The 72089-nt window shown below is 35.2% G+C and overlaps 2 pseudogenes; one reads left to right on the top strand and one right to left on the bottom strand.

Annotated features, from left to right (window-relative positions):
* Window positions 1–23906: 23906 nt before the first annotated feature.
* Window positions 23907–25365, bottom strand: LOC140523177 (ubiquitin-protein ligase E3B pseudogene; annotated as a pseudogene).
* A 24-nt stretch (window positions 25366–25389) lies between these two features.
* Window positions 25390–40011, top strand: LOC140523178 (RNA-binding protein EWS pseudogene; annotated as a pseudogene).
* Window positions 40012–72089: the final 32078 nt, after the last annotated feature.

A 72089-nucleotide genomic window follows, 5' to 3' on the forward strand; every position in this document is an offset into this window, starting at 1 on the left:
ATCAATGATGGTGATAGTTTTCCTAATATTGATCCATTCCGTCATTCTTGGTGTAAATCCTAACTGATCATAATGTATGATTTTTGTCACATTTTGTAATATATTTGGCAGTATTTTATTTAAAATTTTACTTCAGTATTGATTAGCAAATTGGTATATAGTTTTCTTTCTCTGTGTTCTTCTGGTTCAAGTAAGAGTACTATCCTTGTGACATAAAAGGAATTTGTTAGGACTTATTCTTTACCTTTTTTTCTTAATAGTTTATATTATAGTTGAAATTAGTTAATTTTTAAATGTTTCATAGAAATCACTTGTGAATCCATCTAATCCTGAGGATTTTTCTTTGGAAACTCTTTTGTGATTTGTTAAATTTTTTTTTTCTAAGATAGAGTTATCTAAGAATTTTATTTCCTCTACTGCTAATCTGGTCAGCTTATTTTTTGTACATATTCATCAGATTCACTTAAATTGTTATATTTATTGACATAAAATTTGATAAAATTCTTCCAAGGTGGAATGATAAGAGGTGCATTCACTATTTTTCTGACATATTCTTGTAAGATAATCTCCAAATCTCTAAAATCATGCTATTTATTTGTTTAAGTATAGTAAACAGGCTAAAGTTCAAACAGGCTGCTTGATCAACACTTTATAGGTTGAGGTATATTGCAATTGTAAAATCAATCAGCAGAGAAATATGGTTCAAAGTCATCAGAAAATTTCTTAGGCTTAAATAACTCCTAGAACAGGTAAAAAAAAAATTAAAGGCACCCAATATTGACTTTCTGGATATCTTGAGAAGATTACAAGTCTGAATTTGTGCAAAAGATTACAATTATTACACACTTAGTGAAAAAGACAACCAAAAAGCCAGAATTTATTAACTTATGCCTGTATTTTTTCCATCCCTTTAATGTGTAATATTAGTCTATGCAGCATCTGGTATATACATACATACATGCATATATATGTATATATACATATATGCATATGTAAGAATATCTGTTCATGTATGTATGTATGTACATGTACACATAGGTGTGTACATATATGTGTACATGTACATACATACATGAACAGATATTCTTACATATGCATATGTATACTATAATGGGGACAATCAGGCCTTTGCAAGTGTATAGAAAAACACGACCTTACAGCACATTCAGAGATGTAGATAACATCAGAACTTTTTTATTGTCTATTGTTAGTCAGAAACATATAAATTTACCTTGCTAGTACAAGATGCAGTTTTAGAATTTTCTCAAAAAAAGGGTCTCTCAGAAAAATGTTCAGATAACATGAAATTACACAATAGATGTGTCTACACAGACTGTTCAATATCAATTCAATTTTTTGAATTTATTAATATTTATTCAATAATAAAATAAATATAAACATAAATTGATATCAAATAAGTAAAATCAATTTTATTGCTGTTGGGAGTGAGAACTATATTAACCAAGACTAGAGGCAGAGAGTCTGATTAGGCAGACTTTGTAATAATCCAGATGAGAGATGCTAATGGCATGAGCTAAGATGTTAACTCTGAGTAGAGAGAAAAGGCATCAGTTGTGAGAAGGTAGAAGAGCAAGATTTGGGAAACTGAACTGATATATTGTGTGAGGAAGAAAAGTCAAAAGCAATAAGGAAGTTCACAAGAAGGGTGAGTTTGGGGAAAGGATAATTTATTCTGTTTTGGACAGGTTGACGCTGAAATGTCTATGTGACTTTGGGCTTGAAATGTCCAACCAGCACTTAGAAACTCAGGGAAGAGCTACTGTCTATGTACAAAGGTTTTTTTTTTAATATTATTTTACTTGTTTTCAGTATTCTACAATCACTGCCATATATCTTAGATTTTTGTCCTCTCCCTCCCTGAGACAGCATGAAGTTTTATATAGGTTCTACACATGTATTCCTATTAAATACATTTTCACCTTAGCCATGTTTCATAGAAGAATAAAAATGAATGAGAAAAATCATAAAACAAACCAAAACATGGTGCAAAAGAAAATGATCTGCTTCATTCTGCAATTGAATTCCATAGTTCTTTACCTATATGTGGAAAATATTTTGCCTTAAGAGCCACTGGGAATTGTGTGAGTCCTTGCACTGGAATCAAGTACTAAGTCTACCAGAAAAAATTCATTGCACAGGGGTTGTTCCTACGTACAAAGGTCTCCTGCTTCTGCTCCTTTCACTCAGCATCAGTTCATATAAATCTTTCCAGGTCTCTTGGAAGTCTTCCTGTTCATCATTTCTTATAAGACAGTATTTCATAGCATTCATATACAACACTTTGTTCAGCCATTCCCCAATTGATGGGAATCCCCTCAGTTTCCAGTTTTCAGCCACCACAAAGAGAGATGCTATAAATATTTTTGCACATGTGGGACCCTTTCCCCTTTTTATGATCTCTTGGGGATAGAAGTGATATTGCTGGGTCAAAGGGTAGGAACATTTTTGTAGACTTTTGGACATGGTTCCAAATTCCTCCCCAAAATGGTTAGATCAGCTTATAGCACCACCAGCAATGAATTAATGTTCTAACTTTCCCACATCTTCTGCAATATTTATCATCAGTTTTGTCATGTTAGCTAATCTAATAGGTGTGATGTTGTATCTCAGAGTTGTTTTGATTTGTATCTCTCTAATCAACAGTGATTTATAGAATTTTTTCATATTGCTATAGATATATTTAATTTCTTCCTCTGAAAACTGCCTGTTGATATCCTTTAACCATTTATCAACTGAGTAATGACTTGTATTCTTGTGTATTTGACTAAGTTCTCTGCATATTTTAGAAATGAGGTCTTTACCACAGACAGTAGTTGCAAAAATTCTCTCCCAATTATCTGCTTCCCTCCTAATCTTGGTTGCATTGAGTTTGGTTGTACAAAGTCTTTTCAGTTTAACATAATCAATATTATCCATTTTGAGTGTCATAATGTTTTTCTCTCTCTTGTTTAGTCAAAAATTCTTCCCTTCTCCATAAATCTGCTAAATGCCTTTATACCTAGTTCATGGAGTCATTTGGACTTTATCCTTGTGTACAGTGTCAGTCATTGGTATATGACTAGTTTCTGCCACACTGTTATCCAGTTCTCCCAGAAATTTTTGTCAAACAGAGAGTTCTTATCCCAGAAGCTGTGGTCCTTGCGTTTATCAAACAGTAGATTGCTGTGCCTTGAGAAGTGAATTGAATACTGTGCCTTGAGAATCTAATCGATTCCACTGGTCTACCCTTCTGTTTCTTAGCCAGTACCAAGTGGTTTTGATAATTGATGCTTTATAATACAGTTTGAGATCTGGGTAGAGCTAGTCTACATTCCCTAGCATTTCTTTTCATTAGTTGCCTTGATATTCTGGATTTTTTGTTCTTCCAGATGAATTTTGATATTATTTTTTCTAGCTCTAGAAAATAGTTATCTGATAGTTTGATTGGTATGGCACTGAATAAGTAAATTAATTTAGGTAGAATTTTCATTTTCTTTACATTAGCTCAGCTCACCCACAAATAAATGGTGCATTTCCACTTATTTACATCTGACTTTATTTGTATGAAAAGTGTTTTGTAATTGTGTTCATATAGTCGATTTGTTTTGCCAGGTAGACTCACAAATATTTTATAGTGTCTGCCCTAGCTTTAAATGGGATTTCTCTTTCTATCTCTTGTTGTTGGGCTTTGTTAGTAATACATAATAATGCAGAAGATTTATGTGGGCTTATTTTGGAACCTACAAATTTGCCAAAGTTGTTTATTATTTCAAGTATTTTTTTACTTGAATCTCTGGGATTTCTAAGTATATCATCATATCATATGCAAAGAGTGATAAATTAGTTTCTTCTTTGCCTATTCTAATTCCTTCCATTTCTTTTTCTTCTCTTATTGCCTCAGCTAACATTTCTAGCATCATATTGAAAAAAATAGTGGTGATAATGAAAACCCTTGTTTCACCCCTGATCTTATTGGAAATATATTGATCTTATCTGCATTGCATGTAATGCTTACTGAAGGGTTTTATTTAGATACTTCTTATTATTTTATAGAAATTTCCATTTATTTCTGTGCCCTCCAGTGTTTTCAACAGGAATGAGTGTTGTATTTTGTCAAAAGCTTTTTCTGCATCTATCAAGATAATCATGTGCTTTCTGTTAGTTTTATTGTTGATTTGATCAATAATACTAATAGCTTTCCTAATACTGAACCAGCCCCGCATTCCTGGTATGAATCCTACTTGATTGTAATGTATTAATCTCTTGCTAAATACATTTTTTGCTAAAATCTTCTTTAAAATTTTTGCATCTGTATTCATTAGAAAAATTGGTCTATAATTTTCTTTCTCTGGTTTGGCTCTTCCTGGTTTAAGTATCAAAACCATATTTGTATCATAAAAAGAATAAAGAAGGACTCCATCTTCCCCAATTTTTCCAAATAGTCTATATTGTATTGGAATTAACTGTTGTTCAAATGTTTGATAGAATTCACTTGTAAATCCATCGGGTCCTGGAAATTTTTTCCTAAGGAGTTAAATGATGATTTGTTCAATTTCTTTTGCTGAGATGGGGTTATTTAAATATTCAATTTCCTCTTCAGTTAATCTGGGCAATTTATATATATTTTTAAAATAGTCATCCATCTCATTGAGATTGTCAAATTCATGGTCATACAGTTGGGAAAAGTAATTTCTAAATACTATTGTTTTTAATTTCATCCTCATTGGAGGTGAGTTCACCCTTTTCATTTTTGATATTGGTAATTTGGTTTTCTTCTTTCTTTTTTAAAATCAAATTGACCAAAGGTATATCAATTTTACTGTTTTTTTTTCTTCATAAAATCAACTCTTTGGTTTATTTATTAGTCCCATAATTTCTTTAATTTCAATTTTATTAAACTCTTCTTTGATTTTCAGTACTTCTAATTTGGTATTTGCTTGGGGATTTTCAGTGTGCTATTTTTCTAGCTTTTTCAGCTGCATGCCTGATTCATTGATCTCCTGTTTCTCTATTTTATTCATGTAGGCATTCAAAGGTATAAAACTTGCCCTAAGAACTGCTTTTGAAGTATCCCATAGGATTTACTAGGTTGTCTCATTATTGTCATTCTCTTGAATAAAGTTGTTGATTGTTTCTATGATTTGTTTTTTAATTCACTCCTTGTTTAAGATTAGATTATTTAGGTTCCAATTTAATTTTTAGTCTATCTTTCCATGACCTTTTATTTCATATAATTTTATTGCATTATGGTCTGAGCAGGATGCATTGACTATCTCTGCCTTTCTGCAGTGGACTGTGAGATTTTTATGCACAAGAACATGGTCAGTTCTTGTATATGTGCCAGGTACCGCTGAAAAAAGGTATATTCCTCTCTATTCCCATTCAATTTTCTCCAGAGTTCTATCATATCTGGCTTATGTAGAGTTTATTTACCTCCTTAATTTCTTTCTTGTTTATTTTGAGTTTAGATTTCTCAAGTTCAGAGAGGGAGAAGTTGAGGTCCCCCACTAGTACAGTTTTGCTATCTATTTCTTCCTGTAACTCTCTTAACTTCTCCTCTATGAATATGGATGGTATACCACTTGGAGTATGTATGTTTAGTAATGATATTGCTTCATTGTCTATGGTGCCTTTTAGCAGGCTATAGTTTCCTTCCTTATCTCTTTTGATTAGATCTATTTCTGCTTTTGCTTTGTCTGAGATTAGGATTGCTACCCCTGCTATTTTTATAATATGGTCTGTTTACAATATAGTCTGTTCTTTTACCTTTATACTGTGTGTTTGCCCTGTTTCAGATGTATTTCTTATAAACAACATATTATTGGATTATGGTTTTTAATCCATCTGGCTATCCATCTCCATTTTATGAGAGAGTTCATCCCCTTCACATTGACAGTTATGATTACTATACGTGCTTTTCTCTCCATTCTCTTTCCCCCATTTGTGCTTCTAGTTCTCCCTTCTGCCTTCCCCACCATAATAGAGTTTGAATTTTTGACCACCACCTCCTGGTATCTTCCTTTCCTTCTTTCAGCACCCCCTCTCTTTTAGTTCCCTTTATACTGACTGCTTCTTTCCTCCCTTTTAGCCTCCCCTTCCCTTTCTTTCCCCCCTTCCCCTCCTACTGCCTATAGTGCTAGTTAGATTTATATAGTCAATTAAGTTTATTGTTCCCTCCTTGAAGCAAATCAGATGACAGTACCTCTCAAGCAATGCTCATCTCCCTTCCCTTTTTCCCTCTACTGTAATATAATTTTATACCTCTTCCTGTAATGTAATTCATCATTTTCTGCCTCCTCCTTGTCACATCTTCTGTTACAATCCCTTGACACCCTTAAATCACATATTTGTCATTGCATCATTTACTTTATCTCCTTTTGCTCTGTCTATGTATATCCCTTTTATATTTCATAATACGTAAACAATTCTCAAGATTAACAAGTATCATCTTCCCTTATAGAAATGCTCATCTTTGCTGGGTAATTGAACCTTGGTTGTCGCCCCACCTAATTTGCCCTATTTAATATCATATTCCAATTCTTTTGCACTTTTAATATAGAAGCTGTAAGGTTCTGCGTGACCCTAACTGTAGCTCCTTGATATTTAATGGTTTCTTTCTGGCTACCTGTAGTATTTTCTCCTTCTCTTAGTAGTTCTAGAATTTGACAATGATATTCGTTGATATTTTTAATTTGAGATCCCTTTCAGGTGGTATAGGATGAATTCTTTCAATGACTATTTTATCCTCTGGATTTCTGGGCAGTTTAATTTATGGTTTCTTGGAAGATATTTTCCAGGCTCTTTTTTTAAATCATGGCTTTCTGCTAGGCCAAAAGTTCTTAGATTTTCTCTCCTGGATCTATTTTCCAGGTTAGTTGTTTTTCCAGTTAGATATTTTGCATTTTCTTCTATCTTTTCATTTTTTAGATTTTGTTTGATCAATTCTTGATGTCTCATAGAATCATTATCTTCTATTTGCCCAATTCTAATTTTTATTAAATTATTTTCTTCAGTTAACTTTTATATCTCCTTTTCCATCTGTCGAAGTATTCCTTTTAAGGAGTTATTTTCTCCAGTTAGTTTTTGTACTTCCTTTCCAGTTTGTCCAATTTTCCTTTTGAAGGTGCTGTTCTCTTCAGTGAATTCTTTTTTCGTGCTTTTAAAATCATTGGCCAGTTTTTCTACCATTTCTCTCATTTGGCTTTTAAAATCTTCTTTTAGCTCTTCCAAGAGTGCTCTTTCCTTGCAACCAGTTTGTAGTCCTTTCTGAAGTTTCAGATTGGATCCCAATATCAATGCTGACCTCTTTGGTATTTCTGTTTTGGTCCTTGTCCTCATGGAAAGATTCTATGGCCTTCTCTTTCTTGCTTTACTTCTTCTTCTTCTTTTTTTTGTTGTTATTTATATTTTTTTCCTTATTTATTTATTTAACTTTTAACATTCATTTTCACAAAATTTTGAGTTCCAAATTTTCTCCCCTTATGTCCCCTCCCCCCACCCCAAAACACCAAGCATTCTACTTGCCCCTGTCTGCCAATCTGCCCTCTCTTCTATCATCCCTCTCTGCCCTTGTCTCCATCCTATACCCCTTTACCTGTATTTCTTATTTCCTAGTGACAAGAACAGTACTCGACAGTTGTTCCTAAAACTTTGAGTTCCAACTTCTCTTCCTCCCTCCCTCCCCACCCCTTCCCTTTGGAAGGCAAGCAATTCAATATAGGCCAAATCTGTGTAGTTTTGCAAATGACTTCCATAATAGTGGTGTTGTTTAAGAACTAATTATATTTCCCTCCATCCTATCCTGTCCCCCATTATTTCTGTTCTCTCTTTTGATCCTGTCCCTCCCCATGAGTGTTGACCTCAAATTGCTCCCTCCTCCCCATATCCTCCCTTCCATCATCCCCCCCCACCCTGCTTATCCCCTTCTCCCCCACTTTCCTGTATTGTAAGATAGGTTTTCATACCAAAATGAGTGTGCATTTTATTCCTTCTTTTAGTGGAATGTGATGAGAGTAAACTTCATGTTTTTCTCTCACCTCCCCTCTTTTTCCCTCCACTAATAAGTCTTTTGCTTGCCTCTTTTATGAGAGATAATTTGCCCCATTCCATTTCTCCCTTTCTCCTCCCCATATATTTCTCTCTCACTGCTTGATTTCATTTTTTTAAGATATGATCCCATCCTCTTCAATTCACTCTGTGCACTCTGTCTCTATGTGTGTGGGCGTGTGGGTGTGCATGTGTGTGTGTGTGTAATCCCACCCATTACCCAAATACTGAATAGTTTCAAGAGTTACAAATATTGTCTTTCCATGTAGGAATGTAAACAGTTCAACTTTAGTAAAGTCCCTTATGACTTCTCTTTGCTATTTACCTTTTCATGCTTCTCTTCATTCTTGTGTTTGAAAGTCAAATTTTCTTTTCAGCTCTGGTCTTTTCATCAAGAATGCTTGAAAGTCCTCTATTTCATTGAAAGACCAATTTTTCCCCTAAAGTATTATACTCAGTTTTGCTGGGTAGGTGATTCTTGGTTTTAGTCCTAGTTCCTTTGACTTCTGGAATATCTTATTCCATGCCCTTCGATCCCTTAATGTGGAAGCTGCTAGATCTTGTGTTATCCTGATTGTATATCCACAATACTTGAATTGTTTCTTTCTAGCTGCTTGCAATATTTTCTCCTTGACCTGGGAACTCTGGAATTTGGCCACAATGTTCCTAGGAGTTTCTCTTTTTGGATCTCTTTCAGGCGGTGATCTGTGGATTCCTTGAATACTTATTTTGCCCTCTGGTTCTAGAATCTCAGGGCAGTTTTCCTTGATAATTTCATGAAAGATGATGTCTAGGCTCTTTTTTTGATCATGGCTTTCAGGTATGCCCATAATTTTTAAATTGTTTCTCCTGGATCTATTCTCCAGGTCAGTTGCTTTTCCAATGAGATATTCCACATTATCTTCCATTTTTTCATTCTTTTGGTTTTGTTTTGTGATTTCTTGGTTTCTCATAAAGTCATTGGCCTCCATCTCTTCCATTCTAATTTTGAAAGAACTATTTTCTTCTTCAGTGAGCTTTTGAATCTCCTTTTCCATTTGGTTAATTCTGCTTTTGAAAGGATTCTTCTCCTCATTGGCTTTTTGAACCTCTTTTGCCAATTGAGTTAGCCTATTTTTCAAGGTGCTATTTTCTTCAGCATTTTTTGGAGTCTCCTTTAGCAGGGTGTTTACTTGTTTTTTATGCTTTGCTTGCATGTTACTCATTTCTCTTCCCAGTTTTTCCTTCACCTCGCTAACTTGATTTTCAAAATCCTTTTTGAGCTCTTCCATGGCCTGAGCCCATTGAGTGGGCTGGGATACAGAAGCCTTGATTTCTGTGTCTTTCCCTGATGGTAAGCATTGTTCTTCCTCATCAGAAAGGAAGGGAGGAAATGCCTGTTCACCAAGAAAGTAACCTTCTATAGTCATATTTTTTTTTCCCCTTTCTAGGTATTTTCCCAGCCAGTGACTTGACTTCTGAGTGTCCTCTCCACCCCCACCTCTCCTCCAGATCTGCCCAGCCAGCACTTGGGGTCTGAAATTCAAATGCTGCTTTCCAGCCTCAGGGCTTTTGGTGGAGGCAGGGCTACTATTCAGTGTGAGATTAAGTTCAGGTGCTCAGGTCAGGGCAGGGCCACCTCACGGGCTCAGTTCCCTCAGGGGTTTTATGCAGAGACCTTCAACAATGGATCAGTGCTCCTGCCTGCTTGGGGAGCCCTGGTCTGCTCCCGCCTCTGCTGCTGCCTCCCGAGGGGGCCTGAGTTATGGGGTCACCCCACACCCCTCTCAACCTGCCAAAGAGACCCTCTCACTGAACCTTGTCACCTGTGGGTGGGGGACTCTCACAGCTGCTGGAGATTCTGTCCCTGAAGCCTGCTCGGATCCGCTCCTTTCTGTCCTGTGCTGTCGAGGCAGGGTTGGGCTCTGCTCCAGGTCTGGGGTGAGAGGGACCTTTTGCGAGAGGTTTTCAGGCTCTCTGGAGCATAAATCTCCTCCACTCCTTTGTTCTGTGGCTTCTGCTGTTCCAGAATTCGACGGTGGTTCTTTTTTTACAGATATTTTATGGGCATTGGGTTCGGAGGTAGCTTATGTGTGTCTTTCTCCTCTGCCATCTTGGCTCCGCCCCCCTCCTTGCTTTACTTCTTACTCATGATGATGAGGATTTGTGTGTTATGGCTTCTGGTTCTTTTAATTAGAAGCTAAATAGCCTGGTGCTGAGCTGGCTGGAGTAAGAAAGCAGAAGTCAAGTGAAGCCTTTGTGTGTTTTCCCTAAATTGGCCTGGAGCCAGTTTGTTAAGTGTGGGAGAGTAGTGGTCTGGCCATGGGGGTTCTTCTCAGCTGAGCTGCAGCATAGGCAAGCTCAGCTGTTGGTGATTCCAGCTTCCCTAGTGTCTTTCCGTTTCCACTGGGGTGCTGAGGCATGCTTAGGGTCTTGGTGTTTGTGATTGCGAGACTCCACCCCACAGGGGCTCTGGGTTTCCTCTTAGTTCACTGAAGTGTGGCTTTCTGGGACAGCTCTGGTCCTGCAGAATTCTCTTGCTGTTGCAGCAAGAGGAATCCTCCCTAACAATTTTTCTAACCTCACATGCTACAAGACTGTTTGCCCCTTCTGCTGATCCCACAGATCCAGGATTTTTCAGGGGAAATATTTAATGGTTCTTTCAAGATCAACAAGGGGAGGGGGAGAGAGCATTTACTAATCACTCAAGTAGGTGTCTTAGATACCTGGGGCTCCACAGCTCTCACTTGTTCAGTTCCCCTGGATTCACATCCTGGCTGTTATGCCTGAGATTCTTCTATGTTGCTGCTGCCTCATACAGCCCTGCAGCTTCCTGCTTGGCCCTGCTGGGTGTGTATGTATTATTCTGTGCCCTCTGTGCTCCTTTGCCCCTGTGGAACAGAACCTTACCATTGACCTTCCAGTCTAACCTGGGCTGTGAATCTACCGCAGTCTGTCTCCTGTTGAATTCCGCTCCTCCAAAATTTTGTCAGATTCTCTTTTTAGAGGTATCTGAAGGAATTTGTCTAAGAGCTTAGGTGAGTAGTTGCTCTGACTTCCCAATCTTGGCTCCACCCCTGTATAAAGATTTTTTAATACTCTGCAGAAAATAAGAATAAATTGTATTGAATCTACTGAGATAAAAAAGAGTATAGAACTTAGTTCTTCTGTACTTATTTTCAATTTTTCCAGAATTTTTTCTTTAATGTTGAGTTGCTGTCTTAAGAGATAGCAACTTTTCTTTTTAGTTGAATATCAATGAACTAGAATTATTTGTTTCTGAATTCTGAGTTCTGTCTCACTGATTGATCTCTCTGTTTTCCAGATTTATTTTTTATAATTGCTGCTTTGAAGTATTATTGTTTGAGAGCTAGAACAAGTAGGTCCCATTCATTCCCATTTCCTTTAATTGCTTTGAGGTAACTGATCTTTTCCTACCCTTATAAATTTAATTATTTTTTCCAGTTCTATAAAGATTTTGCTTGATATTTTAGTGATATGACATTGAATAAATGAATAAATAAATAAATGTTTGTAGTATTGTAATTTTATTTTACTGGCCCCATCCTACTTGCTAGTATTTTTTTTTTTTTCAAATTGTGTAGACATGACATTGTGTCTGTAAATATTTGTTTTATTTAAATGGTTCTTGTGAGTACTTGGAAATAAGACTTGCAAGTGTTTTTTTTTTATTTTCTGTAGTAATTTTAAAAGTGAATTCTTCTCTCTTTGTATACTTGCTGTATTTCTTTTATTTTATATTGGAATGCTGAATTTATTTGAAAAATGCAAGTTTTTAGTTACTCATTATTTGGAATAATTTTAGTTCACTCTTCAGAATTTTTTAAAATATGAAACACTTTGCAAAAGATTATTTCCTCCCTGTTTTTAATGGTTAGAGGCTTAATTTTATTTTCTTGTCATTGCTAAAGACCAAATTTCTAGGATTACATCAAATAAAAGTGTTGATAATTAACATCCTTGTTTCACTCCTAAATTTATTCACAAAATTCTTGGATTTAGACACATACTATTGATTATTTTAGGTAAAGATCCTTTTATCATGTTTTCTAATACTTTTAAATTCATAATCCATTTATTTTTCAGTTCTCAACATTTACTTCCACAAGAATTTGAGTTAAAATTTTCTCGCCATCTCTCCCCACTCTGCACCCCAGGATAGCATGTACCACTTCTTCTCCTTCTTCCAGTCTATCATCTCTTCTATTACCTCTCTTCTTCCATCTCCCTGCCCTTTATTTTCCTGTAGGACAAAATAAGATTTTTTTATGCCGTTGTCCCTTTATCTTTTCTTCTAGTTGTATGCTAAAACAATTTTAACATTCATTTTTAAAGTTTTGAGTTCCATGATCTCTATATTCCTCTCTCCCTAACTCTTCTCATTGAAAATCAAGCAATTCAATACAGGTTATATATGTGTAACAGTGAAAAACACTTCCATAATAGCTATGCTACCAAGGACTAACCACATTTCCCTGTGTCCTGTATGTCCTCCATTTATTCCATTTTCTTCCTTGACCTGTCCTCCCATAATAATGCTTGCTTCTGATTATCCATTTCCCTAATTTGTTGTCCCTTCTATTATCTTCCCTCTCCTATCCCTGTAAGGGGCACAGACCACCACACCATCTGGGATGCCACACTGACGGACATCAGGTAAACTGAGTCCGGTGCAGGGAAGGGTGAACAAGATGGAGCTGGAAAGGATAGCCTCACCCCTGGTTTGTTTTTGTCACTATAGTTCCAGCTTGTGTTCATTACTATAGCTTCGGGTTTGTTTGTGTGTGTTACCATGGTTCACTGGGCTAGCTAAGAAAGACTATATAATCAGAGTGCTTGCTTGAATAAACCAGAGTTGCTTCATGACCCGCTCTCCAGCCTCATTCTTTTACTCACGAGCTCCACAGGAGGACGAGCAGCCTGCTGGTCAGGCATAAGACTTGCTCTTCTCGGTAAGCTATGCTGTCACCATAGCATATCCCCTTTCCCCTTGCCTGACTGCAGTGTAAAACATATTTCCATATCCAATTGAGTGTGTGTTATTCCCTCCTTAGACCAAATTCCATGAGAATAAGGCTCATTTATTTCCTTTCATCTCCCCCCTCTTCCCATTCAACGCAAAAAGTCTGCCTTGCCTCTTATATGTGAGATGATTTGCTACATTTTTCCTCTCCCTTCCTCTTACTTCTAGTATATTCCACTCAACAGAAAGTTTTATTTTTTAGGTATTCTTTCTTCATGTTCAGTCCATCCTATGTTGTCTATATGTATACACACATGCAAACACACATGTACATATACATGCCTTATACATATGTAATATGCACATACATACATACTCATACATACCTACACACAAGTGTTTGTTCATACATACCTATATACATACGTATGTGTGTTTGTATGTATTCTCTCTAACTACTCTAATATTGGAAATGGTCTCATGAGTTACAAATAATATCTTTCCATGCAGAAATGTAAACAGCTGAACTTTAACTAATTCCTTAAGGTTTCTCTTTCAGGTTTACCTTTCCATGTGATTCTACTATTTGGAAGTCAAATTTTCTATTCAACTCTGGTCTTTTCAACAAGAGTGCTTGGAAGTCCTCTATTTCATTGAAATTCCATTTTTTCCCCTGAAATATTACTCAGTTTTTCTGGGCAGGTGATTCTTGGTTTTAATTCTATCTCTGTTGACCTCTGCTTTGTCATATTCTAAGTCCTTGGATCCCTTAGTGTAGAAGGTGCTAAATCTTGTGTTATCCTGATTGTATTTTCCACAATATATAAATTGTTTCTTTCTGGCTGCTTGTAATATTTTCTGCTTTACCTGGGAATTCTGGAATTTGACTATGATATTCCTAGGAGTTTTCCATTTGGGATATCTTTCAGGAGGTGATTGGTAAATATACATGCATACATACATACATACACACACATGTATGTATATATGTATATATGTATAGATATACTTTGATACATATACCTTTGCTAATATTTTATTTATTTGCATCTATGGTAATAGTGGAATAAATTTTCATTGAACAGAAGAATTCATTCATGAATTTCCTCATCTTAGATATTTTCAAACTCAATTTTTGAAAATTTATTTATACTGAAAATTCCCAAGTAAATACCAAATTGGAAATACTGAAAACCAAAGAAGAGATTAAGAAAATGGAAAATAAGAAACTACTGAACTAATAAATAAAAGTAAGAGTTGATTTTATGAAAAAAACAATAAAATTGATAAAATTCTGGTCAATTGGATTTAAAAGAAAGAAAGAAAACCAAACTGCCAATGTAAAAAATGCAAAGGGTGTACTTACCTCCAATGAAGAGGAAATTAAAACAATAATTAGAAATTACTTTGCCCAACTGTATGACCATAAATTGGACAATCTCAATGAGATGGATGATTATTTAAAAAAAATATAAAATACCCAGATTAACGGAAAAGAAAGTTGAATATTTAAATAACCCGATCTCAGAAAAATAAATTGAACAAGCCATCAATGAGCTCCTTAGGAAAAAATTTTCAGGACCAGATGGATTTACAAGTGAATTCTATCAAACATTTGAAGAACAATTAATTTCAATACTATATAGACTGTATGCCTATAAATTAGAAAAGCTAGATGAGATGGATGATTGTTTTTAAAAATATAAATTGTCCAAATTAACAGAAGAGGAATTTGAATACTTAGATAACTCCATCTCAGAAAAAGAAATTAAACAAGCCTTCAATGAACTCCCTAGGAAAAAATTTCCAGGGACAGACGAATTTACAAGTGCACATTTGTAAAGGGATTGGAACTCTCAAGTTATCAGGATCATGGTGTTCTCTGGAGAAATCTCTTTGGAAGTCATGTCTTGCATGATTTACGTGATGGACCACCCTTAAGCAATAACCGACCTTCAGCAATTATGTTGAGCAAGAACAGCAACAGCCAAGCACGTAAGCTCAGCACACAGTGTACACGAGCTTCTTGCATGCATGGAAGTAGAATGCCTACATATACTCTGAGATAGCTGAGAATTAGTGGAGTGCATACCATGCTTACTCCTGCCTCATTCATTTGTGCCTGGAAGAAAGATCTCATGCAGGCATAGATCTTTGGGAGACTCCACACACATTATTGATCACATCAATAAGAAAATACTAGAAACCACATGACTATCTCAATGAATGCAGAAAAAGCTTTTGACAAGATACAATACCCATGCCTATTGCAAACACTGGAGAGCATAGAAATAAATGGAACTTTCCAAAAAGTAATAAGCAGTATCTACCTAAAACCTTCAATATGCATTACGTGCAATGAGGATAAGCTAGATGCATTTCCAGTAAAATCGGTGGCGAGACAAGGATGTCCATTATCACGACTATTATTCAGTATGGTACTAGAAATTTTAGCTGTAGCAATAAAAGAAGAAAAAGAAATTGAAGGAATTAGAATAGGCAAAGAAGAAACTAAGTTATAACTTTTTGTACATGATATGATAATATACTTAGGGAATCCCAGACAATCAAGTAAAAAACTACTTGAAATAATATAAAACTTTGGCAAAGTTGCAGGAAACCAAATATATCCACAAAAAATCATCTGTATTTCTTCTGTGTTAGTAACAAGACCTAACATGAAGAGATAGAAAGAGAAATCTATTAAAGCTATGGAAAACAGTGTAAAATATTTGGAAGTCTACCTGTGAAAACAAACGCAGAGACTATATGAAAACAATTAAGAAACACTTTTCACACAAATAAAGTCATATCTAATAAGTGGAAAAACATCAGTTGCTCTTAGGTAAGCTCAGCCAATACTAGAAAAATGACAATTCTACCTAAATTAATTTACTTATTCAGTGCCATACCAATCAAACTACCAGATAATTACTAGAGCCAGAAAAAATATCAAAATTCATCTGGAAGAACAAAAGGTCCAGAATATCAAGGGAACTAATGAAAAGAAATGCTAGGGAAGGTGGTATAGCCCTATCAGATCTCAAATTGTATTATAAAGCAGCAATTATAAAAACCACTTTGTACTGTCTAAGAAACAGAGGGGTAGACCAGTGGAATATGTTAGATACTCAATACTCAAGACACAGTACTCAATGAATATAGCAAACTACTGTTTGATAAACCAAAGATCCTAGCTTCTGGGATAATAACTTACTGTTGACAAAATGTGCTGGGAAAACTACATATCAGTGTGGCAGATACTGGACACAGAATTGACAATGCCTGACACTCTACTCAAGAATAAAGCCCAAATGGATACATGGTCTAGGTGTAAAAATTGATACTATAAACAAATTAATGGAGCAAGGAATAGTGTATTCATCAGTTTTATACAGAATGGAGAAATTTTTGACTAAACAAGAGACAGAAAACATTATGACAGGCAAAATGCATGATTTTGATTACATTAAATTGAAAAAAAAATTTGCACAATGAAACCTAGTGCAACCAAGATTAGGAAGCAAGCAGAAAACTGGGAAAGAATTTTTGCAACTAGTGTCTGTGACAAAGGCTTCATTTCTAAAATATATAGAGAAGTGAGTCAAATATGCAAGAATACAGGTCATTTCCCAATTGATAAATGGTGAAAAGATATGAACAGGCAGTTCTCAGAGGAAGAAATGAAAGCTATCTATAGTCATATGAAAAAATGCTCTAAATCACTATTGATTGGAGAGATACAAATCAAAACAACTCTGAGGTACCCCATCACACCTATAAGATTGGCTAACATGACAATACAGGAAGATGATAAATATTGGAGAAGATGGGAGACTTGTAATACCAATTCCTTGTTGGTGGAGAGGTGCATTGATCCAATCACTATGGAGAGCAATTTGAAAATATGCCCAAAGGGCTGCAAAAAAGTGCATATCCTTTGACCCAACAATACTGCTTCTAGGACTGTATCCCCAAGAGATCATAGAAATGGGAAAAGGTCCCACATGTACGAAAATATTTATAGCAGTTCTCTTTCTGGTGGCCAAAACCTGGAAATCAGGGGTATGCCCATCAATTGGGCAATGACTGAATAAATTGTGGTGTATGAATGTAATGGAACACTATTGTGGTATAAGAAATCACGAACAGGAAGGCTTCAGAGAGTCCTGGAAAGACTTATATGAACTGATGCTGAGTGAAAGGAGTTTTGCCAGGCCTAGAGGCCTGTATTGGGCTACCCAAGTCTTTCTTACCTGTCCCAGGTCTTCGGTTGGCCAAACCGGATAAACATATGAGAGAAAGGTCGTTCCAGAGTCGAACAACGGTTGAGCTTTATTACAGGGTCTAGTTCCAAGTGCAGGGAGGGTCTTCCTTAGGAGGAAGAGGGGGAGATTTCCTAAGGAGGCTAAGCTTAAGGGATTGGAAGTAGAAGTACAAGCGGGGAGAGAGGGGGAGGGGAGAGAGGAAAGAAGAGGAGCGGAGCCTACTGTCCTCTTGGCTTCACACGTGCTAAGAGTTTTCAGGCTTCCTCAATCCTACTTAACCTTCAGCCGCACAGTTTGCATCTCAATACCATGCTGTTAGGTAACTAGGTGTGCTCCAATCCGGGACAATCTCGAGGGCAGGGAGACTCCACCCATCACGTATCTCCTGGGGAGAGGCGGAAATACCCGAGCTAGCCGAGCTAGCTCAGTCTGACCTTCTCGAACCCCCGCTGTTCATGGAGGGCCTCGTAAGACTCTAAGATTTAGAAGTCCCACTTTTACCCGCCCGAGACCGTCCACACGGAATTGAGCTTCCAATCCCAACAGAGTTTAACCAGGAGAATACTGGACACAGCAACAGCCACAGTGTGCAAGAAATTTTTGTGATAGATTTAGTACTTCATTGAAATGCATGGACTTAAAAAATTTTAAATGGACTCGAGGCAAAATGCCTTCCACATCCAGAGAAAGAGCTACGGAATTGGATCTCAGACAGGAACACAACATTTTCTTTCGTCTTTTGTTTTGTTTTCTTTTATGGTTTCTCCCATTCACTTTAATTCTTCTATGCAACATGCTTTTAATAGTAATCTACATGTAGAACCTATATCAGATTATATGCTTTCTCGGGGAAAGAGTAGGGAGGCAAGAGGAAATGAGAGGGAGGGAGCTGAAAAAAATCTGAGATATATGGAAGTGATTGTGGAACAATGCTAACAAATAAAATGATTCAATTAAAAAACAAAAGCACAACATTAAGTTAAAAGTCAAACTGTTCCATCACTCTCAATGATTAAGCTTTGTAAAATTATAGTCACACAAAAACAGAAGAAAAACTGCATAGTTCCAAATAATTTAAAGCCTAATTTCTATATGTGGATTCTTGCCTTCAACTTCCATTCATTTTAATAGCAATTGTGCAGAGCTGAAGTTACTCCTCAAGGTGTTATTTGTAATGGAAAGATTCTTTCAGTATCCTATATGGGTTGACAGTGAATGTATCCATTAAAGAATCATTTACTCTCCAACACACATTTCTATATATTTCTGCAATCTTGTAAATAATTTTCTCTAAAGAAAAGAATTTTTTAAAATTTTCTACTAAACCCATAACCGAAATCTCTGAAATAATCATACTATTCCTTCAAACTCTTGATCAGACTTTTTGTGTCCATATTCCAAATTCACTAGTGAAAACTGCATTTCTTAATAAAGGAAGAGTAGTAAATTTCCATGTGATTTCATTAGTTTAATTTTCTTTTCAATTTCTATCCAACTACTTCTTAGATATGGGTTCTTTACTTGTGCAGAAGAAATTGGAAAAGTAAGATTGTAGGACAGGAATTGTCAATTTGGGGTACAGACATCAAATTTTGTTTGCTTTTTTAACATTTTGAATGCATTTTTTCAATATCATTTCTTTCCTTTGCAATAATATGAATTTTAATTTATGCATTTAAAAACCTGACTTGGAAAAGAAGTTCATAAGTTTCATCAAAATCAAAGGGGCCCATGCCATACAAAGATTTAAAGTGACTGTTATGGAGATATTACAAAGGAACAACATTGTAATTCTACAGAAATCAAGCCAGTGATTACCTAGAAGTAAAGAGGACACAAGCATAAAAAAACAAAATGGAAGAAGAAAAGAGCAGAGAAAATTATTTTTTTACCCAGTTGAAGGAACTTCTTGGACTTTAAAGGTTATTAAATGCAAACACATCTACATATATTCATGGGTGTTTTGGATCTTTTCTTGTAGAAAGAAAGGCTGATTGAGAATCAGAGTAAGAACTCAAAAACCTCCAAAAATTTTACTCCTGTATAGTTTTCTCTTCCTTTTTCTATGTAGTTTATTAGGCAGTTATTAGTGCTGGACCTGGAATCATTTTCCTTTGCTGAATCTCTATCCTGATTGTTCTGCTAACTGTAGATGTTCACCAGGCCTCACCTTTTCTCTTCTCCTTCTACACTCTTTCACTTTGTGTTCTTGTCAGCTCCCTTGGATTCATGATAATGATAATTTCTGTGACAGTGATTCACAAATTTACTTTTCAATATGTAAACTCTCAACTAACCTCAAATCTTGCATCTTCAGTTCCCTGTCAGGCATCTTAAATTAGAGATCTAATAAATATCGTAAATACATGTCCAAAACTGCTCATTACTCTTTTCTGCAATACTTTCCCAGCTTCTAAATGTCATTTTCTTTAGATTTCTTGCTTTTATTCATTTATTCATTTGTTAATTCATTTGTTTATTTATTTATTTTTGCACTATGGCTAATATGGAAATGTTTTGTGTAACTTCAAAAAAAATCAAGAGAAAAGAAAACTTTATTCTCTATTTCTATATTAAATTTTCCCAGAATTGAGTAAAGTATTCTATACATTATAATAGGCACTCAAAAATTATAATAAGAATTCAAACAATATAATGTGAGAGCAAACAGAGCATCGTTTTAGATTCACTATTTTAGATATAACAAGGTGGTATGAACTTAATTCAGATCAGAAACATTTATTGAAAATGTGCTGTATAGAAGAGAAAAAAGTAAAGAAAACCAATCAATACTTGGAAAAACATCTGCAGATATGCTCAATGTCCCAAACCTTTGGTTAGACTTCCCACTTCAACAAAGGAGTGAATGAAACTATTTTCTCTCATTTCTTCTTTGGGGACATGCCTGTGCTTTATAATTCTGCAACTTTTAAAAATATTCTTGTGTTAGTCATTTTTTCTATTTTCTTCATTTGTAGTCATTATGCATTTGGGTTTTTTGGCTCTTTTTACTTCACTCTTTATCAGTTCATATAAATAATCATTAGGTTTTCTTTTACACTTGTCATTGTTTAAAAATTTCTTATGGCAAAGTAATATTTATTTGCTTTCATGGACTAGTTTATTTAGCTATTTCCAACTGATGCACATCTACTTAATTTCTAATTCTGCACCACCACAATAAGTGATGCTATAAATAAACAGTTTTTTTCAATATGGAATAGTTCTTTACAAGTCATTTGCAAGTCAATATACTATGTCAAAAGTGCTGTGGTAGGTTTAAAGAACTATATAAAATTTAGTTGAAAAATTATATTTTGATTCACTTAAAAGACTGAAAAAATATAAAGGTTCTTTACATTAACTCTTTTATTTTAAAAAAATGAGAAAATTTAAACCCTGTAAAAGTTTGCCCTATTTTGCTTATATAGTAAATGACAGGGCTACAATAAGAATCCAAAAATGTAGCTTTCTTTCTAATACTCCCCACTCTTAGAGAATTAAAAATTCATTAAGGTAATATCAACCATGTAGATAATAATAATAGCATTCACCTTGCAGAGGTATTATGAGGATCAAATGAGAAAATATTCATCAAAAGGGATTCACATAGTGCTTTATGAGTGGATGCTTAACAAACCCTTATTTCCTTGTTCCTATGTCCTCTCCATGTTTTCTACATTTTCCTTGAGGTACTCTAAAGATCTGGGTGTGTTGTCGTAGGAAGACTTTTGCTGATGCAAAAGGCGGTTTACTTTGCTGTTTGTCATTATAGTTCTATCTTTTTTCTTCTCTTCTTCATCAGGACCTCTATAAACAATAATCATGGGATCATAGATTTATTGCTGTAAGGAAAGTTAGAGATTATCTAGTCCAATCTCTTCATTATACAGATGAGAAAACCAAGGCATTATGTGATTAAGTGACATCTCCAAGATTATAAATCTTATAAATTTGAGATAGAATCTTGAACCAAGTCTTGTAAACTTTGAGTCCAGTATCCTATCCACTAAGTCATTTTGCTCCATTCTCTTTCCCCATGGAAGGGGAGGGAATAGAAAGACACTTATTAAGTGCTTACTATATGTCCAAGCACTGTGATAAGTACTCAGTATACAAATAGAGAACAACAATCTCTTTTTCTCAAAATATTCACATTCTAATGAAAGGAAATCCAAAACTTTTATGTTGGAGCTTGTTTCCCAATCTAGAAGATAGTTCTCCATGTGACATTTGTAGGAGTACTATTTTTTTCTCCTTCCTAAGACAATATATAACAGCAAATTGGGAAAGTCATTATATTTGGAAAAGTTATAGGTCATATTTAGAACCACACCAAATTAACTAATCAGTCCCCACCTAGAAGGCAATCCCTCACCTTCATGAGTCCTGGTTCATTTAGACAGCCAATTCAATTTAATTAACATTTATCTTACCTTACCTACCAGCCATGCTGCCTTTTTGGTTTTGGTTTCTGATGACTGACAGGCAGTCCACAGTCACAAGCTCACTCTTTCTGAAGCTGCTTTATCACTTCTTTTGATGTTTCTCTTAGTTTTGTTGGGTTTGCACATTTGAGTCAAATGCTCATTTGTAAAAGAGATAAGACCTCTTTTTCATTTGCAAGTAAAAACCAAATCTTGCTGGCTTTCTCACATCCCATACCTAGACCTCAAATGACAGAACTACAGGGGTTTTCAAGAGCATTAGGAATGTGAAATGTAGCGTGGGGTTATAAGATTACATTACAAAGAAAATATTACAACCTAAACAGCTTACATCTATGCAAGTACTACAGAATCAAAATCAAAAAGACTTGATTGTGTCCTATTGTAATCCTGTAACTCTTTAAAGATCAGAACACAGTTTAGGCAATGAGTCTTTATGTAAAAATGCCATCAGTTGGAGAATAGTGATGAAAAAGCCCCAAAGAAAACCTCTTACAAAGCTATAGCATTTTAGAACTGAAAGAAACTATTGACATCAATTCCAGGGATCTAATCTTGTAGACAAAGAAACTGAGGTACAAAGGTGTTAAAATACTTTAAAACTCACGGCTGCCTAATGGCAAAATTGGAAATAAAATATAGCTGTCCACTTCTAAACCAGTTGTATGTCTTCTCTTTTGTGATGGCTTCCTGATTGTTTCAAGTTGATAATGCTCTCTCCCATCTCAACTTTTTCTTTGTGTTCTACATATTTTGTCAAAATACTGTTCAAACTCTTCAAGTAAAAGAACTACTATGTTTTGTGGTCTAATCATAGAACCTAACAGTGCATTTCTCATCATCAGTAATTGTTCTACATTTATTGAACTGAATTGAATTGACTCATATTCCAACTCTATCCTATTGCCTCAATTGTTTTTATTGTAGTCAATAGTGGGAATCTACTATGTAGATGGAATAATCTCAACTATTTGCACATTAATGACAGAGACACTATATATGTGTGTCTACTTATATATGTATATATGTATATGTATACTTATACATATATATGTATATATACGTGTGTGTGTGTGTGTGTGTGTGTGTGTATAGTTGAACAGCAATGATAGGAGCTATTTTAAGTACTCCTATGAAGCTATTTTTGTAAATACACTCAGTCTGACTTGTTCAGGGAATGAAAAAATAATTAATAAATGAATATAATCTAGTTCTTCATATTTGTGAAGATTGTCACTTCATAACTGTTTCCCAACAACATTAAAAAAAGAAGAAAAGATGATTCACAGAATAGACACTTTTAAAAATTAAAAGCTCTTTTTAAGTTTTCTAAGGGACATAATAGAGAGCCAACATGAAGAAAACTTTGGCTTTAACCAAAGTATATATGAGGGTTTTTTTTTTTTAATAGTAAAGTGATTCCACAATTCTTCTAAAGACACTCATTGCAATTGCTCCAGGAAGGGAAAAAAAAAAAAAGAAAGAAAATCATGATTAAAGGGCATCATGATACTATGAAGAAAAAGACCTACTTGGATAAATGCCATAGTAGTGATTATCTTTAGCAGACATATTTTAAAGGTTATCACTCTCATTGCTTCCCTTAGAGATAGGATTCCATTGTAAAAGTAGTAGTTCTGTTCTCATTATATTGCCAGACAGAATTTAGAGTCTTATACAGCAGACGGGGAAAAAAAAAGACAAAATATTGTTCAACTCTGGCATAAGTCTGTGGCTGGACTCCTTCCACAGTTGTACCAATTACTTTATCAGATCTAGATAGGACTTAAGAAGGTAACTGAACGTTTGCATTGTTTCTAGATCCATTACTACTATGCCGAAATGAAACCATAATGATTGAATTAGACGTTAATCCCCAAAGGACATTTAGAAGTCATGATGCTATACAAGCAACTATTCTGTGAATCTTAAAGGCTATGTGGAAAGTTTTTGTTGTTGTTGTTTGTTGTTGGGTTTTTTTTTTCCATTTCAACAAGATGGATATTTATTTGGAAGTGATCATCAGCCCTTCTTCTCAAGGCTTTGGTCATTTGCGTGCTTCTGCTCCAGGTGCCCCCAAGGTACCTGCATGTTTTGGGCCATGTCTAGAAAGTGTCTGGGAACAAGTGTTTGGGAAGGCCCTCCAAGCTTTTGGGGGAAGGAGGGGAGGACCAGGCAGGTTTAGGAGATCTGGAAGCTGATGTTCATGCTGATGACATAACAAAGCTTCTCCCGAAGGATGCTCTTCTTATTGTAATTGGACAGGTTGAGCAGGTTGAACAAGTGGAGAAGGTGGGCAGGCAGTCCCCTGGATCCTTCTTGTGGCTGGTGAAGCACACCTGAACACACTGCCCAAAGTGTCTTCTGTGTCCTGGTCAGATCGTTGACAAACTTCACGTGGATCACACTCTTCATGGCATTCTGCAAGAGCAGCTGTTCATAGCTGTCCTCCAGCATCTGGGACCTTGGGATGGTGATGTGGGTGACGTGAGAGGATGCTGAGCTGGTCTCAATGAGCCCAAGCTTCTCCTTCTCCTTAATCACCACATTTCAGGAGAGGAGCACTCTATTTTTGTGGGGAATGATGTGAGTAATAAACTGCAGGATCAGAGGGCTATGGGCCCATGATTTCTGTCTTTCTTCAGTTCCTGGAAAAGCACACTGAGTTTGAGATTCTTCTGCAGCCAGTGATCATCTGGGGCAAAGCACCAACAATGGCAATCTCTTTCATACAGCGCCATCAGCCATCTGTGAACCCAAAAGAAAGCCCAACCCAGATCATTTTGAAGATGAAGGTTTTCAAGAAAGAGGAAATGGTGACCAGCTCTTTTATCTTGAAGGAGATTTGTTCCTCATATATCTTGATGTCATCGAGAATTGTGATGAAGTACTGGGAACAGTAACAGAATAATGTCAGCATGGCCAGCAGCTGCTTGGAGTCTTCATTGTCACTGTTAAGATATTCCAGGTAGAGCTATAAGTTCTGACAGGGACTTCTGGAATGCACACTTGAAGAGACTCTTCATGGGAAGTTGCTGGGAGGGGAAATTGATGGCATGGCCGTGGCATGACTAGTCTTAGGATTCTCCAGCAGCTTCTTGCTCAAGATGTCTTGGAAGAGGATGCGAATGATTGTCACCCCCCCATAGGTACTGCAGCTGCTTGGTGAGCAAAGGCATGGATTTGTTCAGAACATAGGCCACTGACTGAGAGAACTAGTCTAGGACTGAGTGACAGAGCATTAGGTTAGACTTCTTCAGGGATATGTACTGCTGGTAATAGAACAGCATTTCAATGAGCACTTTCACAAAATTCTTTGTCTCCTCCTCCAGCACTGTGCTCTGCTTGAAAGGTAACCCAGGTGTATGATGTTGCCCAGCAAATAGAAAGTGTGGCTCCCTTCTAAGCACTCACAGATGTCCACATGTTGATCCTTGAGACTCAGAAACATAATGAATTTACAAAGAAACTCATGATATTCTAGCAGCAATGAGATGCTTGGAGGTCAGCATGATGAGATGCACCACAAAAGCAGGCACTGACATAATGTGGATGAGGAATGGTCATAAGAGATTGTCTGAAAAATGAGCAGCAGTGATGGAGCAGGGCAGAAAGCCAGAGTAAAGATGGCAACCAACATGCCTCAGTGCAACCCTGCCACTGCATGGCCAAGCAGGAAGTCCCAGGTAGTCAGAGGCAGCAGCTGAACTGCGAAATCTCATGCATATCAGTTCAGGATGGTAGTCCAGTAGAACCATGAGAATTGTGGAGACTTAGGTATCTGCAGCTGTTGCTTCTGAGACTATCACCCTGCAGATTAAATGTCTGTGTCACCTACTTGAACTTTCGGGAACCAAGAGGGCAGAGTGATCAGTAAATGCTCTCCCCCTCCCCTTGTTGACCTTGAAAAACCCATAAAATATTTTCCCAGAAAAAATACTGGAACAGTGGGATCACCTGAAGTGGCAAACAGTCTCTTAGCACAAGAGACTAGGAAAATCACTAAGGAAGGTCCCTCTTGCTGTGGCTGAAACTTCAGAAGGGAATGTGGACTGGTCAGAAACACAAAGAGCACTCTTGGAAGAGCTGATGAAGGATTTTAAAAGCCAAACTAGAGAAATAAAAGAAAAACTGTCCAACGATTTTAAAAATATGAAAAAATATGAAAAAGAAGAATTCACTGAAGAGGACAGCTCCTTAAAAAGAAAAATTGAACAAATGGAAAAGGAAGTACAAAACCTAACTGGGGTGCTAAGGCATGCCTGGGGTCCTGGCAGGCTTTACCCCACTGGGGATCAGGATTTTCTCCCAGTTTGCTTAGGTGGGGCTGTCTGGGACAATTCTGGTCCTGAACTTGTTCCTTTCAGCTACAGCAAGAGGCACCCTCCTTACTGATTCTCTTAGCCTCACAGACTAAGAGACTGTTTACCCCTTCTGCTGCTCCCACTGTTCCATGATTTTTCCTGGGGAAATATTCTTTGGCTCTTCAAGGTCAACAAGGGGAGGGAGATAGCAATACTGATAACTCCACCATCTTGGCTTCTGCAAGTCAAAGATCAACTCACTTCTTAAAGAGGCCTATTCACTCAATGGTTCTTACCTCACTCTAATTGAATACCTGAAAAGACCCAAGCCTAAAATGTCTAGGGTGTCCCATTGCATCCTGGGCCATCTCCAGTCATCCTTATGAATATCTGCTCACTGAATCCAGATTGATGACTCTGGAGGAGAAAGTGAGGTGGGTGACCTTGCACAGTCCTCCCCCACTCGAATCAAAGTGAACTGTAAGTTATATTGTCATTTCTCTGATGTCATGGTCCTCTTCAAAAACAAAGGACAAACACCACAACAACTTCTTGCCCTAAAACGTTAAAGCTGAGCATCTTTCATTTCATCTATGAGATTACCCTTTGATATGTACCAATTAAACATCGTAAGTGCTTTCTTATACTTTCCAGTTGTTGTAAAGGTCCTCCTAGAGATATTCTCTAGAAGATCTTTGCCTTCCATTAAGTCTTAATATTTTGTAGTTACTAGTACAATATTTAGAATTTTTCTATATGACCATGCTACACCTTTTTGTTTCCTCTTTCTCTTTATACATAGACTTAGATACTTTTTGGTAAAGCTTTTCCTTTTACTAATCTGTATACCTACAACAGATCTCCTCAGTGGACTGTTGTAGCCTCAGTTTTCTTATCAGCAAAATAAAAGCCATTAACAACTTTCCAGAATACTTTAAAAAGTCATTGTGAAAATCTTATGTTGTAATTTATGTCAAACTTCTATATAAAATAAAAAATTATATTTTTATTATATATGATATATAATATATATTACATATAAAATTAATAATATATAATTACATATATAATATAATAACATATCATGATATATTAATGCTAATTATCTTATAAATAGAATGCACATATCTTTAAATACAAAGGTATGTATGTTTATACATACACACACATTTTGTATATATATGTATGCACACACAGACACATGCATACATACATATACATCCCTCTTTTAATTTCATAAGGTATTGATGTTGAATTTAACCTACTGTTTCTGGGATCCATTCCTTTTATTTTAAACAAAAAGCACATTCCTCAGAGTAATGACATTTACTTGTTCTCTAGTCTGTTTCAGTATTATAATGGAACATTGTTTTAAAAGATTATTTTTCTTTATATCCATATATATTCTCTGTCTCTCTCTCCTTCTCTCTCTCTCTCCCGCCAATGTCTACACTTGTGACTTTCATACATCACAAGCCAAATACTCTTTTAATGCTGTCATCCATATTAGAAGTATAGACACAATGATTTTTTTAAAATGCTCCATGATTCATTGTTACTCTGATACACAGAAAATATCAACCTGATAAAGTAACCCATAAAATCAAGATGAAATTATGAAATGTGTATATGATGGCTAGAGACATGCCATCTGAATAAAACTCTTTCTGTCTTAAAACCAAGTCATAAAGATGATGTGAGCTTTTTTTCTTTTTGGTTTGATTTTATTTTTATACTTGTCTGTTTATTTGTTTATTTTTGCCTTTCAAGAGAAACTCTTTGGTTCAAAGGGTGTAACTGCAAACATGAATGAGGGTCTGATTTTTTTCCCTTCTTTTTTCCAACCACTTTTAATAAATATTTTGCATTTCTCCATAGCTATCACCACTCCACTACTATTTTTCTGTATATTTCTTGTATATAACTAAATATGTCTTACACTGACTTATTTCTGAACATAATATATCCCACTAGCTACAAGTTAGATTTTTAAGAGCAAGTAATTTAAAACTATTTCATTTGTATCCTTAGGCCTAGCATAATTTCTACCACTTAGTAGACAGTTAATACATCCTTGTTGATTGATTGATGTCTAGGTTTTTATTTTTTTATTTGTCTAATTTTGAACAATTAACCATTGGTGAAAAACATCAGCCTGCTTAAAACTACAAAATATGATGGAAATTTTAAGTAGTCCTTCACTAAACCAACCATCTTTTAAAATGCAATAATAACCTCATCAGGGATAACAGTCCTTTTTGTGGTAGAACAGTCTGACTCAGAAAGGGAATTATCCCTGATTAAACTTCCAGGACCTCAGAGTTTAGATTGATCTGAATGACATAGTTACACATAGCCAAATGTTTCAGTTTTCTTGATTTCATCATTTTGAGAACATTTTTGAAACTCCACATTATGTATTTCTTTTGAGGCATCACAAATACAATATTCTAAGCATATGGAATTCTCTTATATGGCTGCTCTCTTTAGTTCATTATTGTGAGATCAAGCACACATTTTTGTTGCATTTTTCAATGAGCAAAGAGCCAGGAAAACACTGTAAATATCTCTAACTGCACTGCAGTTATTTGGAAAGTAGAGACATGATGACTTCATACCATAATAGATCATTGATTGCTATAGACTCCTAATAAATTTTTACACAACAAAAATATCCCTCCCAACTCACTTTCTGCCCTGCATCACCACCTACTCACCTTACATTTCTAGTCAAACAGAAATGAGATGATAAGGACATAAACCAGAATGATGACAGTGGTATTAGCATGGACCAAATAGACAAAAAGCCTATTTTAAAGAAATGGGAGGAAAGAATTCCCAGATTTGAATGATTGAATGTAGGACATGAGGAAAAAGAAATGAGTGACTCATGTGAATGGAAATTTAATATTATCTTTATTCTCTCTCCCTGCCAAAAAAGAATTTAAGAAAGAACAATGTTATTCATTTCTATTATGTTAGCCTTCAGGAAAGGACTGCCTATGAATCATGGCTTGGTGGTTAACCTTGAACTGACAACGAATAATTCTTTCTTAAAAGTTTCATCAAGCCAAAATGGCAGAATAAAGGCAGGGACTCACCTGAACCCACCCAAATAACTTTAAAACAATGGCATGAAGCTAATTCTGGGGAGGCTAAATCAATTGTTCCAAGACAACTTAGAAGGTTGACAAAAAAGGTCTGTCTTGCAAGGATGAGAGTGGAATGTTGTCCAATGTTGGCCATACAATCATAGGACCTGCCCCAAGAAGGCAGCAAGAAGGGCAGCTTCTATATCTCTCATCCAGTAAATGGAGAGGAGGACAGCCAACTTGTCAGAAGGAAATTACAGGGTACTCTTTGCTGGCACTGGGAAAAGGACTCTTTTGCATTGCCCATATGTAATTCTGAGTTTAGTCTCAGAGTGAGGAGGAACATTTGAAGGAACTGGGACCCTGATTATAGATTCAAGGCAGAAAAAAACTACTTGTGGTCACTCACAGAGAAGAGCAAAGACCAGGAGATTAGTGAAGAAAACCTCTCCTTAGATAATACCACCTTAGAGGAACTGAAAACTTACAGACCCCATGAAGAACCTTTGAAAACAGTAACACACGGGGGTGGAGCCAAGATGGCAGAGTGAAAGCAACGACTCACCTAAGCTGCTGGAAAAACTCCTCTGGATATCTCTGGGGGGAGAGTCTGACCAGACTTTGGAGGTGTAGAATCCAGTGGGTGACGGACTTTGACGGATTCAGAGCCCAGGCTGGACCGGAGGGTCCACGGGAGGGATCTGTTCCGCAGGGGCAAGACCCTGGCGCACAGCGCAGCGCGGTCGGCGCGGCAGGGCGGAGGGGACCAGAGGAGCCCGAGAGTGGCGGGCGAGACCAGCGGAGCAGGAGATAAGCCAGGCCGAGCCGGTGAGAGCCGCTGAGTGCCAGACATCAGCGCAGCAGCCCTTGAAATCTTCAGCCTGAAGACGGACTTCGGTGGGTCACTACTTGAACTTCCAGGAACTGGGATGGCAGAGTGATCAGTAAGTGCTCTCTCCTCCCCCCTGATGACTGTGAGGGAACCATAAAATTCTTCCCCAGATTAATCCTGGATCAGCGGGAACAGCAGAAGGGGGCGGGTGGTCTCATAACACCAGAGGCTGGAAAAGTGGCAAAGGGGGATTCTTCCTACTGTGGTGGAGGCGATCTGGAGGGACAGATGACCCAGGGCAGAGAAAATTCACACTGAGACCCAGGCAAGCCTCAGAGCCGGGAGACGAGCCCCAGGAGGGGCGGGAACACGCGTTAGCTTCTAGGCGTGCCCCAGCCCTCCAGGGGAAAAGGGAAGACAATAGGGAAGCTGGGATCACCATCCCCTGACCTTGCCTTTGCCTCAAGTCAGCTGAGGAGATAGCCTGAGACCAGACCACACCTCCCACACACCTAACAAGCTAACCCCAGGGTTGATCTGGGAAACAAAAAACAAAAGCCTGCTTTTAGCCCAGACACACATCAGCTCAACTTAAAGATCTGTACCTTCTGACTGAAAGAACCAAAAGCTACAACACTCAGCCAACATCATGAATCGGAAAAAGCAGATGAAAAGTGAAAAAACCATAGAATCTTTCTATGGGGATAAGAACCAAAACACAAACACCAAAGAGGATAGAGCTGAGACTGTACTTCCATCTGAAACCTCAGATGGGACTATGAATTTCTCGCAAGCACAACTAGATTACCTGGAACGTCTGAAGAAGGATATAAAAGAAAAACTGGCCAATGATTTTAAAACTATAAAAAAAGAATTCACTGATGAGAACATCACCCTGAAAAAGAAAATTGAAGAAATGGAAAAGGAAGTTCAAAAATTAACTGGAGAGAATAATTCCCTAAAAGGAAGAGCTAATCAAATGGAAAAGGAAACCCAAAACCTAATTGGGAAAATTGATCAAATGGAAAAGGAAACCCAAAACCTAACTGGGAAAATTGGTCGAATGGAAAAAGAAGTACAAAAATTAAATGGAGAAAATAGCTCCTTAAAGGGAAAAATTGGTCAGATGGAAAAGGAGATGGAAAAGCTAACTGAAGAAAACACTACGATGAAGATTAGAATTGGGCAAGTAGAAACTAATGACTCAATGAGGCAACAAGAATCAGTCAAACAAAATCTAAAGAATGAAAAGATAGAAGAAAATGTAAAATATTTAATTGGAAAAACAACTGACCTGGAAAATAGATCCAGGAGAGAAAATCTAAGAATTATTGGCCTGCCAGAAACCCATGATGAAGAAAAGAGTCTGGACAATATCTTCCAGGAAATCATCAAGGAAAACTGTCCAGAAGTACTAGACTCAGAGGGCAAAATAGTCATCGAAATAATCCACCGTTCCCCTCCCGAAAGGGATCCCAAACTCAAAACCCCAAGAAATATAGTTGCCAAATTCCAGAGCTATCAAGTGAAGGAGAAAATACTACAGGCAGCCAGAAAGAAACAATTCAAATATCAAGGACACACAGTCAGGATCACACAGGACCTTGAAGCTTCTACATTAAAAGATCGAAAGAATTGGAACCCAATATTCCGTAAGGCACAGGAGTTGGGACTTCAACCAAGGATCAACTACCCAGCAAAGTTCAGCATAACATTTCAGGCAAGGAGAAAGTCATTCAACGAAATAAGGGATTTCCAGAGCTTCCTGACCAAAACACCAGAACTCAATAAACAATTTGATCTCCAAATGCAGGTCTCCAGAGAATCATAAAAAGGTAAACAGAGGGGAAAAAACAAAAACAAAAACTTGCAACTCAATTAGGGCAATCTGTTTACCTCCCTATAAGGGAAGATGATACCTGTTAATCTTGAGAACTGTGCAGCTATTATGATAAAAGGGATATATGTAGAGGGAACGGGCATAAAGTAAATGATGTCATGTCAAAAATATGATTTAAGTATGAGAAGGGAATATAATAGGAGGTGTGGAAAGGGGGAAGCAGAAAATGGCAAATTATATCACAGGAAGAAGTACAAAACTATAGTAGAGGGAAGGAGGGGAGGGAGATGAGCATTGTTTGAGAGGTACTCTCATCTGATTTGTTCAAAGGAGGGAGCAATAATCTTAAGTAGATAACCCTAACTAGCTCTATAGGTAGTAGGAGGGGAAGGGGGAAGAAAGGGGAGGGTGGCTAAAAGGGAGGAAAGAAGCAATAAGAGTAAAGGGAACTAAAAGGGAGGGGGGTCAAAAGAAGGAGGGGAAGGCTGCAGGAGGAGGGGGAGAAAAGTGAATACTATTGAGGAGGGGAAGGGAGACGGGAGAGCTAAAAGCACAAATGGTGGGAAAGAGGTTGGAGGGAAATACACAGATTGTAATCATAACTGTGAATGTGAATGGAATGAACTCTCCCATAAAACGGAGACGGATAGCAGAATGGATTAAAAGCCATAATCCAACAATATGCTGCTTACAAGAAACACATTTGAAACGGGGGGATACACATAGGATAAAGGTCAAAGGATGGAGCAGAATATATTGTGCTTCAGCTCATGTAAGAAAGGCAGGAGTAGCAATCCTAATCTCAGACAAAGCAAAAGCAGAAATAGATCTAATCAAAAGGGATCAGGATGGAAACTATATCCTGCTAAAAGGCACCATAGACAATGAAGCAATATCATTACTAAACATGTATGCTCCAAGTGGTATAGCATCCAGATTCTTAGAAGAGAGGTTGGGGGAGTTGAAGGAAGAAATTGATAGCAAAACTATACTAATGGGGGACCTCAACCGCCCCTTTTTTGAACTCAATAAATCCAACCTCAAAATAAACAAGAAGGAGGTTAAGGAGGTAAATAAAACTCTGGATAAGGTAGATATGATAGATCTTTGGAGAAAATTAAATGGGAAGAGAAAGGAATATACTTTTTTCTCAGCGGTACATGGAACATTTACAAAAATTGACCATGTACTAGGACATAAAAATCTCACAATCCAGTGCAGAAAGGTAGAGATAATCAATGCATCCTTTTCAGATCATAATGCATTAAAAATTACATGTAATAAAAGGCCATGGAAAGAGAAACCAAAAATCAATTGGAAACTAAATAATCTAATTCTAAAGAAGGGTTGGGTTAAAGAAGAAATCATAGAAACAATCAACAATTTCATTCGAGAGAATGACAATGGTGAGACAACATACCAAAACTTATGGGATACTGCAAAAGCAGTTATTAGGGGAAGTTTTATATCTCTGAATGCTTACATAAATAAAATAGAGAAAGAGGAGATCAATGACTTAGGCTTGCAGTTGAAAAAGCTAGAAAAAGAACAAATTGAAAGTCCCCAAGTAAATACCAAATTAGAAATACTGAAAACCAAAGGAGAGATTAATAAAATTGAAATTAAGAAAACTATTGAATTAATAAATAAAACCAATAGTTGGTTTTATGAAAAAATTAATAAAATTGATAAACCTTTGGTCAATCTGATTAAAAAAAAGAAAGAAGAAAACCAAATTACTATATTAAAAATGAAAGGGGTGAACTCACCTCCAATGAGGAGGAAATTAAAACAATAATTAGAAACTACATTGCCCAACTTTATGCCCACAAATTCGCTAATCTAAACGAGATGGATGAGTATTTTAAAAAATACAAATTGCCCAGATTAACAGAAGAGGAAGTTGAATACTTAAACAACCCCATCTCAGAAAAAGAAATTGAACAAGCCATCAATGAACTCCCTAGGAAAAAATCTCCAGGGCCAGATGGATTCACAAGTGAATTCTATCAAACATTTAAAGAACAGTTAATTCCAATACTACATACACTATTCTTGAAAATTGGGGAAGAAGGAGTCCTCCCAAATTCTTTCTATGATACAAATATGGTTTTGATACCCAAACCAGGAAGAGACAAAACAGAGAAAGAAAATTATAGACCAATTTCCCTAATGAATATAAATGCAAAAATTTTAAATAAGATTCTAGCAAAACGAATACAGCATCTTATCACGAGATTAATACATTATGATCAGGTAGGATTCATACCAGGACTACAGGGCTGGTTCAATATTAGGAAAACTATTAGCATTATCGATCACATCAACAACAAAACTAACAAAAACCACATGATTATCTCAATAGATGCAGAAAAAGCTTTTGACAAAATACAACATCCATTCCTACTAAAAACATTGGAGAATGTAGGAATAAAGGGAACTTTCCATAAAATAATAAGCAGTATCTATCTAAAACCTTCAGCAAGCATTATATGCAATGGGGATAAGCTAGAAGCATTCCCAATAAGATCAGGGGTGAAACAAGGTTGTCCATTATCACCACTATTATTTAATATGGTACTAGAAATGTTAGCTGTAGCAATTAGACAAGATAAAGATATCCAAAGAATTAAAATAGCCAAAGAAGAAACTCTTTGCAGATGATATGATGATTTACCTAGAGAATCCCAGAGATTCAAGTAAAAAATTACTAGAATTAATAAACAACTTTGGCAAAGTTGCAGGGTACAAAATAAACCCACACAAATCTTCTGCATTCCTATATATTAGCAACAAAGTCCAACAGCAAGAGATAGAAAGAGAAATCCCATTTAAAGTTAGGGTAGACAGTATAAAATACTTAGGAGTCTACCTGCCAAAACAAACCCAGGGATTATATGAACACAATTACAAGACACTTTTTGCACAAATAAAGTCAGATTTAAGTAAGTGGAAAAACATTAGTTGCTCATGGGTAGGCCATGCTAATATAATAAAAATGACAATTCTACCCAAATTAATATACTTATTTACTGCCATACCAATTAAACTATCAGACAATTACTTTCTAGAGCTGGACAAAATAATATCAAAATTCATTTGGAAAAACAAAAGGTCCAGAATATCAAAGGGACTAATGAAAAGAAATGCTTGGGAAGGTGGCCTAGCGCTACCAGACCTCAAACTGTACTATAAAGCAGCAATTATCAAAACCACTTGGTATTGGCTAAGAAACAGAGAGGTAGACAAGTGGAATAGACTTGGCACTCAAGATGCAGTAGGCAAGGAATATAGCAACCTTCTGTTTGATAAACCCAAGGACCCCAGCTTCTGGGATAAGAACTCATTGTTTGACAAAAATTGCTTGGAAAAATGGTTAACAGTGTGGTGGAAATTAGGCATAGACCCATACCTGACACCGTACACAAGAATAAAGTCCAAATGGGTACATGATTTAGGTATAAAGATTGATACCATGAATAAACTGGAGAAGCAAGGAATAGTGTATTTATCAGATCTATGGAGAAGGGAAGAATTCTTTACTAAAGGAGAGATAGAAAGCATTATGAAATGCAAAATGGATAACTTTGATTACATTAAACTGAGAAGTTTTTGCACAACCAAACCCAATGCAACCAAAATCCGGAGGGATGTAGTAAATTGGGAAAGAATTTTTACAGCTAAGCTTGGGGATAAAGGCCTCATTTCTAGAATATATAGAGAACTGACCCAAATGTATAATCATACAAGTCATTCCCCAATTGATAAATGGTCAAAGGATATGAACAGGCAATTTTCAGAGGAAGAAATTAAAGCTATCTATAATCATATGAAAAAATGCTCTAAATCACTATTGGTTAGAGGGATGCAAATCAAAACAACTCTGAGGTACCACATCACACCTATAAGATTGGCAAACATGACAGAACAAGAAAATGATAAATGCTGGAGAGGATGTGGGAAAGTTGGAACACTAATTCATTGTTGGTGGAGCTGCGAGCGCATCCAACCATTCTGGAGAGCAATTTGGACCTATGCCCAAAGGGCTACAAAAATGTGCATACCCTTTGACCCAGCAATATCGCTACTAGGACTATATCCCCAAGAGATCATAAAAATGGTAAAGGGTCCCACATGTACAAAAATATTTATAGCAGCACTTTATGTAGTTGCCAAAAACTGGAAGTCAAGGGGATGTCCATCAATTGGGGAATGGCTGAATAAATTATGGTATATGAATGTAATGGAGTACTATTGTGCCATAAGAAATGATGAACAAGAAGACTTCAGAGAGGCCTGGAAGGACTTATATGACCTGATGCTGAGTGAAAGGAGCAGAACCAGGAGAACTTTATGCACAGCAACAACCACAGTGTGTGAGAGTTTTTTCTGGTAGACTTTGATTTTTGTAATAACACAAGAACTTCTTACCAAAAAAAAAAAAAAAAATCCCAATGGAGGATCTCAAGGCAAAATGCCTGCCACACTCAGAGAGAGAAATATGGAAGTCACTCACATATTGTAGCAGATCATGTTTGTGTATGTGTATGTGTTTGTGTATCATGTTCTGATTTGTTATACGATTTCTTTCATTTATCTTAGTCTGACTACATAGCATGACTATAGTGAAAATATACTCAATAGGAAAGTATATGTAGAATCTATACAGAATTGTATGCAGTCGTGGGGAGGGAGGGGGGTAGTGGGGAGTAGGTGGGGAGGGATAAAATCGCAATTGTATGGCAGTGATTGTTAAACATTACAAAATAAAAAAAAATAAAAAATAAAAAAAATAAATAAAAAAATAAAAGAAAAAAAGAAAAAAAAAGAAAACAGTAACACACACACACACGCACACACACATCAAAGAAATAAAAATAAAAAAAAAACCCACTAAAGCTTGGAATAGTGCCCCCCAGGATATCAGGATCCGAGATCAACTTTAACCTCAATTTAAAAGTCAAGAAACAGACTGGGAAAAAACCGAGCAAACAACAACAAAAGAACATGCCAATAGAACATTATGATGATGACAGGGAACATCAAAAGAAAAACTAAGAAGATGACATTGTCAAAACACCTACATGCAAAGCCTCAAAGATAAATTTGACTTGTCCTGGAAGAGCTCTAAAAGGATTTTAAAAATCAAATCAGAGAGGTAGAGGGAAAATTGGGGAAATAAATGAAGATATTGCCAGAGAATAATTCGAAAGTAAAAGTAAAGGAGGCAAACACAAACACACATGCACACACAAGCACCCCCCCCCCACACACACACACACTGAAGACAATAACACCATTCCAAATATGCCAAATGGTAAAAGAGGCACAGAAATCTACTAAAAAAAAAGAACTACTTAAAAGGTAAAATTGCCTAAATGCAAACAGGTGAACAAAAATTCACTGAAGATAAGAAATTGTTAAAAATAATTAATTAAACATTAGAATTGAGCCATGGAAAGGCAATTAGTCCATGAAAGAATATGAAATAATAAAACAAAATGAAAAGATTTAAAAAATAGAAGTAAATAAATATCTCACTGAAATAAAAAAAAAAACTGACCTGGAAAATAGATGGAAAGATAATTTAAGAAATCCTGAACTACTTGAAAGTCTTGATCCAAAACTTATCCTAGGCATCATATTTCAGAAAACACAAGGAAAACTTCCCTAATATCCTAGAACAAGAAGGTACAATAGAAATTCAAAGAATCCACCAAAAATAAAAAAAAAAATAATTCTTCAAAGACATCTCAAAATGAAAGTTCCTAGGAATATTATTGTCAAATTTCAGAGCTTCAAGGGTCTAGGAAAATATATTGCAAATAGCAATGAAAGAAACTAATTACATATCATGGAGTCACAGGAAATTACAAGATTTAGCAATTTCTTCCATAAAGAATGATAGGACTTTGAATCTATTATTCCAGAAGGCAAAAAAGCTAAGATTACCACCAAGAATCTAGATAGAGAAACTGAGTATAATCCTTCAGAGGGGAAATGTAATGAGATTAGGACTTTTAAGCATTCATGACTGAAAGACAAGAGCTGAATAGAAAATTTGACTTTCAAATACAAGAATTAAAAGAAGCAAAACAAGGTAAATAGGAAAGAAAAGGTATAAGGGATTCAATAAGGTGAAATGGTTTATCTTCCTTCCTGGGAAAATCATACTACAACTACCAAAAATGTTATCATTATCAGGGCATATAAAATGATGGTACAAAGATAGAGGGCACAAATATGAGTTTAGTATGATGGTATGATATTTAAAAAAATAAATTAAGGGAGAGAAAATGGGATACACTGGGAAAACAGGGAAGACAGAAGAGAATGGGGCAAACTATTTCTTATAAAAGTCACAAAAATGCTTTTACAGCTGTGGGGGAGAATAGGGGAGATGAGCAACACTTAAACCATACTCATCAGAATTGAGTTAAAAAGGGAATACCATACACACTCATTTGTATATTGAATCTTACTCTACAAGTAAGTAGAGGAAGAAAGAGATAAGAAAGGGTTTGGAGACCAATAAATAGAAAGGAGTATTGACTGGAGGAGGCAGAGATCAAAAGATCCCTTTTAAGGAGGGAACAGGTGAAAAGAGAAACAGAAGGATAAACAGAGAAAAAAAGAAGGATGAAGAGAAATATTAATTAGTAATAATAACTGTGACATTAAAGGGGATGAACTCACACATGAAATAGAAGCAAATAGCAGAATCAATTAAATCATAAGCCTATAATACATTGTTTACAAGAAACATACTTAAAGCAGAGACATATAAAGAATAAATATAAGGCACTAGAGAGGAAACTATTATGTTTATGCTCAAGTAAAAACAGCAATGACAAGAAAAAATAGAGGCAGCAATCATGATGTCAAATGAAGCAAAAGAAAAAAAAACAGGTTTAAATAAAAGAAATAAGCAGAGAAACTAGTTTGATACAAGGTACCCTAGACAATGATGTAATATCAGTACTAAACATATATGCAACAGATGGTATAGCATCCAAAATATTAGCAGAAAAGTTAAATAAGCTACAGGAGAAAATAGAAAGGAAAACTATACCAGTGGGTAACCCCAACTTTTGCCTCTAAGAAATTGATAAATCTAACCAAAAAAAAATGAACAAGAAAGAAGTTAAGAAGATCAACAAAATTTTAGAAGTTAGATATTATATACTTCTGGAGAAAACTGAGTGGGAACAGAAATAATATACCATTTTCTCAGTGATACATGGTACTTACATTAAAACTAACCAAGTATTAAGGCATAAACACCTCTTAACCAAATTCAGAAAAGCAGAAAAAATAAAAGCAGCATCTTCAGATAATCATGAAATTTTAAAACAAAATTTTTACTTTAAAAAAAATATTCAACCAAGAGCTATGGAAAAATAATTGTAAATTAGTTGTAAACTAAATAATCAAATACTTAAAGTATGAGTGGGTCAGGAGAGGACAAGCTACTGAGGGTGAGAGAGAGGAATCTTGAGAGAAGGAAAGAGAGGAAGGAAGGAAAATAGCATCCGTAGGCTAGAGTACCTACCATCAAGCTATGGTTCATCAAGGCTACAGTGATTATGCAACCCAGTCAGCTCAAGGATATGTACAGACCACCCAGGCATATGGGCAATAAAGTAATGAAACCTACGGGCGACATATTGATGTCAGCTATATACAGGCTAAGACAATTGCAACATAGAGACAGATTGCATATGCAACCTTTTATGGACAACCTCCAACAGGTTATAATAAACCAGGTGCACCTCAAACTTATAGTCAGCCTGTCAAAGGATATCCAATGGGCCTATATTACCACCCCTGCTACACTTATGACCATCCAGTCATCCTACCCAGCACAATCTACATATAGCACCCAGTCAGCTTACCCTACCTACAAACAGAAGGCAGCAACCACTGCACCTGCAAGACCCCAGGATGGTAGAAAACTCACTGAAACTAGCCAGCCTCAATCCAGTACAGCAGGCTACAGCCAGCCAAACCTAGGATATGAACAGGGCAACTGTCTCATGCAATCAGTCCCAAGCAATCCATCACCACAATGCCATCCTGTCTTCCAACCAGCTTTTCCTCTACCCAGTAGACTAGTTATGATCAGAGAAGTTATTCCCAGCAAAATACCTATAGTCAACAGAGCAGTTATGGGCAGCAGCTGCCCACTAGCTACCCCCCTACCCCAGGCCCAAGTTAGTCATGACATAATGTTACTGTTGCTGTATATAATGTCCTCCTAGTTCTACTCATTTTACTTTGCAGTAGTTCATGTAGATATTTCCAGGGTTTGGGTTTTTTCTTTTTGTTTTGTTGTCTTTTTTTTAATCTGCCTACTCATCATTTCTCTCTAGCACAATAATATTGCATTACATTTAGATACCACAGCTTGTTTAGTCACTCCCCAATTGACTGGCATCCATAAGTTTCCAAATTTTTACATTCACAGAAAGAGCTACTATAAACACTTTTATGTTGCAGGTCTCTCCCCTTGTTTATTATCTCATTTGGAGGCAAACTTAGTAGTAATTGTATTGCTGGGTCAAAGGGCATACAAGTTTCATTGTGCTTTGGGCATAGTTCCAAATTCCTCTCCAGAATGGCTGGATCAGTTCACGACTCAACAAACAATGTGTTAGGGTTGCAATTTCCCCATATCCTCTCCAACATTTGTCATTTCCTTTTTCTGCCATTCTAGCCAATCTGATAGTTGTACACTGTTTCTTCATATGAGCATAGCTAGTTTTGATTTCTTCATCTGAAAACTGCCTCTTCATATTTTTGATCATTTATCAATTTGAGGATGACTTGTGTTCTTATAAATTTAATTCAGTTTTTAATGCATTTGAGAACTAGACCTTTATCAGAGACATTTTTTGGAAATATCATTTCCTGTTTTTTTCTTTCCTCCAAATCTTGGTTACAGTGGTTTTATTTATGCAAAAATATTTTAATTTAATATAATCAAAATTATCTATTTTACTTTTTTAATGATCTCTGTCTTTTGTTTGGTCATGAATGTTTCCCTTCTTCATAGATCTGACAGGTAAACAATTCTTTGTTCTCGATTTTGCTTCTGGTATCACCCTTTATGTCTAAAACATGTATTCATTTTTACCTTATGTGGTGGAAGATATTGTTGTACATCTAGTTTCTGACATATTGCTTTCCAATTTTCCCAGCAGTTTTTGCCAAACAGTGAGTTCTTATCCCTGAAATTGGGATCTTTGTGTTGATCAAACACTAGGTTTCAATGATCATTTACTACTGTGTCTCATATACCTAATCAATCCACTGATCTACCACTGTATTTCTTAACCAATATTAGATATTTTTGATGGTTGCCACCTTATACTATAGTTTGAGATCTGGTATTGCTAGACCTCCTTCCTTGCATTTTTTTCATTGATTCCCTTCATATGTTTGACCTTTTGTTCTTCCAGATGAATTTTGTCATTTTTTCTAGCTCTGTAGAATAATTTTTGGTAGTTCAATTGGTAGTACGTTGAATAAAGAAATTAGTTGAGGCAGAAATGTGACTTTTATTATATTAGTTCAGGTTACCCATGCGCTATTGATATTTTTTCCACTTGTTTTGACCTGACTTTATTCCTGTGAAAAGTGATGTGTATTTGGTTTCATATAGTTCCTGGTAGACTTCTAAGTATTTCAAGTTGCGTACAATTGTTTTCAATGCAATTTTTCTTTCTATTTCATGGTTGGATTTTGTTGGTAACATATAGAAACATTGATGTGAGTTTATTTTACATCCTGCAACTTTGGTAAAATTGTTAATTATTTTCAATATTTTTTGGCTAACTGATTTTCTAAGTATCTCTGAAAAGAGGTAGAGATTTCTTTCTTCATTGACTACTATAATTTCCTCAATTGCTTTTTATTTTCTTTTCCTACTGATCTAGCTAACATATCCAGAACAATATCAAATTATAGTGCTGATAATGGGCATCCTTGTTTCACCCCTGACCTTCTTGGGAAAGTTTATTGCTTATCCCCATTATAGATAATGCTTGCTCATGGTGTCAGATTGATAAAGATTATTATTTTAAGGAATGCTCCCTTTATTCCTATGTTCTCTAGTGTTTTTAACAAGAAAGGGCATTGTATTTTGCCAAGGACTTTTTCAGCATTTGTTGAATTAATAAAATGATTTCTTTTGGTTTTATTATCAATGTATCAATTATGCTGATAGTTTTTCTAACACTGAATTCCTAGTATAAATCCATCTACTCATGGTATACAACCATTGTAATATATTGCTAGTAATTTATTTAAATTTTTTGCAACGATATTCATTAGGGAAACATCTATGTTTTTCTTTCTTTGCTTTTTCTCTTTCTGATTTAGATATCAGCATCATATTTGTCTCATAAAAGGAATGATACAAATCTTTTTCTTTGCCTATTTTTCCAAATAGCTATAGAATTGAAATTAATTGTTATTTAAATGTTTGGCAGAATTCACTTGTGAACACAGTTATCCTGGGGGAATTGTTTTTTAAGGGAGTTCACTGATGGCTTGTTCAATTACTTTTTTTGAGATGGAGTGATTTAGGTGTTCTGTTTCCTCTTCTGTTAATATGGATAATTTATATTTTCATAAATATTCATTAATTTTGCTCAGATTATCTGGTTCACTGGGTAAAATAGCACTTAATTATGAGTTTAATTTCCCCTTCATTGATGATGAATTTGCTCCTTTCATTTTTGATTCTGGTGACTTTTTTTTCTTTCTTTTTTAAATCAAATTAACCAAAAGTTTATGTATTTTATTGTTTTTTTCTCATAAAACAAGCTCTTAGTTTTATTTTCTACTTCAATAGTCATCTTAATTTCAATGCTATTAATCTTTCCTTTGGTTTCCAGAATTCTAATTTTGTATTTAATTGGGAATTTTTTATTTTTTTTAGCTTTTTTAGTTACGTGTCCAATTCATTGATTTCCTCTTTCTCTATTTTATTCATGTAAGCATTTAGAGATATGAAATTTCCCCTAAGAAACACTTTGATTGCATCCCATAAGTTTTGATATGTTGTCTTATAATTGTCTTTCCCTTGGGTAAAATTATTGATAGTTTTCATGATTGGTTATTTGATCCTCTTACTCTTTAAGATTAGATGATTTAGTTTCTAATTAATTTCTACTTTATCTTTCCATATCCCTTTACTACATATAATTTTCAGAAAATCATGATCTGGAAAGGATACATATGAAATTAATGTCTTTCCACATTTAACGGTGAGGTTTTTATGCACTAACACATGGTCATTTTTTATTTTTTTGTGTAGATGCCATGTACAACTGAGAAAAAAAGGTATATTCCTTTCTGTCTCCACTCAGTTTTCTTCAGAGTTCTACCACATCTAACTTTTCTAAAATTCTGTTCACTTCCTTAACTTCTTTCTTTCTTATTTTGTGGTTAGATTTATTTAGTTCTGAAAGGGGGAGGTTTAGGTTCCTTACTAGAATGCTGTTAACAACAATGTGTCAGATATTAAGTACATTACCTAATTTTTAAAAGTTTCATCAATATATTTATCTAAAAATGACATAATGATGGAAAGAAGAAAGAACAAAATATGCATTTCATTATATTTGTATTACTGACAGTCATCTTCTTAACCAAATGTTGCTTGAAAATAATTTTATCATGTCATTACATTTTATTTATCCTGCTTCTATGAGAAAAATAAAGATTGGTTCTTTTTTTACAATGTATCACTTTGTAAAACACAGCATTGTGGGTTTCTTTTTTTTTTTTTTATGGTGACAGGTACATTTTAAGTCCCTTAACTGCAGGAATAAAATAATAAATCGAGTAATATTTCAGCAAAACTACTCCCTTTTTAATGTCTCAAAATATTACAAGATTCCAATAAAAAAAAATTGAACTGACCATTCACCATGTATATAACAGATGAAAATGAATGATATACTAAGGGAAATATTTTTATTATTTTTTTCATACTTCATGCACATGTGTTTGGATATTCCCAAGTAAAACTGTTCAGTTCGACCAAGGAAAAAATATAGTGCTTAATTTCACAATGATATTTATGTGAATTATTTGTCAAAACTCAATATAGTTTATTTGTTTTTCCTAGATAATATGCATGCAAAATAATATGAAAAATTTAGAATTACCCACATAAAAGTCACTAAGCATTATTTTTATTTGAAATATTGAGAGTACATGAAGAAAAATGGAATTTTGTCTTGAATTATCTAGTTGATAAAAATATCCTTAATTTCAATTGGCATGTGCAAGCACATCATTCCTATAATCTTCATCTATTGATTTCATTCATGTCCTACTCCATGACATAATCCTTAACAGAATCCATCTTTCTTGGATCTCCTCCAGTACATAAATTAATATACTTATGGATTTTATTTTTCTGTATGTGCCTATTGTCTCTTCATTTGATTATATGCTTGGGAGAGCAGAGAATATATCATAAGAGTTTAAATTCTCCCCTTAACAAATGGATATTTGCCCAATATTTGTTGAATTGAACTAAATATACATTAATTTAACCAATATTAATTGAGTACTTGCTATATAGTCATTGTTTTAATGGGGATAGTGCAAATAAAAAAAAATCAATATACTAGTTTAACTATGTAAGAATTTACATTCCAGATATGAAGAGAAGGCATTCCTATTTGTTGAGACCAAGGAAGATACAAGAAGGAATGTGTATGTGTTATGCAAAGTACAGAATAGAATAAATGATGTGGGGGACAGGATGTAAGAAATATAGTTAGCAATAATAACTGTGGAAAAAATTTGAAGTAAGTTTCACTGATAAAGACCTCATTTCTCAAACATATAGAGAACTGAGTCAACTCTCTATAGCCACATGAAAAAATACTCTAACTCACTACTGATTGGAGAAATGCAAATTAAAACAATACTGAAGTACTACCTCAAAACTACTAGGCTGACTAATAGGACAAAAAAGGCAAATGGCAAATGTTGGAGGGGATGTAGGAAAAATGAGACATTAAAGCATTGTTGGTGCAGTTGTGAACTATTTCAACCATTCTGTAGAGCAATTAGGAGCTATAAAAGCATGTGTTCACTTTGACCTAGCAATAAAACCAGTAGATCTGTATCCAAAAAGATATTTTCAAAGGACATATATGTGTAGAAATATTTATACAAACTCTTTTCTGGGGACAAAGAATTAGAAATTGAGGGGATGACCATCAATTGGGGAATTCTTTGACAAGTTTTGGTGTACGATTATGATGGAAAACTATTGTACTATAAGACATGATAAGCACAATAGTCTCAGTAAAAACCTGGAAAGACTTACATGGGCTGATGCAAAGTGGAATGTATTCTGTACCGAAAAACAATAATATTGTAAAATGATCGACTGTGAATGATTTAGCTATTCTGAGCAATACAATGATCCAAGAAAACTCGGAAGGACTTATGAAGAAAATTGTTATCCATTACCAAAGAAAGATCTAATGGTATCTGAATAAAGATTGAAGCATAGTTTTATTAACATTATTTTATTTGTGAGGTTTTTGTCTATTTTTTTCACAACATGCCTTTTGTGGATATGTTTTGCACAACTACATTTGTATAATCTATAATGGATTGTATGCCTTCTTAATAGGAGTTGGGGAGGGAGGAAGCAAGAAATTTTGGATCTCCAGGTTTTAAAAAACAAAAGTTAACCATTGTTTTTACGTGTAACTGAGAGAAAACAAAACACTGAATTAAAAAAAGAAATTAAATAAACATTAATAATGATCTCTTTGTTTGGATAACTATGTGACCTTGGCAAAATCTCTTCACCTCTCTGTACCTGTTTCCTTATATGTAAGATGCTTGGACTAGGAGACATTAAACCCTCCCTGGACTCTAAATTATTTTATCTTAAGAAAGGTATAGAAAACAAATACAAGAAGACATTCAACTGTCTCAGCAAATAGACTTTTTCATTCTCTTTATTTTATTGTAGCTTGCAATACACATGGTCACTTCTGAAAAGATGGGGTGATTGCACAGTCTGTTGAAAAAATAGTTGAATTAGTGTTTCAATCAATGTCCAACTTACAGACAAAAATATGGCTCATTTTCAGAGGCATGTAATTGACACAACAGTTCACAAGGGACCAGAAGTAGAGATAGTTGATGTTTTTTACATTTAAACATCAACTTCTTGCAGGTTAAATATCTGGACAAATCAGATGAGAACAAAATCCTCATTTAATAAGATATCTCTAGCTAAATTTAGTCCCACTTTGAACATTTTCACAGAAAAAAGCCTTACTTTCTAGAGTCATTCGTTTCTCACTGACTAGACAAATCTTTCTTTCACCAGCCACATATGGTCAATTATCCCCTTTTTAATATTGTATCTTTCTCAATTGCACCTAGGAGTCATTTTAATACAGATAATTAAATTTCAGTTAATTCTCCATCTGGTGTTCCAGATTGGTTACTTACTACTGCTGATGTAAGGCTGATATTATTCACTTATGTTACTGGTACATTTTATTCAATGCCACATATCTAACAGTATGTGACATTTACAAAGTGTCTCATGTGAGCACAGTGTAAGATTCAAACAAAAAATAACTTACTGAGGGCCTTGGAAGTGTTAACCAGTGCAAACTCATCATCCAGATTTAGACTTTTTGCCTTATTGTGCTTCTATTTTATTTGTGAATTTTTACGTCCACCGAATTTGATAAGGGAATATTTTCAAGGAATATTATATTCTCTTTATTTAAAAAAAAAATCTCTACATGCAGTAAAAACCTTGTTATATTTTATTAGTTTCCAACGAATGAGAAAAAGTAATGTCAATTGCAGGAGAACATTATATCTTAAAAGAACTGCCTTATCAGAACTTGTTTGGAGACAGAATTTGCTATTCTGAATGTGGGAATATATTAAGTGTTCGCTCAGTAAGTGAATTATGGAATCACAGAATTTAAGGGCTAGAAGAGACCTTAGAGAAAACCTAGTTCTATCTTCTTTTTTATGGCAATGAAACTGAGCCCCACAGAGGTTAATTGATTACACAAGGTCAGATGTCTAGTTACCGACAAAGGTAGGACTAACACCAGCACTTCTTGACTCACTACACTTCTCTGTGAGATCTGCCTGCATTGCAAATTACAAATGGCTGCTTTATTTAATAGCACCTGAGTTTTGTGTGCTATAGGAAAAAAGTGCTAGAGATAGAAGTATAGGGAAATGGATACAAGTTTCTTTTCAACAAGGGTCATAACTCAAATTTTCCCCTTAAGAAATCTAATATAGCACATTCAATGAAATGCATTAATGAATACAGTTGTCTCAGGTTCACACTTTCTGACTTTCTACTTGCATAAAATCACGGGGGGAGGGGTAGAGGTGGAAGGAGGCCTTCCACAATCATATATGAGAGTGACTTTCCCCCTGACCTATATTGTAAAATGAGAAGTATTCTTGTAATAGCTCAATTATTTTGAGATGTTTTCTACTCTGAGTTTTTGATGCACTTTTCCTAAATTTATGTCCCATTTAAATAATATTCTTGAGTAGGAAATTATTGGTGCTCAACAAATATTTATTATAAGAATTACTGATCTGTTAAAAAATTCTTCCCAAAGCACAGACTGAGTGGCATGCAAATACTTTCCAGATAAATATCTCTTGGCAAATATGTTACATGGTCTAATAGACAACCTATATGTACTCAGATGCATGACTGGTACAATTTGCAAATTGCAACAGATTATTTTCACCATAAAATTCACAGTTTAATTACAAGAAACAGATGCACAGATTCATTTTTGCATGTTTACAAGAATTCTACAAATTGAAAATTCTAATGTACCAGCAGGAGCTCCTCTAAGAATGCATTTTGCAAACCATGCATGGTTAAATTTAGTCAACAGCATAAACTTCCCCATGGGAATAAAAGTACTAATTATGAGGAAATCTTAAGGACTACAATAATCCTCATACCTCAAAATTCAAAGCTTGTTAAAAGCTTATCTTTTTTTTTCCTTGAAAAAGTCAAGTTGTTGGAATAGTAAAGATATAGGGCCAAGAGTCTATTAAAAATGCATTATATTTGACCCTCATCTTTTAATTTCTTAGAGAATAAGATTCTAAAAGAAATAATTATATGGGATGTTCTTTTTAAATGTAAATGTCATAGTATATAAGACTGTACTATATTGGACTTGAGAATGAAAAGTTCATATGTATTTACATGTGCACATATTGTTATAAATATTATATATATATATATATGTATATATAGAAAGAGAGAGAGAGAAGTTTTACCGCATGCTTATTGCATTGCTAGCAAATAAAATAAAATGCACGCACTTCCCCAAATTTATGATTTAATTTCCATTTACCAAGGTAAATTACCAAAACAATTTACACTTTTCATTAGACAGCAGTAGAAGTGCTAATAATTTCAAATTGCATGGTATAAGTTTTCAAGCAGAAGAAAGCAATGTGTACAACTAATAAAAAAAAGTGTGGGTCAATTAATTATCTTTCTGGGAAGCTAATTATCAGAGCTTTGATTTTTTTCAGAAAGAAAGACATTTTAAAAGTGATAGGTTATCCTTTTATATCAGGGACTGGCAAGCTAAAACAATTATGGTTACCAGCCTCCATATCTTCTTTTCATATTGTGCTAGGTAAGAATGGCATTAATGCCTATTTTGATTGCTTTTGTTACTCAAGTTCTATTTTACTTTCCCATTATTCCTGCCATTTCTTTTTGGATCTTTGCACCACTCTATCCGGTTTGCCTCTCCTCTTATTCATTTTCAGGATTCTTGTGGTCCCTTTTACCTTCAACCCATGATCCAATCTAGGAAACTCCAACTTTAGTCAAGGAAGCCAAAATGGCAGAGTAAGCAGTAAATTACTCTCACTCTCCCTTATTGACTTCTGAAAACTCCAGAAAATTGTGCCCCAGAAAAAAACTTAGACCAACAGAGCCAGTGGAAAGATAGGGTGGAGCATTCATGTATTGCAAGAAACTTGGAAGATCACCAAAAATAATCTGTCTCACTCAGGTAAAGGGGGAATATACACCATGACAAGAGGCATCCTGGCAAGCAACAAGTCCCACCTCAGCAAACGAGTAAGGGATCCTGAGCCCCAGGTGGTAGAGCAAGCAAGTGTCAACACCATGACCCCCTATGTGCCTTCTCATAACCAGGGGAATCAGCAGACTCCAGCTCAGTGAACTACCATGTGTGCTGACACAGCCCTGGTTGGGCAGGCAGCAGCAGCAGCTCTGCTTGTACTTCAGTGCACCCTGAATGGGCAGGCTTCCTCCAGCAGCCAACCTCCACTTGCTTCAGCACAGCTCTTGATGAATAAATGTCCTCTAACAGCTGGACCTCCTTGTTTCAGTGCAGACCCAGGGAATACCCCCATCTGGCCTCAGGACATGTGAGACACCATCATCCGGACCCCAGTTCATCTCCGGGTAAACTGTCAGACCCCTAAAGCTTCCAGGTACTCACACCTGAGATCCCAGTTCACAAAGTCAGTTACCAGCCTCCTGACTTTGAGCATAAGAATCTTGGAAGAGTGTCCTCTATGCTGCAGAAGCAGAGATCAAATTTAAAAGCTAAGAAATAGGCAAACATCATAAACAACAAACAACAACAACAAAAAAAAAAAACCACAACAAACTTCTGTCTTATGAGATGGCACATGGGGAGGGACATGAGATATGGTGATATAAGAAGCAAAACATAACAATAGAAATAAGAAATTTCCATATTACAACCATTTTTTGCAGTTTTTCCTACTTTAGAAGCAATATTGTATAGGATAGAATAATGGTCTCATAGTCAGGAAGAATTGGTTTTGAATCACTCCTTCAATGCTAGGTGACCCTAGGTAAGTGAAAACTTCTCTGAACTATACCTCTCCCATCTGTAAAGATAGCATTCCTCTCTCAAGGATGTGAAGTCAAATGAGAATTTGTATGTTAAGGTACCTTGTAAGCCTTAAATGTTTTATGTAAATATAATACCAGTTTCAAGGTCCTGAATATATGTAGCTAATTCTTTGCTACCTCAGATGAATTGAAGTTGGGAAGTTGGGAAGGGGAAGTGTGCAAGCTGAGACCAATAATTCCCAGGTGCTCTCAGAGACAGACACATCAAACTCCAAACCTCACATCATGCTTTTAATTCACTACCTTATTAATTCTCTCATAGGTTTCAAAGACTATCTGGTAGGCATGGATGGAAATCCTCAGAAAATATGTAAAAATGCAAATTTTCAACAATTAATTAACTTTGGTAACCATTAGAAGTTCTTAAATTTTTTTTTCTCATGAACTCTCTTCCCTGTCATTAAAAAACCCAGGTCCTACAGGGTTAGATAGATAATTTAAGTTGAATAATTAAACAACAATACAAATGATATAAACAAAAGAAAACATTTCAACAATTAGTATTCGTGAGGAAGTCCCTAGCATGTCACCTTTGTGTTCTGTGAAAGCAGGGGAAACAACCCCTTGTCAACTAGAATTTTTCTCCAGTGGTTGCAAGGCTACATCCACTGCCTTGTTGAAAACAATGGATCCACAGTCCCGTAATTCAATTCACCCTGGATGGCAGTTAAAACCACTCAAGAATTCTTTTCAGAATGCTTTCTTGACAGAATTAGAGTTAACTCTCTTCAGCCCTCATCAGGGAATCAGATACAGTTCAAATTATTCAGTTCCTATCTGGAATGGCATTTAAATTTACTTCTCTCGAAATGTCCCTCCAGACACTCACAAAAATGACATTTAACTCTCAAGACCCCCATATTCTTATTCTGCCATGACAGTTAACTGTAATCTCCTACAGACTCTTTCTGCATGAATTAACTGTAATCTCTCATAGACACTTTCTCTATGACAGTTAACTCTCCAACTTTTCTCAGGAAATAAGCTCTCAGTCCTTGCTCAGTGCCTCATTCAGGCATGTTTTTCTTGAGATTTAATTGTCAGTCTCCATTATTTCATTTTCTTATATTATTAATGCATGTTATTCAAAGTCTTTACTTCATCTATTATTACATGAATATGAACTTAACATTCGCAAAACCTATTTCACATAAGAAATGCATAGGAAAAGGACAGACCCCATTTCACAGAAAAGGAAAGTCAGGTTCAGAGAAGCTTGGTGTAATTGTATAATGAAACCCAGTTAGGAGACCAGCTAAGATTTCCTGATTTTAAACACAGTTACTGTTTCATTTTTCAACACCTTTTTTTAAACAAGTGATTCATTTCAGCAAAAGAATAAAAAAGACCTTGTGTATGTCATAATTGTAATTCATAGATAAAACCTTCAGGAAAGCTTCTTTTATAGCCATGAAAAATAAAGTCTAGTAGACCTCTACTTAAGATAACTCTTTGAACAGAGGCAGAAAAATCAGTTTCCCCATAGTGATTCCAATAAAAATAAAGCAAAAGGATGGCATGTACACCAAGCCAAATAATGAAGAAATTCAATAAGAAACTACAGTAAATTGTTTCTTCAAATTCAGAACTATTCATTAATTCAACAAGAGGTCTATGAGTAGTAGGTAAAGGGGACAGCATTAAAGCCAGCACTTGTAAACAAGATGACAATCATTCATGCTACTTAGAGAATGTCCAGAATGATCTATAGGCTACATGGCTCTGGATCCAGTAATAGAGATATCCATAAATTCAACCTATGAGGGAAAAACTCCGTAACAATTGCTAATAAAGACATAAAGAAAAGGTCTACATGAAGTGCTAGAAGAAATGGAAAAAAAAATGATTTTAAAAAAAAAAAAAAGAAAGAAATGCCAGAGTAAAAAATTCAAAAGAGAATTCTTCAGAAAAGAAAATGGTAAAATTTACCCAAGAACAGACTCCTTGATGATTAGAATAAAACAAACAGACATCAATAAGTACATTAGATGACAAGAATGAATAGAACAAGTATCAAATAACTGGTTAATTCATGAGGTTTTAAGTAAATTTAGTTAGATGGCAGAGTGGATAAATTTCTAAACATGAATTCAAGAATACCTTACTTCAAATCCTGCCTCACACATATATTTGCTGTATGGTCTTGCGTAAAACTCTTAGTCTTCCTTTGTTTCATTTTCCTCATCTGTAAAATGGGAATAATAATAACATATCTCACAAGATTGTTGTGAGGATTAAATGAGGAAACATGAAGAAATACTTCACAGACTTTAAAAAGGATATAAATATCAATATTATTATTAAAATAGGTAGCAGTTAGGTGGCAGAGTGGATAAAGTGCTGTGCATGAAGTCAGGAAGATTTATCTTTGAGACTTCAAATCTAGTCTTAAAATTTACCTGCTGAATTACCCTGGGCAAGTGACTTAACTCTGTGGACCTCAGTTCCTCATCTGTAAAATGAACTGGAGAAGGAAATGAAAAACCACACAAGAATCTCTACCAATAAAATCCCAAATGGAGTCACAGACTGTCTGATATGACTGAAAAGAACAAGGAACAGTATTTATTAAAATGAGAAATTTAAAATAGCATTTCAGTACAAGTCATTCCCATCAGATAAATTACCTTGATGAGTCCACAATTACTGACCAATGCAGATTATTCAACAAAATTGTGGAAACTGAAAAACAACTAACTGCAGGCTGCAAAATTTTGGGACATAATTTGTATCAAAACCTAAATCAGGAGTTAGGTTTATATATCACAAATTAGATATCTTTCATAAGCTAAGACTACAAAACCTCATCAAGTGCTTCTAGAACTCTATAAAATCAATAAAAATGGACCTCAAATGAGTGCTGAGAACGTAATGAGTAAATTGTACAAGAATCAAACCTAGATCATGGTTATAGAAAGAATGTTTACTAATATTCTTACAGTTTTAAAATTAATATATAAAAAATAGCAACTTTTAGTATAGTTTTCACCATGTTATATACTCAAAATTTTCTAGAAAAAAGAGACATGCATTTTAAGTATGAAGGCTTTCAATAAGAAAACAAAACCACATGTTAATAGGATTAAATATGTGTCATCTCTATTGTTGCTTTTCCAATTTAAATTATAAAAATAATGCCTTGGATCTACAGAAGATGAGCTTATGTAATCATCCCAATAATTTAAGAATTTTATTTAATTACAAAAATGTCATTTTATTCATGTGGGCAATGGTCTACAGAACATTAAACATGGGCTATATATTAATCATTTATATTTGTATGTATCTTTCTCTTCATTTATCCACATGGATAGAGGGTAGTTTTACATCTATCAATTTATATAGAGACAGATAGGAAGACTGATAATAATTAAGTGTGTATCTATGTCTAAGCCCCTATAGATATAAATACACATCTTCATCTATATTTGGATATAAAATTATCCTGGAAACATGTCTATTTGAAGTCATCCAAAAGGTGAGAGCAAGATGATGATGATGATGGTGATGATGGTATATGGTATAATATTATTTAAAATTTTACAAAGAGTTTTATTTACTACAACTATTTAAAGAAGAATATAATTCAAAAAGCTTATTATCTCTAATTATTAAATTAAGAAATTCACTCCAAACAAGTTAAGTGACTTGCCCAGATAGTCAATTAGTAGAGTTTGTCTATGGGAATCAAAACCAGGATTCTTTTTTCCCCCACTTAAGAGTATTTTATTTTTATTCCAATTATATGTAGAGATAACTTTCAATGTTCACTGTTAAGATTCTAAGTTCCATTCTTTTCCTTCCTTCTATCCCTTGTCTTCCCCAAGAAGGTAAGCAATCTGATATATAGGCTCTGTATATATAATCATATTAAACATATTTCCACCTTAGTCATTGTGAATCAGAAAAAAAGGGAAAAAGAGACAATAGCATATTTCATTCTGCATTCAGACTCCAGAGTTCTTTTTTTCTGGATGTGGATAGCACTTTCCATTATGAGTCTTTTGGAATTATCTTAGATCATTGTATTGATAAGAAGAACAAAGTCTATCTAAGCCGGTCATTGCACAATGTTGCTGCTGCTGTGTATACAATGTTCTCCTGGTTCTGCTCACTTCAGTCTACATCACAAACCCCACGTCCTTGACCCTAAATTGAGTATTTTTCACCATTTATTCCATGGTTTCATGGTTCCCATTGTCCCTATGCTATCCTTCTAAGAATTAAATTAACATTAGTCTGTGAAAATTTTACATTTTCTTCCTTTTCTTAAGAATTGATTTTAAATTCTCTTCATTTTTTATGGGCAAGAAGAAATTGTTTCTTGTCATTAAAGGATTTAGGAGATGTCAATGGGATAATATAGGACAGAAATATTTGAAATGAATTAGAAGAGATAATTTTCAAATTCATTAACCATTCATTATTCTGCTTAAAATTTTCTTGATCCTACCTCTACCACCTAAATCTACATATTTACTTTATATTTATTTTGTCTACACGTCCTTGACCATACCTAACTTCTAGTCTCAAATCTCCAACTGCTTAGTATCCACCATATACTGGATGTTCAATAGACATCCTAAACTCTATCTTTCCAAATCTTGTCTCATTATCTCCCCTACAACCCATCCAGTCTTCCTAACTTCCCTATTACTGTTGAGGGTATTATCAACTTTCAAGTCAATCTGCCTGGAAACCTAGTTGTCATCATCAACTTCACTTTCTGTCACTCTGCCAGTGTCCAATCATTTGTCAAATTCTCATTTTTCTTCCCTAATTATATCTTCCCTAACTCTCACCCATCTTTTCTCTAACACTGTAACCATATTAGAGTATATTCTCATTTTCTCACACTCAAACCACCACAGTTCCATGGTGATTTCTCTCCCTGGCTCATGTCTCTTCTGAATCTATTCCAACCTTTATTCAAATATTTAATTAATCTTTTTAAAACAAAGGTCAGAATGTCTCATCCCTTTATTCATTAAACACTTGTCATTCCCTATTATCACCAATCATCAATATAAACTTATTTTAGACCTTTAAAAACTTTTTTAACCTAGCCCCTCCCTACTTTTCCTGTGTTCTCATACTTTACTTCTATCTATGAATTTCAAAATTCAGTGACATTGGCCTCCTTGTTGTGTCTCAATATACTCCTTCTCTTGATTCTCCATTTTTTGACTAACTATGCTATGTGTCCAGAACCTTTTACTCCTCATCTCTGCCTCCTATCTTTCCTTGTGTCTCCTTCAACAGTTAGGTAATGTCCCAGGAAAATTCTCACATTCTTCAAGAGGTCTTTTCCAGTTCTTAACTGTAGTGCCTTCCTTTTGAGACTGTTCCATCCTCTTCATTTTGTGATGTATATATTTAAACGTGGCTATCCATTTACATGTTGTCCTTTCTCTTAAACTGTAACCTCCTTAAGAACAGGGGTTATTTTTTTGTTTTTGTTTTTTTACTTGTCTTTGAATCTTCGGTGCTTGTTAGAGTGCATGGCACATAGTAGACACTTAGGAAAAGCTTATTTATTGATTGGCAAGTGAATGTTAGTTGACCACTTGACACAAAGGAACAGTCAAGAACTATTTAATTTAGATCTCTCAGGGGCAGAGCCAAAATGGAAGTTGCTTGAACCCTCGCAGTTTCCCTCAGAAAAAAACATTAAATCAAGCCTCTAAATAGATTAGTTCATATGAAGAAGCATGAAAGACCTATTACAGTAGAGGGAAAGAAAGGAGGGGGTGAGCATCATTTGAACCTTACTCACATTGTATTTGAGTCGAAGAGGAAATAACATGCACACTCAATTGAATATAGAAATTTACCTTACTCTATAGGGAAGTAGAGGAGGAAAGAGGAAAGAAAAAGGAAAAGGGAGGTGGGCTGATAAAAGGAAAAGCAGAAGAGAGGGAAGGAGTAAAAACAGAAAGGGAAAAGAAAAGGGGAGCTGATAGAAAGGAGGGCGCATTAGTGGATGTGGTGGTCAGAGGCAAAACTCTGGTGAGGAAAGTTAGAGGTAAAAGAGAGAGAAAAGTATAAATGTGGATCTGGGGGATAAGATGGAGAGAAAGACACAGAAATCATAACTGTGAATGTGAATAGGACGTGAATGTGAATGGGATAAACTCTCCCGTAAGATAGAAGTAGATTGCAGAGTGGGTTAAAAAACAGAATCCTACAATATGTTGTCTATAAGAAACACTTTTGAAGCAGAGTACACACAGAGTAAAAGTAAAAGCCTAGAGCAGAATTCATTATGCTTCAGCTGAAGCAAATTAAAAAAAAAAAAGCAGCATTAGCCTTCCTAATCTCAAACAAAGCAAAAACCAAAATACATCTAATAAAAAGAAATAGAGAAGGAAACAAAATCTTGCTAAAAGAAACCTTAGACAATGAATAAAGATCAATACTAAACATATGCACCAACTTTCATAGCATTAAAATTCTTAGAGGAGAAATTAAGTGAGTTATAGAAAGATATTGATTGTAAAATTATACTAGTGGGAGATCCCAATATCCTCCTCTCAAAAGTAGATAAATCTAATCATAGAGTATATTAGAAAGAAGTTAGGGAACATAGAATTTTAGAAAAGTTAGATATAGAACTCTGGAGAAAATTAAATGGGGTTAGAAAGCATTATGCCTTATTTTTTTTCCAGCAGTATATGACACCTCCATAAGACTTGACCATATATTAGGGCATAAAACCTCACAATCCAATTCAGAAAGACAGAAATATTAAATGTATCCTTTTGAGTTCATGATACAATAATAAAAAATATATGTGCAATAAATGACAATGGATAGATAACCTAAAAGCAATTTGGAAACTAAGTAATTTAAACCTGAGGAATGTGGATCATAGCATCAATCAATTACTTCATCTGAAAAAATGAAAATGATGAGACAACATACTATAGTGCCAAAGCTATATTCACAGCACCTATGGCAGCCATGAATATGCTAGCACAGTTTTGAATTGAGAAATACAATAGACTCTCCATATGGAAGGCAGAACCAGACCCCAGAAAGCCAAATCAATCACAGGAATAAAGAAATCCATCGTAGCAACTGAGGAGTCTATGCACATTATCAGGCCTTTCCACAATCAAACACTCAGGAGCCTAGCTGCCTGCTTTTCTCTCTCCCTCAGTTCTGACTGCTCTTACCAACTTCCTCTCAGCTCTGCTCCAGCTCCACCCCTTCCTGTTCCACTCATTCAGCAAACTCCTCACACCATAGGCTCCATATAAATCAGAATTCCGTGTGACCCATGCAGGTTGCATTGTCCTGTTAATGAATAGGGAAGATCTTCCTATTTAAATTATCATAACATATACTAAAATTATGGAATGCAGCAAAAGCAGCTCTTAGTGGAAATTTTATATCTTTAAATGTTTACATGAATAAAATAGAGAAAGAGGAGATCAATGAATTGGTCATGCAACTAAAAGAGCTAGAAAAGGAAAAAAAAGAATTAAAACCCTGAATGAAGTGCTAAATTAGAAATTCAAAAAATAAACGAAAGATTATTAAAACTGAAAGTAAAAAAAACTATTGAGCTAATAAAACTAAGATATGGTTTTATGGAAAAAATCAATAAAACATACAAACTTTTGTTACTTTGATTTTAAAAAGAGAAGAAGAAAACCAAATTACCAGTATTAAAAATAAAAAGGTGATTTCATCACCAATTAAAAGGAAATTAAAACAATAATTAAGAACTATTTTGCCCAACAGTGCGCCAATGAATTTGACAGTCTAAGTGAAATGGATGAATAATTACCAAAAAAATGTAAGTTGTCTAGAATAACAGAAGAGGAAATAAAATATAATTGCCCCATTTTAGACAAAAGAAATTGAACGGGCCATCAATGATCTCCCAAAGGAAAAATTTCCCAGACCAGATGAATTTACAAGTGAATTCTAATAAACATTTAAAGAACAATTGATTCCAATGCTATATTTGGGAATTAGTTGGGAAAATAGGCATAGAAAGAATCTTACTGAATTCTTTTTATAATGCAAATAAAGTGATAACTAAGCCAGGAAGAGCCAAAGTAGAGGAAGAAAGTTATAGAACAATTTCTTTAACAAATGCTGATGCAAAAATTTTAAATGAAATATTAGCAAAGAGATTATGCCAATTATGCCAATTATCATGAGGATAATGCATTATGACCAGGTGGGATTTATACCAGAAATGCAGCATTGGTTCAATAATATGAAAATTATCATCAAAAATGACTATAGCAAAAAGAAAACTAATAGACATCATGCGATTATCTCAATAGATGCATAAAAAGCTTTTAACAAAACCAGCAAGGGCCAATAGTAAGAGACAGAAAGAGAAATTCCATTTAAACTAACTGTAGACAACATAAAGTATTTGGGAGTCTACCTGCCAAGACAAACCCAGGAACTATACGAAGACACTTATGAAACATTTGTATCCAAATAAAGACGGATGTAAATAAATGGAAAAATATCTTGTTCATGGGTAGGGTGAGCTAATATAATGAAAATGACAATTTTACCTACATTAATTTATTTATTTAGTGCCACATGAAAGTACCAAAAAATATTTTATACAACTAGAACAAATGACATAATTCATCTGGAAAAACAAAAAATTCAGAATATCAAGGAAATTGATGACAAGAAATGCAAGAGAAGGTGGCATAGCCATGCCATATTTAAAATTATATTATGAAGTGGCAATCATCAAATCTATTTGGTGTTAAAAAATAGAATGGTGGACCAGTGGAATAGGTTAGGTGGACAAGACACAGTAGTCAATAACTATAGTAATGTACTGTTTGATAAATCCAAAGACTCAAGATTCTAGGATAAGAACTCACTATTTGACAAAAACTGGAAAAGAGTATGGCAGAAACTAGGCATAGAACAATATCTCACAGCCTGTACCAAAAGAATGTCAAAATGGGTACATGATTTATACATAGGGCTGATATATACCAAACAAAGGAGAGCAAGGAATATTTTACCTGTCAGATCTAGGGAGAAAGGAAAAATTTATAAACAAACGAGAAAGAGAGAAAACATCATGAAATGCAAAATGGATAATTTTCAATACATTAAATTAAAATGCTTTTACACAAACAAAGCCATATCCAAGATTAAAAGGGAAGCAGAAAGTTGGGAAATAACTTTTGCATCCAGTGTTTCTGATAAAGGTCTCATTTCTCAAATATATAGATCAATATAAATTTATAAGATTACAAGGCATTCCCCAGCCCTTAAATGGTCAAAGGATATGAACAGGTAGTTTTCAAATAAAGAAAGCAATTCTATCTACAGTGACACAAAAATGCTCTAAATCACTATTGATTAGAGAAATGAAAATTAAAACTACTCTGAGATATCATCACATCATACCTATAAGATTGTTTAATATGACAGAAAAGGAAAATGATAAATATTGGAGAAGATGTGAGAAAATTGGAACACTAATGCATTGCTGGTGGAGTTATAAACTAACCCAACTATTATGGAGAACAATTTGAAACTATGCCCAAAGGGCATACCAAACTGCAAACCTTTTGATCCAGCAATACTACTATTAGGTGAATACCCCAAAGACAATTTAAAAAATGTAAAAAGGACCCACAGGTACAAAATATTTGTGGCATCTCTTTTTGTAGCAAAGAATTAGAAATTGAGGGGATGTTCATCAATTGGAGAATGGCTGAACAAGTTGTGGTGCATGAATGCAATAGAATACTATTGTTCTATAAGAAATGATGAACAGGAAGACTTCAGAACAACCTTGAAAGATTTAAATTAACTGATATTGAGTGAAATGAGCAGAACCAGGAGAACATCATACACAGCAAGAGCAACATTATGCAATGAACAACTTTAATAAACAGTCCTTCTTAGCAATATAATGGTCCAAGACAATTCCAAAATGGAATTCAAAAAGACAATTCACGATGGAAAATGAGAATATAGTAATGTACATTACTACATCCAGAGGAAGAACTATGGAGTCTGAATACAGATTGAAACAGACTATTTTCATTTTTTTTCTTTCTCCTGTTTTTACTTGTCTGATTCTTCTTTCACAAAATGACTGATGTGGAAATATGTTTAATCTATATCAGATTTCTTGAGGTTTTGGGAAACATGGAGGCAAAGAGGGAGAAAAAAAATTTGAAACTCAAAATTTTGCAAAAACAAAGTTGAAAACTACCCTTACATGCAACTGGATAAATAAAATACTATTTAGAACAAAAAAGAGTTTAGGTCTCTATATCTCTAGTTCCTGGCACATGATCTGTACTTTATAAGTGATTCTTAACAATTGATTGATCATTGAAAATATAAATTTCAATGGCTTTAGAAATTACTCTATTGCAAATTAAAAATGCTCAGAATCAGTATGGATCTCTATTCTCAGGTCTCACAATATTTTACTTTATTTTGGAATCACCAGTAGAAACTTTGCATCAAAGCATTCATCAATTTAATGAGCTATATGGGCAAAACATGGCAACGTATATGACAGCCATGTTTTACTTCTGAAACATTTTTTTTTTATTTTTGTAATGTTATTTAACATTTTACTTAAGTTTTTATTCCCTGATATTTGTCATCCCAATTATCATCCATACAATCTCTATTTGAAATTATCCTCCTCTCTCCTCAATTTAGAAAGCTAGAAAAAACATTTATTTTCTCCTTGATAGTTATCTCTGCCATGATTTAATAATAAAAATTTATTTTAACTCATTATCTTGCAAAACACTAAGAAAAGATGCATTCATTCTTTGACCATCTGGAGTTACCTGGTTTAAAAAATCAGTTCATTAGCTGAATCAATAATATTCCTCCTCATTCCTCACATTTATTAATGGATCAATCTCATTCCAATTTATTTATTATCTTTTAATATATTTGAAAAAAATACTTTTAAAATTGTTACTTTACTAAGCATTAAGTCACTTGGAATTAGATACTAATGTAAGGTCCAGCAGGTGAAATGGCAGATAATCAATGATTTGTTTGTCTTTAATTAATAATTCCCTCATGGAAGAACATGTCAATGAAAGAAAATCATGTACAATCAATACTTATATATTGTCAGAAAGTCATCCCTACCATCCCTAAATAAGTCTAAATAAAAATTATTATTGTGAAATTTTGTTCAATTTTTATGTTCTTTATTATTTTTAGCACAAAAGAAATGTTGCACTAATTCCTACCCTTAATGACTAAAAGCTAATATATATTCAAGCATTCCACTATTGCTACCTTAGAGAATTAGAAACATCTAGGTTTTGTTTGGACAACTAATAAGAATAAGAAATGAGGAGGAGGAGAAGGAGAAGGATACCAATACTTTCACTATAAAGCACAAGTTGTGGTTGGAGGGGTTGGAGAACATAAAAGAAAGGAGAAAACAATCAAGGGGATGTTTGGTTAAGACCTTGAACCTGCTAATGTAGTTGTAAAGGTCTAACAGGAAACTTATAAGGCTGTCAAATGGCACTGATTGAATCAGTGCTTCAGTTATTGTAATACAACAGCTTGTGAGAGTTAAGAAAGAGATGAGATAACATGTTTCCAAGCTGATTTTATGTTAAATTATTGTGATGATCATCTTGACAGGGAGGATGGTAAAGGAGTGCCATAGGCATCTTCTCATACCATAATAAAGTAAAACATCTTGAAAAAATAAGACATACATACCTCTCAGATGCTAGAAATATTTTAGTGGCACTGAATAATAAAGCAGATAAACCATTAGTCTTCATGAAATGGCTGGAATATATTAATATATTCTTTCATCCTGCATCAGCTGCAGCATAACAAAATTAGAAATAATCTATATTCAAAGTGTTCAGAACACTTTATAATAGTATTCTCAGATGTAGTCCACGAAAACTGCATGAACTTATTTTTCAGAAAAATTCTGTGTTTAAAGAATGATATATCCATCTTGTCCTTTTAAAGCTGGTATTTTTTGTGCATGTTGCACATTCTGTGGACTCATTTCACTAGTTCCAACTCACACTGTCAGACTGGATTCCCAAAGGTTTGGTGTTAAATCTCTCCTAACTAAGGTAAGCTAGAAGGGTTTGTGGTGTCTATATAAAGTTGTAGCTCACAAGTTACCTTTAGTATATTTTTCTCCTCTTATTATGAGTTGATATCAATTAATAATTTAATTTTTTTTTGTTTTTAGTGGAAAATAATTCCTAATATGATACGTTAGGAAAGAACAAAACAGAACTATAAAACATTCTTCCTGAAAGTCTGTGACAAACTTTCTAATCATTACGCACAGAATCAGGAATGAGGTGTTGGTGGTGGTTGTGTTGGAATTCCATGAACCTATAGCATATAATGACAAAGTTGGTAACACAGACTACGGAAGTCCTCCTGCAAGAATTCTCAAGAAACTCCCTTTAGGTATGGTGCAATTTTTTGTTGGTTTCCTGCTACAACTTGGAATCGCCTTTGACTCATTGTGTCAAGACTATCCTTTTCTCTCTATGCTTCCAGTGCCACAACAAAATACTATTTGAGGAGACTGCTAAGATGGTGATGAAAAGGTCCAAATAAAGTCAGAAGTTCACTATGACTGGATGTGCTCTTTCCCCTACTCCAAGAGACTCTTTCTCAGGGACTTTGCAGCAAGGCTTCCACCCTAAGATAGTAGATGCTAAAATCCACATATTCTGAAGTGATCTGATGTTTTTTACACCACAAACAGTTACCAAGCTTCTATTACCAATATAACCATGCTTCCTGCTCAATATAATTCCAACTAATCCGATAGTTTTTGAGAGCATCTATAATGGGATCAAAAGCTGTTATGTGACTGAATGGGTAGAGTACTGGACCTGGAGTCAAGAAGATGTGAGTTCAAATCTGGTCTTAGAAACTTGCTAGCTATTTGACCCTGGGCAATTTACTTAACCTGTATTTGCCTTAATGTGATGGAGAATGAAATAACAAACCACTCCAGTAACTTTCTCAAGAAATTACCATGGGCATCACTGGTATGATCTATGGGGCCAGGAGAGTCAGACATGACTAACTTAATAACAAGAGTGAGATCAAAGACTTTATTTTTCACATTTAGTCTAGAACCTATGATTTCCTTGTCCCTCGTCCAAGTTCACACCTAATTTGCATCTCTAATTGACTAATCACACTTGACAAAGGTATTAGGGTGCAGCTTCTTGTCATTAATTTTAAGGAGGATTTTGTAACTAATGGATTAACTCAATCCACCCCCCACCTGCACATTGTATCAGACTTTACATTTACCCCCATGAATTTCAAATAATTAGATCAACCGTTTTAAATTATCAAAATGCCTCTGGAATCTGACTCCATCATAGCAAAAATATTAAACAGCACAGGCCCAATAACAGACCTAGGTGTTACTCTACTGCATACATCCAGTAACATTGCCATTGAACTATTAACAACTAGTCATCATCATCATCATCATCATCATCATCATCATCATCATCATCATCGTCATCATTAATTTTAGATAATTATCCAAACATTTCTGGATCTATCAGATTATATTATCATGAAAATGCAATTCTCTCATTTCCACAATACTTCACAACTCATCTCCAGACTGATTTGGCTTTTCATATTATTCCTCATCTGAAAGGAAGGGAGGAATTATCTGTTCACCAAGAAAGTAACCTTCTATAGTCTTATTTATTTTTCCCCTTTTCTGGGCATTTTCCCAGATAGTGACTTGACTTGTGAGTTTTCTTTCCACACCTACCACACCTCCAGATCCCCACAGCCAGCACTTGGGGTCTCAGATTCAAATGCTACTTCCCAGCCTCAGGGCTTTGGGTAGGGGCGGGGCTGCTATTCAGTGTGAGATTAAGTTCAGGTCCTCAGGTGGGGGCAGGGCCACCACAAGTGGCTCACTTCCCTCAGGGGGTTTATGCAGAGACTTTCAACTATGGGTCCAATCTCCTCCCTGCTTGGGGAGCCCCTGTCAGCTGCTGCCCCCGCTGCTGCCTTCCAAAGGGGCCTGAATTATGGGGACACCCCACTCCCCTCTTGACCAGCCAAAGAGACCCTCTCACTGACCCTTGTCATCTGTGGGTAGAAGGACCTGCATGGCCACTGGAGATTCTGTCCCTGAAGCCTGCTCGGATCTGCTCCTCTCACGCGGCCAAGGCAGGTCTGGGCTCTGCTCAGGGTCCAGTGTGTGATGGACCTTTCGCGTCAGGTTTTCAGAGCTCTCTGGAACAGAAATCTCATCTGCTCCATTGTTCTGTGGCTTCTGCTGCTCCAGAATTTGTTGGGAGTTCTTCTTCACAGATATTTTATGGGCTGTGGGTTCAGAGCTAGCATATGTGTGTCTTTCTACTCCACCATCTTGGCTCCTCCCTCAGCTTTTCATATTATTGCAATCTCAAATTTGTTTCCATGAAACACTTCTCCAAGATATACATATATGTGAACAGACATATTTGCCCATCCACTTGTATACCATAGTCAGAACAATATGTGCTTTGCCACTTCAGTATTGTCAAGGTTGATACTTAGACCAATATATTGTTCAAATCTTTCCCCATGGAATTTTGTAATTAGGGACTCCAGTTACTAAAATGAGCCCCTCATATTCAGTCAAAAAGCATTTTAAAGGGCCTAATATATAACAGAAATTGTGTTGAGCACTTATATAAAATAATGGTTACTCCAATTGAAATTAATAGTACATTGAAAAGATATGGATTTCACTGATTAAAGTACATATTATAAGTAACCTGAAAGCAGGAACTGAATTAATAAAAAACCTTTTGTATACAAAATGTCTCTTTATTAAGTCTCTTCTACCTGGAAAACATACTGAGGATAATTAATAAATATTAATTGAACTGAAATGAACCTTATCAGAAGCTCTATTCAACTGAAATAATGTCATGTGAATGTGAAGATTTGAGAACACTGCCAGCAATGGACACATTTCTATCTTGGACATTGTACTGGACTTCATCCAGAACACTGGCTATTCAGTGACCATTTGTTTACCCATTTTCCAACTCCGTGATGTCATTACTGAGTAGATTTTTGAGAAAACTTATCTACATATATTTCTTGCATGGTCTTAAACAAACTTAAAGAATATATGTAGTATCTGAGCTTTCAAGGTCCTTTACAGTTTTATCAGGCCACAGAATTTAAATAGAGTATACTATGAAAAATACAACAGATACTTATAATCTTGACATCTTTTAGTAGGTGAATAACGATGTAATCTTCCATAGCAAATGGTCTATGAAAGCCTGCTTCTTTTCTTTTCATATTTTCTTTAATGATATACTCACTGTATACATATATTATGGTTACAAATAATTTTAAATGTTTCTATAGATGAAAGAAATTGTGTTAGAAAGATCAGAAGACTTAGATCAAAAACCTTATTGTTTTTGTTTAGTCATTTTCTGTTGGGGATGGAAGCTCAATTCCATGTGGACAGTCTCAGGCGGGTAAAGGTGGGAACTTCTAAATCTTAGAGTTCTCATGAGGCCCCCCAGAAAACAGCAGGGAATCGAGGAGTGAGACAGAGCTATCTCGTGTATTTCTGCCTCTTCCCGTGAGAAACGTGATGGGAGAGAGCTCTCCCCACCCTCGAGATTGGCCCGGGTCTGGGCACACCTATTGTTATCTAACAGGCACGGTATTCAGGTGCAAACTACACGGCCGGAGAGCTTAATTAGGGTCAGGAAAGCCTGAAGGTGCTCTTAGCGTGGAGGGGCCCTGACAGGACAGAAGGCTCCGTTTTTCCTATCTTCGCTCTCCCCTCCCCCTCTCTCCCCACTTATACTTCTACTTTCAATCTCTTACCGTAAGATCTTTGCCTCCTTGGGAGATTTCTCTCTCCCTCCTAAGGAAGAGCTACCCCTGCACATGTAACCAGGACCCTGAATAAAGCCTAACCCTTGTTCAACTCTGGAAAGTCTCTTCTCTCATATGTTTATCCGGTTTGGCCAACCGAAGACCGGGGACAGGTAAGGTAAGACTCGGGTAGCCCTCAGGCCTCTAGGCCTGGCAATTTTCAGTTGTGATATATTTTGGGTTCTTCTTGGCAAAGATACTGGAGTGGTTTGTCATTTCCTTCTCCAGCTCACTGTACAGATAAGGAATTAGGGCAGACAGGGTTAAGTGATTTGCCCTGGTTCACATAGCTAATAAGTGTTTGAGACTGGATTTGAATTCAGACCTTCCTGATAACAGGTGCAACAATGAATCTATCCACTGCAATGAATTCTGGTATATAAGCTTCACTTATTTTTCCTGATTATCTGTTTGTTTATTCTCCCTTTGAACACTACCTGAGAATATAATTAAATGTCTCATTAAAAGATTTTTTAACTCATGAAGAATAAAGCAATAACAACCATAAATTTATAAATCATTTTAATTTTTGCTATGTGCTTTACAAATATCTCATTTTATCCTCACAAGAACTCTGGGAAGTAGGTGTTATTGTTCACATTTTACAAATGAGGAAACTGGGGCAGAGAAGGGTAAAATGACCTGACCAGGGAACCAGAGCAAGTAAATGTCTAAAACTGAATGTGAAGTATAGTGTTTAAGACTCCAGGTCCAGCATTTTATCCACTGTACCACACAGCTGCCATATTAAATCAACTCTAACTAACTTTCTTATTTTTCTCTCTAAAGAATACATGAGAGTCATTTTTCTAGTCATATACAGTTTATATCTTTTTATTTTAATCATTCTATTAATTTTGATTTACATACTGTTTAATTCAGTCATTAGCAAATTAGCTTCTTTGTCAGTATACAGATAGCACATGCTGAAAATACCAACATTAACATTAATACTGCCTTCTTTTCTCCAACTCTGTAACTATCACTGGGAAAGAAAAATAAAGTCTCATGAGATCGATGGAAATTTTCCATTTCATCCTCAAATTCATGATCTGGCAACCAGTCATTTTGTGATGTTCATCTTCATGACTAGTTTATTTAGTTCTCAGAGTTATAATATGTTGGCAGGCACATACCTGGGGATGTTTCATCTAAAACACCTGTGTATATTTTGCAAAGTTTCACTGTTCTATATGTGCTTTCAAGGATAAGTTAGTCATTAGACCATTGGGTATTCTAATTGGTAAAGTACCTACCAGGTAAGTGATCTCTGATAAAAGTTGGAAAAGAAAGGCAAAACGACTTGACCAGGGAACCAGAGTAAATAAATGTCTATCATATTAAGCAGCGTGATATGAAATCCCACATTTGCTTAGTAATAAGAGGGAAAAGGATAAGAGAAACAAGCTACCACGATAGATTGCTCTATAATCCTGAGTAAAACATGTGATTTTTACTGCTTTCAGAAATAAAATGATCAAACTAATAAGAGTAATAAAAACTCTTCCATTACTTTTGGCTAGTAATTCTATTGTGTCCCTGTTATAGTACAATTTTTATGATCAGTCAGATAATTAGAGCCAAATGACCCCAAGAATAGAAACTTTGAAAACATTTGTTCTGAATATTACTGTGTTCCCTGGTATATGCATTCTAAGTTTTAAGATATATTGTACTTACAGATAAATTCTGCACCACATAGGTTTTAGGAGACCTAGCTATAAAATAATAGATGGACTTACTTATATGTTCTATGAGATTTAGAGTAAAACTGTCTGTATATAAGAAATGTTTGGACCACACACCCAAAACAAACTGTTTGGGGACGTAGAGTTCTGCTACTAGAGATAGTTATTTTATTCTGTATTTCCTCCACTTTGGTGTATGACATTCTTGACCCTCTCTTAATAAATGTGGGAAGACACAGTCTTTCAGATGATTTGTCAGGGAAGAATATTTCCCTATAATGACATTCACTGCTTTCACCAGGGAAGGGTAGATGATAGGAGTCAGAGATCATATGTGTCCACTTGCAATGGTTCCTTGGTAGCATATGCTGACTCACCAAGGTCACTTGCCAATCCCATTCCATGAAAAGTACTTCTCTGTGGAGCAACCTTCAGAATTTACATATAATATTTTCTATGGCAACATAGTAAGATTTAGGAGTCTTACAATTAAGTCATTTTCTAGAAATTACTTTACCTCAAATAAAGGAGGAGAGTCAAGATGGTGGGGTAGAAGGACTGACCTGCTCTAGCTCTCTCCCCATTGCCCATAAAATACTTGTAAAAATGACTCTAAAAAAATTCTACAGCAGCAGAAGCCACAAATTGACAGAGTGAAACAGATTTCCAACCCAAGAGAGTCTGGGCTTGGAGCAGAGTGCATCCCAGCTTTGGTCATGTGGCATGGCATGCACAGAACTGTAGTAGGCTTCAGGGTATGGAATCACGGGTAGCAGCTACAGTTCCCAGATTTTTAAAAAAATATTGTTATTTTATTTGTTTTCAGTGTTCCTCAATCACTTCCATATATCTTACATTTTTCCCTTCCTTCCCTCTACTTTCCCCTTCCCTCCATGCTCGCTCCCGAGGTGGCATATAATCTTATGTAGGCTATACACATACATTCCTATTAAATACATTTTCACCTTAGTTATGTTGCATAGAAGAATTAAAATGAATGGGAGAAATCATAAAACAGCAAAACAAAAATATAATACAAAAGAAAATGGTCTGCTTCATTCTACCATCCAATTCCACAATTCTTACTTTGGATGTTGAAGATCTTTTGCCTCAAACAAAAGTCCATTGGGAATTTTTTAAGTCCTTTCACTGCAATGAAGTACAAAGTCTACCAGAAAAATTCCTGCATGCTGGAATATAAGTCTTTCCAGGTCTCTCTGAAGTCTTCCTGCTCATCATTTCTTATAGCACAATAGTATTCCATTACATTCATACAACACAATTTGTTCAGCCATTCCCCAATTGATAGACATCCTTTAATTTCCAGTTTTTGTCCACCCCAAAGAGAGTAGCTATAAATATTTTTGTATATGTGGGACCCTTTCCCATTTCTATGATCTCTTTGGGATACAGTCTCAGAAACATTATTGCTGGGTCAAAGGGTGTGCACATTTTTGTAGCCCTTTGGATATAGTTCCAAATTGCTCTCCAGAATGGTTGGATCAGCTCACAGGTCAACCCACAGTGAATTAGTGTTCCAACTTTCCCACATCTTTTCCAACTTTTATCAACATATTGTTTTGTTATGTTAGTCAATCTGATGGGTGTAATGAGATAGCTCAGAGGTTTTTGATTTGAATCTCTCTAATCAATAATGATTTAGAGCATTTTTTTCATATGACTATAGACAGCTTTAATTTCTTCTTCTGAGAACTGCCTGTTTATGTCCTTTGAGCATTTATCAATTGGAGAATAATTTGCATTCTTGTACATTTGACTCAGTTCTCTATTTACTTTAGAAATGAGGCCTTTATCACATACAAAAGTGGCAAAAATTCTTTCCCAGTTTTCTGCTTCCCTCCTAATCTTGGTTGCATTGGGTTTTCTTTTTATGTGTGCAGAACTTTTCAATTTAATGTAATCAAAATTATTCATTTTGCACTTCAGAATGTTCTCTGTCTCTTATTTGATCAAAAATTTCTCCATTCTCCATAAATCTGACAAATACACTATTCCTTGATCCCTTAATTTTTTTATAATTTTTTATATCCCTTAATTTTTTATCAATCTTTACACCAAGATCATGTATCCATGTCAGTTCCCAGATTTCTCAACCCACACATGCCAAAGATAGCTGCAAAGGTCAATAAGAAAGCATTTTCACCTGGGTGAGAGAGAAGTATGGTCTCACCCTAACCCTGGCACCAGGGTGGTCACAGTCACTGTAGCACCAGCATTCACTTTTGGAGACCTCTTCCTAAAGACCCTGGGGGAATTGAGCAGCTGATCTTATTCTCAGTTCTGAGTGGTGGTCCTGGAGTGAGGAGGAACACTGGTGTGGTGGAACTGAAGGTGGCTATGGAGAGGGAACCTTATTTGCAGTTCCTCAGCAGAAAAGAGTTCTTGGGGGTTGCTCACAGACCAGAGCGCAGGCCAGGGGAAGAGTAAATTCCTTTTCTTTGATTTTGTCACCTTGGAAGAACTGAAGGTACTTAGGGCACACCCTCCACTTGATAAAGAACTCAAAAGTCAAGTAACTGGCTGAGAAAATGCCCCCCAAAAGGGAAACAAATTAGACAATAGAAGGTTCCTTTCTTGGTGAAGAAGGTTCCTTTCTTGGTCCTTCCTTTCAGATGAGGAAGAACAAAGCCTGCCATCAGAAGCAGGCATCAAAGTCAATGCTCCTACATCGAAAACCTCCAAAAAGTATACAAGGGTCTCAGGCCATGGAAGAACTCAAAAAGGATTTTGAAAATCAAGTAAGAATGGTGGAGGAAAAATTGGGAAGACAAATGAGAGTGATGCAAGAAAATGATGAAAAGTGAGTTGACAGTTTACTAAAGGAGACTCATAAAATGTTGAAGAAAATAACACTTTTAAAAATAAAATAAGTCAGATGGCAAAATAGGTACAAAAAGCCAAAGAGAGAAATGTGAAACAGCCCATTGGGGAAAAAATCAGGCCTGGAAGATAATTTGAAGATATAAGATCTAAAAATTATGTAATTGCTTGAAATCATTGTCAGAGAAAGAACCTAGACATCACATTTCGAGACATTTTGGAAGAATACTATTTTGATATCTTCAAACCAGAAGGTAAAGTAGAACTTGAAAGAATCCACCAATCACTACCTAAAAGTGATGCCCAAAGGAAATATCTCAGAAATATTATAGCTCAATTTCAGAGCTCCCAAATGAAAGAGAAAACACTTCAATAATCCATAAAGTAACTACTAAAATACCATGGAGGTAGTCTGGATCACACAAGGTTTATCAGCTATCACGTTAAAGTCATTAAGGACATGGAATATAATATTGGAGAAACAAAAGAATTGTAATTACAATGAAGAATAACCTACCTAGAAAAAACTAATCTTTCAAAGGAAAAAAGGGTTTTTAATCAAATAGGGAACCTCAACACATTGCTGATTAAAAGAAAAGAGCTGAATAGAAAATTTGAATTTCCAATGCAAATTTCAAAAGAAGCAAAAAATGGTAAATAAGAAAAAAATATAATTAAACACTTCACATTGCCATATGGGAAGTTGCAACATATATCTTCTAAGAACTTTACCACTGTAAGAGCAATTAGAAGAATTTTTGCATGGATAAAAGAGTACGAAAATGGGTAGATTATATTAGGGTGATGCAAAAAAAATGGATAGATGAGAGAGAGACAAAGAAGAAGGAAGAGATTGACTAGGGGAAATTATATCACTTAAAAAGGTCAACAAGGAAGATATTTGAACTTTACGCATTTATAAATTGATTCAAAGAGGGAAATTAAATATATGTATATAATATATGTGTGTGTTTATCTATTTGTATGTGTGTACATATGGTTATGTGTGTATTTACATATGCGCAAGTATATATATATGAATATATGTATACATTACACATGATAAACATATATATGACATATACACACATACATATATGTGTATATATATAAACACTCAATTGCTAATAAAAGCTATCTCATGCAACAGAAGTAGAATGAGTAAAGGAAATGAGAAAGGGGAGAGAGCCTCATGAAAGAAAGAGCAAGCATTATATAGAATGGGAATAAACTTGAAGCCTTACCAATAATATCAGTACTGAAGCAAGTATGTCCATTTTGATCTTATTTTTCAATATGGTGCTAGAAATGCTAATTATATTCATAAGGGTATAAAAACTAAGATAATTAAAATAGACAATGGAGAAACAAAAGTGTCATTATTTGCAGATCATATGCTGGCATACTTGGAAAGCAATGGAGTATGAATGAAAAAGATCTCATTAAAACAATCAATAACTGAGCCAAATTGATATAAAATAAATGCACACAGAAATTATTGGCATTTATAATAGTGCCAAAAATACATTAGCAAGAGATAAAAAGTTAAATTCAATTTTAAATCCTTACAGACAATATATGCTACTTGGAAGTCTACTTACAAAGACAAACCCAGGGATTATATGAATACAATTACAAACACTTGCACAAAAATAAAGATCTAAACATTTGAAGCTATATTAATTGCTCATGGGAAGGCTGAGTCAATATAATAGCAATGACAATTCTACTTAAGTTAGTTCTTCAGAACCATAAAAATGAAATTACAAAGAACTATTTTATAGTGTCAGAAAAAGTGATAGAAAAATTCATCTGGAAAAACCAAACCTCAATATATCAAACAATCAATGA

The sequence above is a fragment of the Notamacropus eugenii genome, chromosome 2 (assembly GCF_028372415.1).
Source record: "Notamacropus eugenii isolate mMacEug1 chromosome 2, mMacEug1.pri_v2, whole genome shotgun sequence".
In the NCBI taxonomy this organism is placed as follows: domain Eukaryota; kingdom Metazoa; phylum Chordata; class Mammalia; order Diprotodontia; family Macropodidae; genus Notamacropus; species Notamacropus eugenii.